The sequence below is a fragment of the Gastrolobium bilobum genome, unplaced genomic scaffold (genome assembly GCF_033153095.1).
Source record: "Gastrolobium bilobum isolate Gb01-03AN ecotype WA unplaced genomic scaffold, APGP_CSIRO_Gbil_v1 utg54277, whole genome shotgun sequence".
In the NCBI taxonomy this organism is placed as follows: Eukaryota; Viridiplantae; Streptophyta; class Magnoliopsida; order Fabales; family Fabaceae; genus Gastrolobium; species Gastrolobium bilobum.
The window spans coordinates 24,003-96,091 of record NW_026898553.1 but is presented as its reverse complement, the minus strand read 5'-3'; the positions used below and the strand labels follow the sequence as shown (position 1 = coordinate 96,091).

General features: G+C 36.2%; 1 protein-coding gene across 1 annotated transcript; it reads left to right on the top strand.

Annotated features, from left to right (window-relative positions):
• Positions 1 to 24,328: 24,328 nt before the first annotated feature.
• On the top strand, positions 24,329 to 29,455 carry LOC133317353 (cycloartenol-C-24-methyltransferase-like). The gene is made up of 13 exons (XM_061519213.1): positions 24,329 to 24,399; positions 25,369 to 25,435; positions 26,094 to 26,167; positions 26,251 to 26,335; positions 26,405 to 26,460; positions 26,557 to 26,611; positions 27,300 to 27,347; positions 27,853 to 27,936; positions 28,158 to 28,274; positions 28,359 to 28,442; positions 28,553 to 28,675; positions 28,844 to 28,941; positions 29,392 to 29,455. Exons 1-13 carry the CDS (start codon positions 24,335 to 24,337, stop codon positions 29,453 to 29,455), a joined length of 1,020 nt encoding a protein of 339 aa, XP_061375197.1. The 5' UTR covers positions 24,329 to 24,334.
• The last annotated feature ends 42,634 nt before the right edge of the window (positions 29,456 to 72,089 follow it).

Here is a 72,089-nt window from a genome sequence, read left to right as displayed (position 1 = left end):
GTTTCCTCCTTGCTGTTTTTGTTTATTTTTGGAATTTCTGTGTATTTTTTCAATATTTTGTAAAAGTTCAAGATCGAGAAATTGCGAGGGAGATGCACAGTCAGCACTGTCGGAGACTTTTCGAGGACTTAACGATCTCGGAATGGGGCTATCTATATATGGTTGGAAAGAGGACGGAAAGACGAACGCAACGATGGGTGGATCACCGCGATCGGAGTCTCCACGCTCCACCACGCGCTTCCACAAGAGGATGAGAGTGGCCGCCACTCTCCGGCAAAGAATAGGAGAGTGAGGGTGCGTCTGGCCACCTTTTTGGGTGATTCCGGCGGTGGTGAACTCGTCTCTACGTGGTGGTCCTTCCCCTGGAGTTTCAGCCTGATTTGACTTCGGGTGACGGCGCGTCAGACCTGACGGCTAGGGTTCCTCTTTTGCGTCCTAGGGTTTCTCGCCAAAGGATTGGGTCTTTGGGCTTTTGGGCCCATGAAACCCTAAAGGGGCTTGAGACTGATACTATGGGCTAGGCGAAAGTCGAATTCCAAAGTTTTATTATTTAATTTAATTTTATTTTATTTTCTTTAAAATAGGAAGACAATGGATTAAAGTAATTATGATTTATGATTTAATGCTTTTATTGATTGGTATAAATTATATGATTGATAACATGCTTTAGTGCGATAACATGCCATATAGAATATGTGGTGCCATATTGTTGCATAACTTGTATGATTGCATGAGCATAATAGCTATTATGTCTTCAGCGACTAGTATTATAGTTATTATGGGATTATTTTATTTTAAATCATCCTAAGAAATTAATTAATTATTATTATGATTTTTATTAAAAATCTAGATTAATAATTGAATTAATTAGTTTTGGATAATTAACATCAAGACAAATAATCGTTATGGAAATTATTTTGATTTCAAATTATCCTCATAAATGATAATTATTATGATTGTTGCAATCTAGATTAATAATTAAGTCAGCTATTTGGATGATTTAAATCTAGAAAAATAATTAGAGAAAATTTCCTAAGAGAATTCTTTTATTTTGCGAGTAATTTGTGGGTTTTCTGAAATGGCCATAGAATAACACACGCTGCATACAACCTTCATGTATCATGATTGTTTGGAGCACACGCTGACGTAAAGTGACCGGATTTCAGGAGCTTAATTCTTGCAAAATTATGTTAAGCTTAGTGCACGTTTATCGGCGCTCTTACTTATATAGTTTTTGAAATCGAACAAAGGATACTCTCAATTAAATAATTCTTGGAAATTAGAAAATGTTGCTTATGTTGAATGGAAGGAGATTTAAATTAAGAGATTAATTTAACCTTCAAGCGCATTATAGGACCATTAATAAAATAATCATGTGAAGTCCCATTGAATAAGCATGATTGGATTTTATTAGATTGGACTTAAATAATTATGGGAGGAGATTTAAATTAAGAAATTAATTTAACTTCTAGGCGCATTGTGGGTCTATCAATAAAATAATCACGTGAGGCCCCAACGGATTAACATGATTGGATTATATTGGGCCTTAATAATTTCAAAATTTTAATAAAGTATTGTACGACCCATCGTCGATAATACTAAGTTATTAAAGATAATTTTGAAATTAAACAATGAATTCGACTGAGCTTATGAAAATTCTCAAACAAAAATGTTGAATGAGTGAAGGTTTTAAAAATTAATTAATTTTAAAACCTGCGGGCTCCATTTGTGGGTTTATTAGTGAAATGGTTATCGCTGAAGCCCCATCGGATAAGGATAATCAGATTTCACTAGATTAAATCTTAATAATTTCAAAATTTTAGTAAAGTATTGTACGACCCATCGTCGGCAATGCTTAGACACTAAGGATAATTTTGAAATTAAACAATGGTTAATTACATTCAACTTTGGTAAAATTGTTAACCCTCCCATCGAGGCTCTGGCAATGGCACTGAAGGCCCAAATAACAATTTTGATTTTTACAAGTGACTTGCCCATCGTAAGCCTTGTAAAGATAAACTGAAGGATTGTTAACAATAAACAAGAGTAGTTATGAGAATCTACTCGCACTTCGTTTGTTTATTGCATTATTTGTTTGTAATTGTGTGCTTTATATGTTTTTCAGAAAATATCTTAGAAATGATTTTGAGTCGAAAACCTCAAGATGGTACCAACTATGAATAAGTGAAAAACAAATTTTTTGATATTGTTCTAAAACATGGAAGCTAAAATTTGTTCTGACAATGCGAGGGCTATAGCAACCTACAGAGGATGCGTCTTAGGAAACTAAGATGCATTTCTCAGATTAGGAAAGGGTAGATATGGTAGTTCGCTGCTATATTATTGTCAGTCTTTCCAAATACTTGCAGAAGCAAGTGTACATGATTAAGAGTGGAGTAGAAATGCTTCAGACTCTTAATGACATGTTTGCTGCGTCTAGCAGCTCTGCTAGACAAAATGCAGTCGGTGCAGGTTTTGCTAAGATTCTTGTTAAATCCAAAGGGAAACCCAAGGGTGGTAACTAGAACAAAATGACTTGGCTATCAGTTGTCAAACCAGTTGCTATGAAGAAGCCGCAAGGCAAGTTCTTCAAGTGCAGACTAAAGGGACACTGAAAGAAAAATTGCCCAGAGGTGATGAAAAGAACCAGACATGGGCATATCAAGGCCTGATCAGTGAATGAATTATTGATTCAGGAATCACTGATTATGTTTGTTACTCTTTGTAGTAGTTCAAACATGGCATACCTGTCAGCAATGGACATAGATATTTTAAGCTTGAAAATGGGAACTTGTGTCTGCATTTGCAGTAGGACAAGTTATTTATAAGACTATGGTTTTGGGTGACTGTTTATTTGTTCCAGATTTCAAGAGGAATTCAATTATTGTTAGTTGTTTTGATTAAAACATGGGTTGACAATGCAATTGATTCCTCAGTTACATTTCGAAGTTCATCTTCGCCTTGTTTGTTCTGGTACATTGTTTAAATAGTCTTTATTACCTTTGTCCTATACCCCCCTAAATTTTTTTGTGTTGAATGGAAATGATGATGAACAAGGATTTTCACCAAAGAAATAAAAGTTTCAAATGAAACATAACTTTGGCCTTTGTGATTGGGTCACATTATCTCAAGTAGGAAACATGTTTTAGTTAAAAGAGGGACTGAAAGTTCAAGAATCTTTTAACTAACAGCTACATGTTAGTCCTATTTGGAAGGTAAAGTGGCCAAGCAATCCTACAAGGACCAAAAAGGTTTGCACAACTATTCAACTGGAACTGGTACATACTAAAGTATGTGGACCACTTAGCGTTCAGACCAAAAGAGGTGATGAGTACTTGTTGCGGATCTAGCAAGTGCACTAGTCGTACAAGTAATAAAATGATAAGTAAAGATCGTTCCCACGAGGATTTGTGTCAAGCACTGACTAACCATATGTACTTGAGTTGAATCAAACAAAAGTTCATAGATTGCATAGATTTCTTGTCACCAGAAACTACACTGAATTGAATTAAAACTTGATAAATAAATAAAATGTAAATTATAATGTAAACAAGTAGTCAGATGTCATTTTCCCTCAAACATGAATTTATAGATGAACCAATTTCCATTATGAATTATCTACTATGTGATGTTGATCAACCTTTTTCTTATCATCTCAAGATGTAATCCCTTACTACCCTGATAGACACATTAATCAGAAACCCCAATCCCTTGGTGATTCCTTTCTTAATACATGCATTAATTACTAAGGTCTTAAGATCACATCAGAATCCTAGCATCAATCCCTTGACTACTAGAACACTGATGATGAAGTTGTCAAAAATAGAGAAATAATGTAAACATGTCTGTTCTACACTATTCCTCAACATGAAGAATTAATCAAGACAACTTCATACAATCATATAATAGATAAACAAAACATCTAATTAACCATTCATAAATTCAAACTTGAGTTCCATTGAATCAGACTACAAAGGACTCTACTCAGACATAATTGAAACACAAACAAGAGAAGAAAGATAGATCAAACTCCATTGTCATGATAGTTGAGTCTTCAATCTCCAAGTACAATTACATAGGAAATACTAACTATTACAAGAACTAATCCTAAAGAATTTGGAAATTCAGAGAAAATGAGGAGTCAGATCAGATCTATGAAAGATCTGATCTGATCTCCCTTCTCCTAGTGTGATGGGAAAAGTCAGAATGAGATATGACAGGATTGGATTGTGTTTCAGAGTATGAAGGCCCCTTGTCCTTTTATAGTTTACAAATTACAACTGAAAACTGACTTGGGCGCTAAAACGTTCACTTATGGGCGTTTTAGCGTCCAACTTTGACGGATGCCCAACTGCTTTCAACTGTCTTGGGCGCTAAAATGTTCGATTTGGGCGTTTTAGCGCTCACGACCAGAACCTTTTTGCACATCAGAGCGCTAAAACGCTTGACTTGGCCGTTTTAGCGCTCAGCACCAGCACTTTTTGGCTTCATTTTGCAGCAGGGCGCTAAAACTCTTGACTTTGGGCGTTTTAGCGCCCAACACTTAGAATTTTCTCATTCTTCAGAATCTTCTTCCTTCTCTCTTTTGCTTCTTGAGCTTCATTTCCCTACAAAAATAATGTAATTTTCAACATAAACTTCAGAACTTGTATTTGAGAGATTTCCAGGACATGAACCTCTTTTCCATCCATTTAATCACACAAATTGATATTAATTCAAGCTTAAAAACCTGATGAATTAAGGGTTCATCACAATTCCCAGATTTGAACATTGCTGTCCTCAGCAATGAATTAAAACAGAGAAGGACTTGAGATTCTTTACAGATGAAATTCTTGAGGATGGACTTCAATTAACAAAAGATCATTTCATGATACAAAATTATAACCATGCAATCTCTTATTTCCTATGATTTGCCCAACATCATTTGTGACTTTTCAACAGATCAATAAAGATGATATACAGAGACTTCCAAACAACAACACCCCCTCACTAGGAACTTCTCAAAAATTATGAGAATTTTAACACTCTTGCACACTAGTGTTTAAGGATGTACTTATCACTCACTCTTCACTGCACTCAAACTACCATAGGCTTGCCCATCTTCTCACTATTCATAGTAACAATGATCCATAAGGTAGATCAAAAAGGTTTTGGTATGATTAGCAATGAGGCTTGGTGTGTGGCTTGACTAGAGGTAAGGATTTCTGTGAAAGGAGAAGTTCAGATCAAATGAATCAGATTCAGATAAGAGGGAATTCACAGTAATTAATCAATTTCTTCCTAAGTCCCTCAACTTTCTTCCTTTTCATTCCTTGTTCTTTTCTTTGAACCTTTCTTCCTCCTTTTCTTCTTGACACTTTGTGTCTTTAAATTTTTTTTTTCTTTTTCTTTCAGACACTTTGTGTCTTTAATACTTCCCTCTGTCTCTTCCAAACACTTTGTGTTTCACAACCTTTTCTTTCTTTTCCTTCTTTCTTTCTTATGTTTCCAACACCTTGCATTCACTTATTGCAAAAACACTTTCCTCCCCACAGAAAACTCCATCCCTTACCACTTATCTGAAACTTTTAATCTGAAGGATTGGAATAAATGTGGTTCTTGGCTTGATAGACAACAGGCTAGGCTCGAGTGTTTCATGCAATTGGAACTTAAAGGTTGGCCATTTGACTTTCTGGTTCAAGAAGGAAATGCCTCCACCCTACACATCATCAACCATCTCAAGCAAGAAACATGGCAAGTTCTAGAGCTATTCATGCAGTGAAGTGCTCTCTGAACAAAATTTTCTGTATAGGCTCAATTTCCTCACAGTTCAGAGTGCATGCTTGACTTTCTCTATATGCATCAAAACTAATCTTTCTACTCTTACACATTGAATGAGTCATGCAATCATTTCATTTAAGCTCAACATGCAAGGTATAAGATTGTATCCTTTAATTTGATCAATCATATAAAACTTTGATCAGTCAAATCCTCATGGAATTCCATATCACATCTGAAATCCAAATTCAATATTACAACTAAAATCTAAATCACACAAAAAACTTAAAAATAAAAAGAAAAAGATTGAGATATTTCCCTGTTTTGGCTCATCAATTTGTGTGACATCTCCATGATGTTTGCATGCCATTCATTCACACCCAATTCCCAGATTTAAATGTTGCTGTCCCCAGCAACTAATTCAAATCTGAAACAACAATGGATCACTGAAACACATTCATTTATAAACCAATAGCATCAGTACTATCATAATGTGCATCATGCAAAAACAGTGAATATCCCAATGTACTTAACTGAATTACAAAACTAAACTAACAGCAAAATAAAACTAAGAGAAAACTACCCAGAAACATGTAAATCATATGAGTGAACCAGCGCTAAAACGTTGAAATCAAGCGTTTTAGCGCTGGTCTCCAGAGACATGTGCACATTGATGTGTGTCGCATCGCGCTAAAACGGTCACGTCTGAACGTTTTAGTGCTCTGGACCAGAAAGAACAAAAATTCACACATAAATTTAAATTGCTGAAAAATAAAAGATTCAATCTCAAATATTAATGGTGTCTGTCAATGTTGAAGAACAAATCCCCGGCAACGGCGCCAAAAACTTGTTGCGGATCTAGCAAGTGCACTAGTCGTACAAGTAATAAAATGATAAGTAAAGATCGTTCCCACGAGGATTTGTGTCAAGCACTGACTAACCATATGTACTTGAGTTGAATCAAACAAAAGTTCATAGATTGCATAGATTTCTTGTCACCAGAAACTACACTGAATTGAATTAAAACTTGATAAATAAATAAAATGTAAATTATAATGTAAACAAGTAGTCAGATGTCATTTTCCCTCAAACATGAATTTATAGATGAACCAATTTCCATTATGAATTATCTACCATGTGATGTTGATCAACCTTTTTCTTATCATCTCAAGATGTAATCCCTTACTACCCTGATAGACACATTAATCAGAAACCCCAATCCCTTGGTGATTCCTTTCTTAATACATGCATTAATTACTAAGGTCTTAAGATCACATCAGAATCCTAGCATCAATCCCTTGACTACTAGAACACTGATGATGAAGTTGTCAAAAATAGAGAAATAATGTAAACATGTCTGTTCTACACTATTCCTCAACATGAAGAATTAATCAAGACAACTTCATACAATCATATAATAGATAAACAAAACATCTAATTAACCATTCATAAATTCAAACTTGAGTTCCATTGAATCAGACTACAAAGGACTCTACTCAGACATAATTGAAACACAAACAAGAGAAGAAAGATAGATCAAACTCCATTGTCATGATAGTTGAGTCTTCAATCTCCAAGTACAATTACATAGGAAATACTAACTATTACAAGAACTAATCCTAAAGAATTTGGAAATTCAGAGAAAATGAGGAGTCAGATCAGATCTATGAAAGATCTGATCTGATCTCCCTTCTCCTAGTGTAATGGGAAAAGTCAGAATGAGATATGGCAGGATTGGATTGTGTTTCAGAGTATGAAGGCCCCTTGTCCTTTTATAGTTTACAAATTACAACTGAAAACTGACTTGGGCGCTAAAACGTTCACTTATGGGCGTTTTAGCGTCCAACTTTGACGGATGCCCAACTGCTTTCAACTGTCTTGGGCGCTAAAATGTTCGATTTGGGCGTTTTAGCGCTCACGACCAGAACCTTTTTGCACATCAGAGCGCTAAAACGCTTGACTTGGCCGTTTTAGCGCTCAGCACCAGCACTTTTTGGCTTCATTTTGCAGCAGGGCGCTAAAACTCTTGACTTTGGGCGTTTTAGCGCCCAACACTTAGAATTTTCTCATTCTTCAGAATCTTCTTCCTTCTCTCTTTTGCTTCTTGAGCTTCATTTCCCTACAAAAATAATGTAATTTTCAACATAAGCTTCAGAACTTGTATTTGAGAGATTTCCAGGACATGAACCTCTTTTCCATCCATTTAATCACACAAATTGATATTAATTCAAGCTTAAAAACCTGATGAATTAAGGGTTCATCAGTACTTCATTATATGAATGTTTACTCTGGATTTGGACAGATGAACCAAGTGCGCTATAAGTCTAAAGCTTTTGGAAATTTTCAACAGGTTTAAGTCTGAGGCAGAAAAGCATGTAGGTGTTCAAATCAAAAACACATTGGTCTGACTAAAGTGTTGGCTACCTGTCTGGTAAGTTCAGGTTTTACCTGATTTAAGAGGGGATAGTTTTTGTAACTGTCAACTCTAAGAACGCGTTAGTTGAATGAAGTTGCAGTATGCAAAAATCAAACATTTCTAGACTTGGTGAAGATCATGTTCAGTTATTCATTTTTGTCAATGTTGTTCAAGGGAGATGCCTAAGAGAAGGAAATCTACCTTCTTAACTTGGTTCCGTCAAAGTTTGTTGTAAAGACACCTAAAGAATTATGGAAGGGGTGCAAGCCCAGATCAAACCATATTCGGATTTAGGGTGCTACGGCACACGTCCTACAACAATAGTCAAATGAGATGGAATCTTGTATGGAAGAGTGCATATCTTTTGGCTACCCTAAGAGAACTAGGGATGATTTCTTATTTAGTCTTAAAGACAAGATAATCTAAGTGAGCACTCACATGATTTTCTTAAAGCAGGACTAGATAAGAAATTATAAGCTCTTAAGTTAGGTTATTCTTGATGAGATTTATCTCAGATCAAGAATTTTCAGAATCTGTAGAAGTTTCATCCACTGTTCCCTTGATTGTTCAAGAGGGGATAGATATATCTCTAAGTGAACAAACAAGAGAACCATGATTGGAAATTCAACATGATAATATATAAGTGAAACTAGTAGAAATATTAGTATCACATGTAAAGGAACAATATCAAGGATAAACGGATCCTCAAGAAATTGAAGATCCATCATTTGACCCACTCTTTGTTTTACCTATAAATACACAAGGTCTAGTGCAGTATATTCGTAGTGGGAGAGAACCTTGTTAACTCTCAAGTTGTCTCTTGTTGAGTGATATTGATCCTACTAGTTACGATAATGCACTAGAAGGTGTTGTTGATCAAGTGTTGCTCAAGCTATGAACAATGAGATGAAATACTTGTATTTCAACTCCGTTCGGTCCTAGTAAAGACACCAAGAGGGGTAAAACCCACAAGGTGCATGTGGACATAAAAGGCAAAGAGAGGATGGACAGAAAGGTGAAAACCTTCAAAGCTAGCTTGGAGGCATTTTTTGCCAGACGCCATGCTTGAGTCTATCCAGATTCTCTTAGTTGCTATAAGTCTCAATTATGAGATTTCATTTTGGGAGTTGGATGTCAGGATATCTACATACAACAACCAAAAGGGTTTATAGAAAATGAGTAGGAACACACGGTATGCAAGTTGTGAAAGTCTATTTCATAGACATAAGCAAGCATCCAGGTCTTGAAACATCAGTTTTGATCAGGTTATCAAAATTTTGATTTTGAGAGAACCTTGATGAATGATATGTATTTGTATGTAAAGGATACAACGGAAGACAGTAGCTTTTCTGGTACTTTATGTAGATGATATGCTCCTTATTAGAAACAATGTGGAGGTAATATCAAGCATAAAAAGTTGGCTAAGTTAGTGTTTTGGTATGGAAGTACTGGGGAAGCCAATTATATTCTTGGTATAAAACTCTTATGAGGTCGGAAGAATAAGTTGTTGGCATCACCTCAGGCTACTTACATTGACAAAACCCAAAATTCAACATGAGAATTCTAAGAGAAGAATAATAATTCTCAGATGTGGAATTCATCTTCCTAAGGAGTGACCAAAAACTTCTAAGAAGGAAGAATGCATGAGCAAGATATCTTATGCTTTGGCAAAGGTAGACTCACGCATATCATGTTGGGCGTTAAACCAGAAATCTGTCACGTAGTGGGAGTAGTGAGATAGTACCATTTTGAACCTAGAGGAATACTAGATTATTGTTAAGCATGTACTCAAGTATCTTTGGAGAACGAGAGATTATATGCTGGTATATTCTAGTGGGAGTCTTGAAAAGCTGAGTTTTCAAAAATTCAGTTATTTCAAGTGGATATTGACTCAAGAAAATCAACCTCGAGCTATGAGTTTTTCACTAAACTCAGATAGCATTAGAGGTGGATCTTGCAGACCCAGTTACTAAGAGTTTGCTTGAACTTGTGTTCGAGAGGCATGTTACTTCTTTGGGTCTTAGGAGGATCCTAGACTTGCATTAAGCAAGTGAGAGTTATTGGTTTTATTGTGCTCTTGGAATAAGACGATGAAACAATAAAATCATTTTCTGAATTTCATAAATAAGGTTTTATTTATTTATTTTGCGCACTATTTACAAACATAAAGGTCCAGATCAAATTGTGGAGTATATGATCATATGGATACGTTTATGGAGGATATGATCATAGGATCTCATAATTGATGAATGGAGTCACAACTGTTAAATAAAGTTGGGCACTTTATTCAGGCTGCAATATTTTATGAAATGATTTTGTCCGAATCATTGTAAAATATTGGTGTGAATTAACATTCATATTGAAAGGATCAAGGAGAGATTTGATTAAGGTTGTTTTTCTGTCATAAGGTATCAAATCTCCAGTTAACTATAGTTATATGATTGCTCTTAATCCTGAGTTTATTATAAATAGGTAATCAAATAGTTTTCATTCTTTGATTTACCAACGAGTGAGGTTCGATCTATTGACGACCAATAACTCGGTATTTTGGGAGTGAGATTACTTGATTATCGATATTTATGAGATAAATAACATGGAATTTGTAGGATATGTCCCCTTGATATGTTTCGGTACTTGGATATTAAAGACACTGGCCAGTGCATGTAATCCATTAGAGAAACTATCATAGTCAAGGGAATAAATAATTGATTGAGTTACAGAAAACTTGTCAATCAATTATAGACATTCTACAAAGGGGCGATGCATATTCATGTTATAAGTTTTGTTAATCTTGGAGTTCAAGTTCGGGCTTTTAGTGGAGTAGCACCGAATTAGATAATCATTCGTTGATTATCAGGAGCCTTGATTAATAACAGATGGTAGATCCCCAAGCTAGCTTGAGACAAGGGATGGGGTATTTTTCGGATAGATGATGACTTATGGGTTACATGATCTTGGGTTTTACGACTCAAGTTTGTATCCAAAAGAGCAAGTGGGAGATTGTTGGGTTTGCTCTTTTACTAAAGCCCAAATGGGTTATTAGTATGAGAAGAGCCCAAGGAACCTAGAGCCCAATGAGCTAGGGTTTCTTGGAACCCATATAAATAGTACCTCTTAAGTCATCAGCCTCGAAGGACTTTTTTGTGAGAAAGAGGCAAGCTCAGAATCTAATCAGTGCCCACACACTTCCCCTTCCTCCTCGAGAGATAGTTTGGAAGATCTGCCACAGTCCAGCTTCAAGGAGGTTGTTCGTGCTGCGGCGCTGAGGTGAGCTGTTCGTGAAGAGGAATCCTAGAAGGGAAGATTCTACACGAGACCTGCGCACCGAGAGGTAATTGTGAAACAAGGATGATTCGGTAAGCATACCAATGTACTAGGTCCTAAACCGCTTCCGCAAAAATTCAAGAACATGTCAGTAACCTTGTTGGCGACCAATTTGGGTAGTTTCATGTACTTTGATTGGTGTGGCTTTTGCCAAAGGAGAGAGGTGAACCTACAGCCTCAGATGGCCCACGAGGGTGGTCATACCCTCCATCGCCTAGAGCATTATTAATCGTCTGATCATTTTCAGAAGCGCCGTCCCGAGTCAGACCGCCCCCAGAAGGCTCAGTGCGTCTCGCCTGGGAAGATCTGGGAGGTGTCAAGCTTGCTGTCACACCTCGTAATCCAGACCCAAAAGTTGATTCACTGGCAAAAGAATGGCCAGTCACGCCAATGGAGTCTTTAATAATGGGGCGATTAGCCCGTTTCTCAAGTTCACCAGCAGGGATGTCAACAGCAGAACAAACTTTCTTCTTTTTCGGTCTCACCTCTTTGTCTTTCCCCTTGTCCAAGCTTTTCCTTTTAGAAGGGAGGATGGTCTGAGTCTGAAGCGCCACACCCTACTTGGCCCTCACTTTAGCTGCTGTATCACGTGCAAGCTTCAACGCATCGGTCGCCATGCTTCCAACTACAAACAACAAGACACAAGTCAGCACAAACACAAGAAAGAGTAAACACAAGAAACGACAGTATAGATCGCCACAAATAAAAACAACATTGAACGCCACCACACCTCCATGGCACAACACTTGCTTCGTGGGCCACCGGTCAAGACCCCCCTTTACTTCCAAAAACCAATTGATCGCCTGTACCACCCCAAGAGACAGGACCCCTAGAGCAAACGAGTACTGACCGGCCGGCGTCTCGTAATGAGCCTTAGTCCAGTATAGGGGAAACCGACACTCCCCACTCGACGGATCAACAAGGAAAGGGAGCTCGCCCTCGCCCAACACTGGTTCAATCCAAAAGAAGGTACGCGTCCAATTCTTATAAGAGTTGGCGTACTGGGCAATATTGATCCAATCGCAATGCCCGCCTTCAATGAAACCCAACCAAGCTTCGTCTTCTTGGATGGCGACACTTGAAAACAGTAGAAGAATGATCGTACAGAGTAGGCCATATCGAAATACTTGCATATACTCTCGAAAACTCTGACAAACGCCCAAGCGTTGGGATGTAGTTGCGAAGGCGCGACCTGTAAGTGAGATAACACCTCCATCTCAAACTCGGACAGCGGAAACCTCACTTTCTGATCAGTAAAGTGAGTTTTGTACACCATAAATCGCCACCGTGATCGGAGGGCCATAAGAGGCCCCGACGATCAGCACCGACCGCGATCGGTTGCCACTTCTCCTCGTTTGCACCATTTTCAGTTATGCTGAAGCTGGGTTCACCTTTATAGTGGCTGCGTAAGATAACCTTGTGAGAGTAGCTTGAAGAGGTTGTGGCCACCACGGGATCAACCCATTCCCGCGCCCCGAGACCGTCGTCCGACTGAACAGTCGCCATAAGTCTGGAAAGTCTTTTAAAGTCCTACCTAGGAGCGACAAACACACAGTCAGTCCTCTAAACTTCACTGACGCCAAGAAGACCATTGCAAAAGGAAACGGGATAGTCCAACTCACCCTATCAACACTCCTGTCACCTCCAACACCCCCCACGTCAAGCACAACGAAAAGAAAAAAGAAAAATATAACACAGTTAACTCACCATTAGAATCCGAGGTGTCTGATGAACTTGAATAAAAATCTGAATAGCTTAGGTTAGAAGGCCACCAAGCAGGCGGTATCTTATAAAGCCCTATGTCTTCAAAAATGGCGTCCCAGACGCTATTCCTTATAAGGCGACCATCCTCCGGGTGGTATCTACCTAAACGGTTCTCTGTGGACTCATCATACATACGACGATGGAAAGATTTGGGGATGGGAGGAATTTGACCATGAGACGTCCGAAGGGCAACTGAAGAAGGGCGAGGGTGGAAATAACACTCTAAAGGACGGTTTTGTCGCTGGCGATTGATGTTGGATACGGGTCGAATTAATCGCCCAGTTCCGAGATCAGAACGCCGCGAAACACGACGACATGAAGCAACCTTTCGCCTCTTAGAGCTGGCAGGCGAACGCCCGCCAGATCTGGAACTCTCCTCACCAACTAACCCGCGGCGCCCACTACGGGGATTAGAACATGACGCCTCACCAGCATACGGGAGCACAAGACCTAAAGCTCTTTCGGGAAGGAGATTTTGAATCTCCTCTTCACTAAAACCCAAAAGTTCGGGTACTTTCCCATGGGGCAACTTCTCAACCCCAGGAATTAAAGGACGACTTGGGGAGCAACTAGCCAGATACTCTCGCATTGCTGGCCCCACTGCACTATCCCCCAGTGCCTCAAAGGCCTCATCAAACTCCTCTTCCTTAATTTCTACTTCCGGTTCAGGAAGTACGAGACCAGGGATAGGTTCTGTAAACCTAACCATCGATACAGCAGAAAAAGGAGTAGAAGACAACCAGAAACAAGAATAGAAACGACAAGAGAAGAAAGACTATACCTGAGAATTGCAGAAAAGGAGAGAAAGAAGACCGGCACTATCACACTGAACTGAGGATAGGAAACAAAGGCTTTGAGCAAAAAGCGCAACAGTGTAGGTTTCGCGTAAGGAAGAACCCCAACAAAGGGTCTCCCCCTTTATACGGAAAGAGGAAGAGAAAGGTCTCACACAGACACGTGTAAGTCCTACTCACTTAACCGTACGATGACACAACCATCGTGCAATGGGCGGTTGAGAAAAGGGGGCAAGATGGTCATTTCAAAAGGAAAAGAGAAGTTCTCGCACAGACACGTGTAAGTCCTCCTCACTTAACCGTACGATGACACAGCCATCGTGCAACGGACGGTTGAGAAAAGGGGGCAAAGTGGTCACTTCAAAGGACAGGTCACCAGTCGCGTCGCATTAATGCGCCGAACCCTATGACGCTTGGATGCCTGCAATAAATAGTAATGATGGGAAAACTCATCATTACGACTCCTCGAAAACTGAAAAGTCTCCTAAAGTGCCAGAAGCGGCAGCCTTTACACTGGGTGTCACCCACCAATCATCGTCATCAATGACCTTGTTACAACTATCACCAAAAGGAATCGCCCGTGCTCAAATATTTCACATCGCCAAACAAGGCGTCGTCAAATCCTACCTACCTTGGCACCAGCCTATGCTCGTTACCAGGCTGGGGGGCTCCTGGCGCCACGGCGATAATGGGCTTTGTAGTAGATTCCCTCTCGAAGGACGCCCAAGTAAAACGTCAGAAATTCCAAAAGAACGAAAACCCAAAATACCCTGGGAGGAGCGAGAGACAAACTGTCACTCTTCCGATATCAATCAAGGTGATCGCCCTAAAGGTAACGCCCAAAGCATTTAACTTGGCACCATCCCACGGTTGCTGTCAAGCTGGGGAGCTCCTGTTCCGGATGGCCCAAGCACTGGAGCGGCCCAGTTGCTCAGGCTCAATCCTCAGCCTTGTTCCGCATCAGCCCTTAGGGCTGACGTGGACCCTCACGATCTCCAAGACTGCAACACGTCCAAGAGATACACCAAAATGTCCCACTTTGGGACATTAACCGTTAAAGGCAGTCGCCATAAGCACTGCAAAGGAATCTGCCCCTTTGCTCAGTGCTGACATCGCCTGATGCAGTGGGTGCAGCGCTGCCATTGTGGCAGCGCCAACCGCGCCTAACACTGCCATCAGGGGAACACATCCCAAGGAGGGCTGACCCCCACCTCACCAACCCACACCATTTTCCTTATAAATAGCCCTCATGGGCACAACAACAAGATCATCTTTTATGCACTGTTATTATGCCCATTTACTCTTAAGTCATACCCTTACTCTTTGTCTGCCATTGATACCTGCTTACTTGTTCTTGGAATAATACCTTCTACCCTAGTCATTACCTCAGCTAGAGGTACCATCTATATAACAATATTACCCTCAAAGGGTACATAGTGGGCACACAGAACCAAACGGTACAACAACAAAACTAACCCTGAAAAACACGCTCCACTGACTCACTTTGTTCCATTCACCCTTTTCATTTTCCTATGCACTCTTCTTTTTGCATTTTAAGTTCCTGATTCATTGCTCAAAGGCTTTCTTTCTCTCGTACTTTTTTTTCACACGCGGTTATTACCACGTGAGTGTGGTGATATTCACCCCTCACTACTAAAAAAACATGGATTAGAGACAGAATTTAGAGACGAAAAAAGAAGAGCTCGGAAGGCGGATAATTGCAATTGAAGCAATAACTTTTGCAACCGCAGGGTAAGAAAATCCTAGTTTTGGAGTAATAATTTGTGTAGGTACAAAGTAAGAAAATTCAAGATTTGGGTCGATGATTTATTGATGAGTCTCCAATTTACTATGTATTAAGGGTCAATATGAGCATGAAATAGATTTAAAAGTAATTAAAAGTTATGAGAATTATAATTAAATTGTTATTTTATTTTCAATAATATTCTTATAAGATTTCTTATAGAAAAGGAATGCATCTTGGATCCATAAAGGAGTTCATGGATCCATGTTTAGAGTTTATAAAAGAGGACTCCTAGTTCTGTAAAAGCTAACTTCCAGTAATTCTAGAGTTGATACGATATCCTTGATCTTGAGTTGAAGATGGATAACGAGATGAAACGATGGATCAGCACAGTAACCCTACGAGTAAGGGTATCACTTGATCGTTCATCTAGCTTTGAGGCCACACAATATTGCTAATACTTTGTGTGATCATGTTAATCCTACTAAAAGGGTTTAGTAAGCCCATACTTATTTATATCAGTGGCTATTTGGTCCTAATAGGTTATATACCTATATCACTTAGAGCCTATTTGAATCCTCTCTTTTTTAAGCTAGAAGCTACTTACTTATAAGCTAAAGCTAAAAAAAGATAAAAGTTGTCTTGCAAGGTCAAAAGGTGTCTTGCAACTCCACCAGTGCTCTCAAAGCCGGAACCAGGACACATTCTGATCCTGCATCTGGCCATGGGGGAGGAAGCAATAAGCGCAGTTCTGATCAAAGAAACTGATAAAGGACAATAGCCGATTTACTTTATTAGCAGAGCTTTGCAAGGCGCAGAGGTTAGATATCAGAAGCTGGAAAAAGTGGCTTTTACTTTATTGATTACGGCTAGAAGATTGCGGCCATATTTTCAGGGACACCTCTCACAGTAATCCAACCTTTTCGATTCGCTGGTTCGCGACCAGTTCGGCAAGAGATAACTTGAAAAAAGAAAAAGAAAACCATAACGGAAGGGTGAAGAACAAGATAGGCACAAAACCGCTCAAAAGCCTTAACGAAACCCCACCCGTTGGGATAGAGTTGGGTAGGACATATATGAAGGTGATTGAGAACATCTATTTGAAACTCGGTCAGGGGAAATCGCAGTCCGAGTTGAGTAACGAAATCTCAATAGAAGAAAAAGAAGCAAGGATCCTCTTCGGATCCGCTTGAGCACACAAGTTCGTCTTCTCGAGGAGCCAAAATGACGGAATTTTCCACCGACCCAACAGAAAGCCCACCCACGACTTTCGAAGTAAGCTCGGAAGTGGTATTCAAAACCTCATAAGTCACCCAGGGAAACTGAGATACTAATGAGGCCGGTGGACATCCAGAATACGACTTGGAAGAACTCGAATCCTCTACTACCTCGGGAAGAGGGGATGCCATAAAACCTAAAAACAAGGAAAGGCAGGAATCAGGAAAGAGTCAGAATACCTGAGTCACAAAGGTTATCAGAAGAATCACTAGATGATGATGATGATGACACATCAGAAATTGTAATAGGATCATCTGTTCCTCCTGACGCACAAATAGATTTATCTCCATGCCGGCAAGTAGCCAACGTAGACTCGGCCAAAAAGTCACAACCTTGCTCAACAAGCTTTGCACTCAAGTAAACACAGGAGTAACATGGGCCACTCCTCGGGATAGAAGAAGGCGGTGAAGCTTAGGAGTGAGACAAAGATCTCGATGTATGATAGATAGGTTGGAAGCCTCAACTTCGGGTTGGGAGAATGGAGGTGAAGTACGTCTATTCTCATTATGATGGCTCCTAACCCGGTGAGATGAACCCCTATCTCGGGGATGCCGCAACCCTCTACTCGACATCCCAGACACACTCCGAGACGTGCCACCACGGCAACCTCGAAGCATAGCTTCCTGCTCTTCCTCTTCAGTCCTAGGAATCCCCCAAAGCCAGAAACGAGCACCAGGGGGAATCTTAGTCAAAAAATCAGGATCCTCCTCCTTCTTCCCTTTAAGACACAGAGCTGAAGAAGGAGGGTTTTTCCCGCTCACTTGGTCAAGAAACTGAAAAAGGATAAAATGTCAAATAGCAAAAGGGAGGATAAAGAGGAGGACAAGGTGACAACCACCAAGACGACAAAAGAACACAATGTTCTGTAAACGCAAGTTATGGAAGTTTTTTGTCCATGCTGGAAAGATACCAGAAAATCGACGAAGGAAATATGCAACTTTAAATTTACAAAAGAGTAATAGCAAACAAATGCTCAAATGCAGAACAATGCAACAGAAGCAACAAAAAAAAAAACAAAAATGCGTGACATACCTGCTGGAAGGAAGATGAAGAACTGAAACTGAAATGCTGAAGAACAGACGAAATGAGGATGATGCACAATACTCAGAAGGTACATAGAAGAAAGCAAGCAGAACGAGCCTGGTGTGCAATGCTCAGAAGCGAAACGAAAGCACGTAAGGGGCAGCAGAAGCTTATATAGCCATGACAACTATCCACTGGGTCGTGAATAGAAAAGGTCAAGGCTATTTAGGTCTTTTCGCTCCCCAATTCATAACTGCCACAATGGTGGGTGGAAACCGCAATCATCATGCGCGCAAACCACGGCACGGAGAAAGCCAAGGGGCAAGGGCATTACTGCCAATTCACACCAAAAAGCAATGATTATACAACTGAAATGATGCTGCAATAAATGCACACGAAACGCAACGACGACATAAAACGGCTGCAACACGCTAAAGCAAGCGGGCTGTACCACGTGGCAGAATGAAATGAGTGCAATTCCAACCCAACAAATAAGACAAGATATATACGCATACAGCTATCAACCGGGTTAAGCGCTGACGCTTGGGACAACTCAATAGTCGATTCACGACTACTAAAGCGCACCTACAATAAAGTATTCCATGAAAACCTTGACGGGTTCACACATAACCCGTCGACCCAATAAATAGGCATAAAAAACATAATCCGAGTTAAGGGATATTGCCTGAGGGCAACCCACCGATCGAAATCGAACATTAAGCGTATTCCTAACCCGGAGTAGGGACATGGTTGATGCTCAACTATCAAAGCAGTGTAACGAGGGAAAATGGCGGTGAACATGGCATAAACCAAGAACTCGAAATGAACACATATGCTTACATCAAGGGACAACACGGCTGTAGGAAACCGACAGCTCAGGATTATACCCGACCCAGAAGGTGGGATACACTCACCCATAAAGGGGCAAGGGCCACCCCGCGTGGAAAAAATTGGATCACTAGCGGAGTACACAATCATGGGCAAAAACCTGAAGAGATGCACACGTAAGTTCACCCCGACTACCCGGATGCCTAGGTAGCCGAGCTGAAGGGTAACTATTATGGACCCATATAATGGGCCCATCAAGTGATAAGCCCGACAAGAGGCAATCTAAGATACTGATTGATATTAACAAAGGATAGATATCCATCATGTATACTAATCCTAATACGACAACATAGCAAACAGGCCTGAGCCCTCATCAGAGGCACCAAGGGCCCATCCACACTACCCACAGGTAACCTCTATAAATACAAGGTAAACCCTAAAGGTACGTGGGTTCTCTCTCTTACTGTTATGTTGTCATTGTGCGCACACACACCCCATTGGCTAACGCCGTTATAGTATTCTGTGCATAGTGATCTGCTTGACTCAAGGGTATCTCATTCATAGATACCTTGGAGAGGGCACTAGATCCAAGATAAACGCACCAGCCTATTGGGCTGGACATCTCTGTCTCAAGGACAGAACAAATTACATAATAAAATTAAGTATTAAAAAATGGTGTTGTTTAAAAAGTATTAACCGAAAGTGGAATGAAATACATAATAATTAAATACAAAAAGTATTAACCGAAAAACATGTATAAATATATTAAAAAGTATTAAAAAAACCCATGTTATCGTTTAAAATCTATTAACCTTTATTCTATCGTTTAAAAATATTAAAAAATTAACCCATCTTAAAAAGTATTAACCCATGTTATCGTTTAAAAATTATTTAAGAGAATCTAACTTGTATTAAAAATTAAAAAATAATTGAAAATAAAAAGATAAGATTTGTTAACTTCCCACTCACATCATCCCCCTAATTTCTCTCCACCTCCCTATCTTTTTGATACTGAAAGTTGAGTATCCATTGAGCATAGTTGAAGCAATTAGCAAAATAAAATTATTATCTCTTTGAATTAAAGAGCATATAATTTATCCTAAAAAAATGTACAGTAAGTTGAAAAAAAAACCGTACAGTAAGTTGAAATTAAAGAGCATATAATTTCTCTTTCACCCCTCATTGAATTAAAGCGTACAGTCAGTTGAAAAAGAAACTAATCAAAAACATTAGGATGTTGTACGTAATAGTTTAATTAGTTGGGAGAAAATTGATAAAGAGTGACTTAAGTAATGATTTTTGGAATTATTTTGAATCTTAGTATGTAAAAATCATAACAAAATTTAAATTATAAATACATTCTTATCTGCTTTTATATGTAAAAACGAAGATTTTTATTTGCTTAAAAAAAGTGAACTTGGATCGTAATATTAACTTATTAAAGCATGCTTATTTCTGCCATTTTTTAAAGAGCGCGAACTCTAATTTTTGGAATTTTTTTAACAATTTGATTAAAAACAAAACCCATAAATTACACACAAGATTGAAAATTTTATATAGATAAAAACTAAATAAAGAGACGACAATCAAATTCATATTGTATGAGATATTATTTAAATAAAGATTATTTTTTTCAATCCCTCCAAAACTTCTTTCCCATGTTTTTTACTGTTTCAGTTCATTCCCACCTCCAAATCCTGATTCCCGCCTTTCAATTTTATTGTTTGTTCTCTCACCATTCTCATAGCCCACATCACTTTTGCATCTACCACACACAACCACCATTCCAGCTTTGTAACCATCCCCGTTCTCAACACAGTTTCTGGATTTGCCACTCAAAATTATCATTCCAGCTTTGAAACCATCCTTTTTCTCAACACGCAGGTACACATTATTTTTTCTTTCTGTTCTTTATATTTAATCCTTTTGGTTTATCACGCCACCTAACACAAAAAGATAACGTCTTAGTTGCTCTATCTGTTTTTTCTTTTTAATTTTTGGGTCTTTTGAAAGAAGGTAAAAATACTCTATGTATGATACCAGGATGTTAAAATGCCATAAGCTTTTTTTTTTTTTGGATTTAATGCCATAAGCTTTATGTATGCTATTGCCAACTGTGAACACGCTGAATAGTATATATCTTCAAGATTTATTTTTTCTCATTCATTTATACTTTCTTGTAGCATGTTGGAAGGATTCTATGCTATTTCCATTCCACTGCACCCTTAAAGCTGTCTTCTTTTGCTTTCATCTATGCTGCTAGTCTAGCTTTCCTCATAGAAGCAATCAGAAACGTACAAACCAAAGGTAAACCTTTTTTCTTCTCCAAATGGTATATCTATCAGATCTGAGTATATTGTTGGTTTGTCTTTCTCCATCACCACCGATTCCTACCCCTAATTATCAGTCCTATTTTTGTTCGCTATTTCCCGTTTCTAAATCAATCTTTTAATATCAGATTAAGTTTTGGAACCTTGGTTGTATCTTCCAAGCTGAATAAATACTAGTTTGCTTATTGTATAAAATATTGATTGGGATAAAATTTCTTCCAATTGCAAAAAGACAATTATGTGTATTTTCTCATTGGTTTTTTATTTTAAACTTGATAGGATTTTAGTAGTTTGATACATACACGTGAATGTAAATACATTTTCGCTGTTCGTTGTATCTTAATCTTTGTACCACTTATAGGAGGCACTCATCACGCTGCAGAATCACATGTAGCTAAAATCTTAGGTAGTAAACTCCTTTAATTATTTGGTCTCTGCAATAGTGCAATGCCATATTTAATAGGAGGCAGATAATAACATCTTTATCTTGTGGTTAATACTACGACTTCACGAAGGATACAACACAGTAAGAACCGCTTGTGTATTCCATTTGAGGATGAGTTTAAATAGGTTCGCAAGGCAGTGGGAGACAATTGGTATCATCAATTTAAGGAATGTGATAATTGTTTAATTTTGTATGTACATATTTTTTATATCAGTATACACTACTCATTAAGTGATAACTAATGTAATTTTTGTAATTTTAGGAGCACTTTTTGAAGCGAAGGACTGATCGTGATAATGCATTGGCGGTTGGGGCAGAGACATCCACTTGTCAATCTGATGAAGTGTTATTATTGCAAGCTATTGGTGGTATGAACAAGGTCGAATATATGGTTTAGGTGCAGAGGCGTGGAATTATAAGTCCACAAAGATTTATGCTAGCTCGTCAGGAGTCTCAACATGTGAGTATAATCACATGAGAGACTTGGTCACAAGCTTATCCAACCAAAATGAGCAGCTGAAGCAGAAATATGAGAACACACAGAAACAAATGACTGTTATGAAAAAGAAAACAGACCGAGAGATGACAATTATGAAAGAGCAGCTGGCGATGTTGATGGCTCGTTTATGAGGAGATGTGCGCACATCCACTACTATGACTTCGACGCTAGATGCACAGAGTGATGATTATGATGATGATAGTGATGCTCAGTTGCATGATGATAATTGATAACATGCATATTTCCTTTTCTTATTTCATTTGTGAATATTGCTTGTTATCTCATACATTTTTTATTTTTTATGAATTCACGTAAACTTATTGTATTACAATGGTTGGATTTGATTTGATCTTTATTTTCATTTAGTATAGCTACTTTACATTTTGTGTCAGTTGGATTTGCTGTAAGAATATTAGATTATAATTAATATTAGGTTTCGGTAAAAATTAAATTTTCAATGTAATTGATTTTGAAAAAAATTCAAATATTAGGGACGAAAAATAAAGACAGAAATATATGTCACCAATTGGGATGGAAAACAGTCATTAATAGAGATAGAAATAATATATTACTAATAGAGAAAAAATTTCTCTTAGTAACTGAGACAAAAACAATCCATCACTAACAGAGAGGGAAAATATCCATCACAAACAGAAAGGAAAAATATTTGTCCCTAACAGAGATGAAAATTATCCATCACTAACAAAGACGGAAAATTGTTTGTCACTAACAAAGAGGGAAAAAATCCATCACTAACAGAGACGAACAACTTCCGTCCCTAACAACTTCCGTCCCTAATAGGAACAGATTACACATATTTCACGTGCATAAATTAGTGACAGAAAATAATATCACAGGGACAGATTTATCCATCACTATCAGGGAGGGAAATATTTCTGTCTCTAATAGTGATATAATTTTTTCCGTCTCAGATAGAGACGAATTTGTTCCGTCCTAAAATTCGTCTCTATTAGGGACAGATTCATAATTCCGTCTCCACTTGATAGTGACGAGCCATAATGTAACAAATTTTTGTCCATCCCTAATTTCGTCACTAATCTACTTAGTGACGGAAATATTTCACTTAGAGACGGAATAATTCCGTCTCTAATTGATGTTTTTTTAGTAGTGCCTTGCAATGCCCATCTTGAGTGCATGTATTTCCCTTTTCCCATTGTCGTTAGAACCATGCATGATTCTCACACATTTCTTTTCCCATATTTTTTACTTAGGTATTTGTAATATTTTGTTTAAAATTTAATATTTTATATATTAAGGATGTTTTTGGCAGTTTTTATAATAAGTACATTTTTGGCATTGAAGGGCTAAATAATATATGAGAAAAAGAAGTGTCATTTTAAAGGACACAGACTCAGTTTTTTAACTATGCATTTCTAGGAATGATAGTTAAAATATTAAAGTTATATTTTTTTTTTTACTTTTCACATCAACAAACAACTTTTAATAAGAAAAAAAAATAACTTTAATATTATAATTATGCATTCTGAGAAATGCATAGTTATAATTGCTAAAATAACACAACCTTATATTCTTTTAAAGGTTATAGACTAAACCGATAATATATTATATAATCATAATGGGTCTAAACAAAAAATTTAAAATGATGAAGTGAACCTTTCCCTTAAAAAAATTGAATAATACAATCCTATCTCAAAAAAATTATTATAACAGTTATAATTGTCCGTTACTTTTGCCAACTCAAGTTGATCATTCACGTTCTTTGTTGATCGCAAACGTCCACAACACAACCAAACTAAGTTCCCACAAACACGTTCCCCTAACTCACTCTGTTCTGTTCAGCCTTTTCATTTTTGTATTCACTCTACTTTCTTCCTTTTAACCTCCTCATTCATCGCCCAAAGGCTTTCGTTTTCTCATACTTTTCTCCCACACGTACACAACTATTTTAACGTGAGTGTTGTGATATTCACCCCCCCCTCCCCAAAGCACATTTTCCATGCATGCATTTCCGTTTTCTCATTGTTTTTCGAACCATGCATGATTCTCACGCTTTTCTTTTTCCAATTTTTTTTTTTATATAAATTATGTGTGTTTAGACCCAAACGAGGATGCCATTTTGAGTTTCAGGAAAGACACTGCAAGCTGCAGCTATGGATTTGATGTTGAACGTTGGTGGCAAGATTGACAAAGATGAAGTTCTCTCAGAAGTTGAGAAGTATATTTCTCTCTTTCTTTTTAAATTTTCTGCTCTCATTGTGTGATTGTAGACTTTCTGTCTTAGTTTTTCAGTTCAAAATGAGGTTCAGGTGATAGTTACTTACTCCTTTACTTTATTCTTTTTTTATTTCCTTAGTTCTCAGTTGTTAGACTATGAGAATTTTGATTTAATTTAGTTGTTAAGACTTGAATCTTGCAACATAAGTGTTGTGTAAGTCAAGATATTTAATAAAATCAAAATGTTTTTTTTTTTTGTTATGAAAATGCTACAATTATTGGATAGATATACTTACCATTGATTTAGGCTTATTTAATTACCGTTGGAACATATATAGATTAACAATCTAAATTGAAGAGAAAAAAAATTATTTGCAGCCGTTTATCTAAATCTAATCCAACAATAGTCAAAGTGATAGTAGGATTGATAAGCCTAAATTGTTGTTAAGTATAACAACTCCAGTACTTATTATTTAGACAATTGGAATAAAAAAAATGAAGAATTGCTTTGGTGCTGCTGCTATGGGATCTAGTATAAAGGAGTTTATTACTTTATTGTTCACTATGAAATTTGGGTATGGTATTTATTTATTTATTTAGTTGAATGCAAAATAGAGGATTCTAATGAATATTATTTTTATATAAAAATGCTAATAATTGTTAGGCAAATTTGAATGGGAAAAAAAATCAAGAATGCTCTTCTATATTTGTACCTAGACAAATCTGTGATCCTCAAGCTGTAAAAACAAAAAAGAAAGAAAGAAAATGTTGACTAATTATCTGCCCAATAATATCGAATATTGGACTAATTTTTTTTAGCTATTTATCTATATATGGATGAGTGCAATATTCGGGGGTAAAATATATAACTATTGCCATTTGGCAATATATGAGTTTGTGGTTAATCATCATAATAATTTTAATTTCTTTATATATGAGCCTAATAAAATGTATTGATCTTATGGTTCAGGTATGAGAAGTATCATGGTTGCTATGGAGGTCAAGAGGAAGAAAGGAAAGCTAATTGCAATGACATGGTGAGCGATAATATTAATATATATTCAGCAACAAAAATTTAACTTTTATTATTTTTGTACCTGCAACATATATATATGGCCCTAATCTTCTTGTCAGATGCATACTACTATATTTCTTGCCTCATTTTTAACGATTTCTACGTTTACTCTTTTTCAATAAAGGTAAAGATTTCTTTATTTTTGGAATTACTAAAAGGTAAAAGTGTTTGTCCTTCTAGATGACACAACTTATATCTTTTCACTCTCACAAAGAGGTGAGACCCACACCTTTATATTTTTCTGTCCACTCTTTCTCTTTCTTTATCTATCTCTTTCTCTCATTTAAAATGACACAACTTTACATCCTTTAAAATGATACACACTTTTCCCTTACTAAAATGATTATAATCCGAGATATGCAATTGATATAACAAAGAAACAATATCCAAACTATTATTTTGAATATTTAGGTAGTTAGATTGGTTATTTAGCCAAGTTCGTGTTGAGATGATGAACTTCTGGAAATCTATTTTTTTCTTAATTATCCTCTTTCATCACGCATGTGATATTGTTTATAACTTATAATTTGTGAAGTTGGGGAATAGCTTTTTCTAGTCTTCATTGTAGTGTATATGGTTATATGCAAAATGAATTTAATATGGTCAGAAAATGTTTTCAGGTTATGAAATACTACGATCTTGTTACTAGCTTTTATGAATATGGTTGGGGGGAATCTTTCCATTTTTCAAACAGGTATCCATATGCTTTATTTTTCACTTGCAAATTAAATAATATGTTGTTAAGTTTATCGTGCTGATAATTTTCTTCTTATGCAGATGGAAAGGGGAATCTTTTGGAGAGAGCATCAAGCGACATGAGCACTTCATTGCTTTACAACTTGGCCTTAGGCCAGGACAGAAGGTTTTCATGTTCATTAATTTAAAGTATGTTATTTAATATAAATTCTTGAGCCTTTTTATCTTGTTTTAGATTTTGGATGTTGGATGTGGAATTGGAGGACCATTAAGAGAAATTTCTCGATTCAGGTAAATAGGACTTGCTTCGTTTAGGCTTCCACTTCCTTTGCCCTTCCTTCCTTTACAGTTTCTGGCTAACAAAATCATTGAGAGGTACTTGTGCAGCTTGACATCAATTACAGGGTTGAATAACAATGAGTACCAAATAACAAGAGGAAAGGTATTATGAGATTAAATGCATTGACACAACAATTTTGAGAGGTGTAAATTGTAATGCTTGGACATAGCTATTTTGACTTTCTAGTTCAATCATCATGTCTATTTGTTATATAGTCTTTGTAGGTACTAGAGATGTCTCTTTGGGATAAATAATTTATTACATTATATCTGAGAGTTTATGATTAAGCAATATAAAATTCAATATATCTTTGCAACTCTCAACACGAGGTTAGTGGATTTATGCATTGTTTATGCTTCAAATAAAAAATGTTATGATAGGAGAGGGCACGTTGAAAATATAATATAAAATCATTCATATTTCTTCGTCTAACAATTTAAGTTTTGTGATTTGGTTCAAGACACTTGGCTTAGGTGTAATATTGAAAGTCTTTTGAGTATTAATTTAATGAGGCATGTTACATTTACAACTCTTACAACCTCAACTAGTAATATACTATCAATTATTTGTACTCCCACGTAATTGAGGGTGTAAGAGTTGTAAAGTTAACCGTTCCCTAATTTAATACACTAGGTATCTCATGTTAAATATCCTGTTAGTTGGACAATTCTTAAAAGCCTTGATTAAAGAATTATTTGGATTCTCCATATTTTATTAAAACATGACAGTACATGACAAAATAAAAATTCTAAATTCATTTGATCACTTATAGAAGTTTGCTAATTAACAGGAACTCAATCGCAAAGCTGGAGTGGACAAGACTTGCAACTTTGTCAAGGTTGATCTTTTGTAAATCAGTTATTTCCTTTTTTTTTTGGGAGTGGGAGGCCTTTTGTTAGCACGTCCAATGTGTTGTAAAAGTGTTCTACTCCAATCATATCTTACACTATATTTTATTTAGTATATATGGATTTATTAGCATATTTTGTGTTCCGAAACAGAGGACAAACTGAAGCAGCGATAAAACTGTTCTTTTGTGACTGAAATGTCACATATTTGAATCCGGAAAATAGTTTCTTTGTAATTATTTGCAAAGATAAGGTTGTGCATAAGAATTGATAAGGCTGTGCATAAGAATTGCCCTCACCCACACTCGCTATTCGGGTTTAATTGAGTAGTGGTTTATTTTGTGTTCACAAAAGCTTGTAATCAAAATGTTCGGGGAACTTTGGGCGAAAAAACTATTTTAAATTAAGGATAACCAAACTTGTGCTCATAATCATATGATATCCAATTAGAATTATAACTCACATGACTATCATCAATCATATTTTATATTGCAGGCTGACTTCATGCAAATGCCATTCCCTGACAATAGTTTCGATGCAGTGTATGCGATTGAAGCCACCTGCCATGCATCAGATATTGTATGTGACAGTATTTCACACTCTTAATTAGTTTCGCTTCGTTGCTCTAGCTAGTTCATATTCAATTCTATATACTCATGCACTCGTAAATTGTCAAGTAGTATGGACCAACTTTTAATGTGGCCATGCATAATAGCATGGAGTGCATTTGTTAACAACAAATCTACAAAATGGTGTTTATAATTTGTATTCTCTGACACTTGTTATGGAATCATGAACAGTACCAATGTTATAAAGAGATATATAGAGTGTTAAAGCCTGGCAAATGTTTTGCTGCTTATGAATGGTGCATGGCTAGTTCTTTTGATCCGAGTAACCAAGAGCACCAAAAAATCAAGGTACAATATAAAGCCTGTTATCTATTGAGCCTTTTAAATCCTTTTCTTGTTTTGTAATTCAAAAGATGAAATTCCTTCGAGCAGGCACAAATTGAATTTGGTGATGGGCTTCCTGATATTAGATTGAGCACAAAGTGTCTTGAAGCTCTGGAGCAAGCAGGTTTTAAGGTGAACTTCAATTTCTTATGAGATATATTACCTTTCTCTAGTATTGTTCATCGAATATCTAAGAGATGAACCTAATTGACTAAAGGGAGATTCTTTCCTTTTGTGTGAAGGTAATTTGGGAAAAAGACCTTGCAGTGGATTCTCCTCTTCCTTGGTACTTTCCTTTGGACAAAAACTTGTCATTGAGTAGCTTTCGTCTAACAACAGTTGGACGAATTTTAACCAAAGCCATGGTATTGTTATTTGTATTGATTATAAATATTTCTATTATTTGTTTCACTTTAGATATCCTCTGGGTATGATACCTTATAGAGTTTTATAATTTTGTTGCACGTCATGATTGATTTCTGTATTTACTCAAAATTCAATTCTGGTTGGGGTCTATCAATTTATATTTGTAGGTTAAGATTCTGGAGTTTGTTGGACTAGCTCCAAAGGGGAGTCTAAGGGTTCATGATCTCCTAGAGAAGGCTTCAGAGGGACTTGTTGAAGGTGGAAAGTAAGTTTCCCATTTGTCCCATTAATGTCATGTTCTATAATTCATCAACAGTGAGTTAAAATTACGATACTCTTAACACATGAATGAAAATATTTTCAATACTCAAGTAATATTGAAAAATCAGTACATTATTTATCAAATTTGAAAAAAACTTGCCTAAAAGAATTTATTTCACCCTTTCCCTTATGGTTAATATCGCATTGAGTCCTACTTTTTTACAACTTGAAATAAAAGGGTACGTAATACGGGAGCATTGAAAATGTGTTAGATATGAAGAACTCTCATCAATATGGCACTTTCCGAACCGAAAGGTCTCTATTCTACTGAGGAACATTAAGAGAAATACTGATGATCTAAATATTAAGATTAATTAAGACAAACTTGTAAAAATTATTCTCGATCAGAGGAATCTAAAAAATGTGACATGATTGTTATTTTTTTTTCTTTCAGGAAAGAGATATTCACTCCAATGTACTTCTTTCTGGCTTGTAAGCCGGATTCAGACAGTAACTGAACTGGTTGTGCAAATAGGTTGTTGTTGTCTCGAGTTACTATGATTCTGGGAGGGAGAATCGTAATCTAGGATTGTCATTGGCCTTGCCAGTTGCCATAGTGAATCTTGCTCTTTTGAGTTGCTTGTTTTGTTCATGTTATCAATACTTCGCTTTGCTTCTTATTTAGTGAGGCAGTGCTCCTCATGCATCATGGGATTGTGTTGAACTTACCCAATATGGGATGAACTTTCATGTCATACTTGTTTATCCTACATATTATATTTTTTAGATTATTATTATTATTAATTAAATACTTTACATTCAATATTCTATGTAGTTCCGCATGTATGACTTATCTCCACCAGCTTCGAAGTTATCATTTAAATGTTATCAGTGGCGGAGCCAGCCCAAAAATTTAGATGGTGCCAAAAAATTTCACATATTTAATTATTAAAATATTTATCATAATTATATAAATTTATCAGGAAAAAAATTTACTATGAATTCTAGTATAGTTATCAAAACTATGTACTAAATAATATCACATAACATTGAAAATTCAAATGAACAATTATCATTGATTATATATCAAATCAAATATATAAAAATGAACTAACATTTTCGGCAAGTATTTCAAATATAAGAATTCACTTTCCTCCCACAACATAATAAATAATGAACCAAATATTGTTCTAATAGAAACATTTTCTGTAAGCATTTCAAATATAAGAATTTCACTTTCCTCCCACGACATACTAAATAGAAATACGATGAATTTTGCTTCCAATAAGAGATGTCTAATAGAAGTAAAAAGTAAAGACCGACGGACCTGGTGTCTTTCCAGAAATATGTATGATCCAACTCTAGAACAACCAGAGTAGCATTCAAAAGATATGCAGCGACAACAGCATCGATTATCTGCAGTCATAATAAGCACTTCGACTCCATAAAAAGTCCAACCACAAAATTTAGCACTCACATGACTCAAATTAAAGTCTCCAATCACTCATCAATTGTTTCCTAAGTGAGCTTTTGGCAGCCAAAACCTGTATATCAAATCTTCATTACAAGAATTTTAACCGTTACTTTTGCAAATAACCATAGGGCCTTTCCTTGTTTTTATAGCAAATGATATTTTAGGTACCATCATTATTAATAAAGAAACAGTACGCTTACAGTCTATAAAACACGGACACACACTTTTTTTGTGAATCGTGCGTGTCGGACACGTGTCTGACACCGACACGCTCGGACACGCGGTCAATATTTTGAGACACGTGGTCAACGCTTCGACACGTTTTTCGAACACACAGTCTTCTTCGGACACGTGGTCAACGTTCGGACACGTTTTTTTTTTAGTCTTAATTTTCTTATATTAACTAAAAATAAAAAAAATCATTTATTAATCAATTTTTTTCTGTTATGAAATTTGACATGAAAAATTAACAAGGTACGAAAAATTATTTTTGTTTATATTTATCTTATGAAATTTGAATATTTGATTGGTCATATGACTTATTATGGACTGTTATATCTATTAAATATAAATTATATTATATATATTAAAAGTATTATTTAATATCAAAACGTGTCCCAACGTGTCGAAATATGCCATTTTTTAGAATTAACGTGTTGACGTGTCGTGTCCCGTGTCAGTGTCCGTGCGTCACTGCTGGATGCTGAGGTCCTCCAAGACATTTATAGAACTTCAAATATCATTCTCACCAGTAGCATGCACCTCATTCCTATATTTTTAACACACATTATGAAGCAAAAACTTATGATAAAGTGATACGCAATTTCTTTTAACAAACAAGTGAAAAGTGCTAGTGAAATTATGAAACATTGCCAGACTTGATCAGAATTCAGAAGGGATATTTATTGGATAACACTGAATCTAAAGCACAACTATGCCGAGCATCATTCCAAAAGTCTGTACTATGTTTAACGACATTATATTGGAAAAGCCTCAGTGTGAAACCATCAGTCCATTTTCTTGTAATTAATGGTTATGGAGTAATAAAGTAGGTTAAAGCCATGGATTAGAATTCAGCATAATATGGGGACAAGAATAAGAATCAAAATCAATACATACATAAACGAAAACAAGGCAAAAACTCTGCTTAAGAATGGAATTTGCACAACACTTACTTGGATAGATGGCTTATTCAGATAGTCAAAGTTGGAAGTTGTCTGCCGTGTTTACTGACACAGTATCATAATTTGTGGATTAATCAACCTATTACCTTGCTTTTAACACTGAATATAATCCAACACCACAGCCACAACACGTTGATTAAAAGCTCAAAATTCTGCAATACATAAAAGAAACAAAGCATATTATGCATAAGGTTTTAAATAACAGCACTATCTGAACAAGGAGTTGCCACGGACTTGTGGCTTACTTCGCTAAGTTCCATATTTCATTCTCTCTCATAAAAATTCCTATGTCTAGCTGCCAGTTTCAATCAATCACTTATCAACTAATCAACTCAGCGATTCATGATTTAGAATTCGAATTGGAATGCAAATATAGGAGTACATTTTAAAACATTTCCTAAATTTATTGCAGTTTCTCTAAATCATAATAACAAAAATACTCAATTTTTCTTTAATCAACACTCAAAAGTTAAAATCTTGAACCAAATATGTGAGAAAATATTCTTTCTCCGCAGTAAACAGAACCAAAATTGAGTCACCATCACTACTACTTTTTTTATTGTGGAGACGGATGCATCCATGACTCGTGTAGGAGCTGTTCTGCTTCAAGGTGATAAACCCCTTGCATTTTTTAGTAAAAAGCTTGGTCCTCGTATGAGTGTTGCTTCAGCCTATGTGAGGGAATTGTTCGCCATAACTGAGGCAGTAAAGCGTTGGAGACAGTATCTACTTGGCAGTCAGTTTATTATCCGAACTGGTCATCGTAGCATTAAGGAATTGCTCTCTCAGGTTATTCAAACACCTGAGCAACACCGCTATGTTTGCAAATTACTTGGGTATAGTTTCTCAATTGAATTTAAATCGGGCAGCAGTAATATTGTTGCTGATGCTTTATCTCGTTAATTTGAGGATACTGATGTTGCTGGGTTACTTGCACTGATATCTTCCCCTACATTTGATATCTTGCAACGCATTCGGGAGGAAAATGCTAATGATCAGGAGCTTTTGTCCATCCATGGACAACTTTCTATTGGCAATTGTCCTGATCCTGCTATCACTCTTATGGATGGACTCCTTTTCCATCACCGTCGGTTTTTATTGGGACCACACTCTTCTCTCATATTGGAGCTTATTAATGAGGCTCATACCACTCCAATAGGAGGACATGCTGGAGCACTCCGCACGTTCTTACGACTGTCAGCCTCTTTTTACTAGAAATCCATGCGTCGTGATGTCAAAGATTTTGTCCATGATTGTATCATCTGTCAGCAAGTGAAGTCAGGCCCTATTCCTTCACAAGGATTATTGCAGCCTCTTCCAGTGCCTGAGGGAGCCTATGAAGATCTTACAATGGACTTCATCACCGGTTTACCAATTTCTCACGGTTTATCTACCATCCTGGTTGTTGTTGATCGTTTTACTAAGCATGCTCACTTTGGAGGTCTTCCCTCTTCGTATAATGCACCTATGGTTGCCCAATTGTTCTGTTCGATGGTTGTTAAGCATCATGGTTTTCCCAAGACAATCATCTCGGATAGAGACAACATTTTTCTTAGCAATTTCTGGGTTCATTTGTTTCGAATCAGCGGTACTACATTGAAGACTAGTTCTTCCTATCATCCTCAAACCGATGGACAATCGAAGGTCACTAATCGGTATCTGGAACAATATTTGCGGGCTTTTTGTAGTAAGAAAAATAATCAGTGGTCCACCTTTTTGTGTTGGGCTGAGCTACACTATAATACAGCTGTGCATTCATCTATTAAGATGTCTCCTTATCAAGCTTTATTTGGTAAGATTCCTACCATGATCCCTTTTTATTTGCCAGCTGAAGCTTCGGTTGAAGCTGTTGATTTCAATTTAGGACAGCGTGCTGAATTAATTGCTAGCCTTAAACGCAATCTGGACCAGGCCAGGAACTGTATGAAAGCATATACTGATAAGCATCGTCATGAACGCATATTCCAAGAGGGTGATTTTGTGTTAGTGAAGTTGCAACCATACCGACAAATTTCTGTTGCTCGTCGTGGCAGTCACAAGCTCTCCAAACGGTATTTTGGACCTTTTCCCATACAACGTGCTATTAGTTCTGTAGCTTATCGAGTAGCACTTCCAGAAAACTCCCGTATACACCCCATCTTTCATGTTTCTGTTTTGAAAGCTTTCTCTGGTCAGCCTCCACCACATCTTCCTTCACTTCCAGAAGCTAGTGTTGATAATCACCCAGTTCAGCAGCCCATTGCTTTTCTCATGTCTAGGGATCGTATGGTGGGTGACCAGTCACGTAAGGAAGATTTGGTCCAATGGTCCCATTCCCTTCCTAAAGATGCTTCTTGGGAACCAGCTTCAGAACTTGCTACTGCTTATCCTCATTTAGACCTTGAGGACAAGGTCCCTTTGGCAGATGGGGCAGATGATGAGGTAAAGGAAACACATGATGGGATAAGGGAAGCACATCCAGTAGCGGTTGAGACAGCAAGACCATTAAGGCAGAGGAAGACCCCTGCATGGCTTAGAGACTTTGTGTGAAACATTCCCTGCAGTAGTGGATGCCACGTGTGGGAAGTTAGTTAGTCAGTTGCTGTAAAGAAGCAAGTTAGTTTGTTAGTTGTAATTGGTTGGTTGGGTATATAAAAACCCATTCATTGTACATGTAAAGGATTGATTAATTGAATACAATTTGGTTTCCTTTTGTTACTTTTCTCTTTCGCTTTGCATCTCTAACATATAGCTTATTCATTTCTAATTTTGAGACATTGCTCAATGATCTAGACAATAAATACAAGGTCATTAATTTTGATAGATAAACAGACAATTATTCCTGTATTCTATAAAATGTTATGCATGTAAGCAATGTGAAGATTCCGAGAAACAAAAATATCAATGCAAGTTCATTTGAGTCATTTCAAGGCAAATATGTGACAGATTTTAATGAAGTCGTACACCACCTGTCAATTGCTAGCAATGAAAATCGAATCTAAATCTTTCATCAGTTAATCTCAATTTTATGTTCATTCTTTCATTTGGTGTTAACTTTGAATATTTAATACATATAAAATGAAAAATAAAATAAAAAAGGAAGCATTGGTACCTTAAGAGTCGTGTAAAATCAGCTGCTAACTTTATAGGCACCCTAATGTTGGGGTACAATGTAGAAAAGAGAAGAGAAATAACGAAAAATGAGAATGGTTTTGCAGAAATGGGAATGGGAAATGATCACTGAGGATGTGATGTTGTTAAAAGCCATGATGTCACTACGGGACAACAGGGATTTTGCGGCGGTTTATTTTGGGTTTAGTGGCGGTTCAAACCGCCGCTAAATAATTCAGTGGCATTTTGAAAACTGACGTTAAATCTGGCGCCAGTAAATAATTTCGGGTCGATTTTAGAAAACCGACGGAATAACCGTCGCTAAAATAAAAATGACGTTATGTTAATCAGAACCGACGTGAAATAACAATACAAAACTGTAATTTTTTTTTTTTGATTTTTAGCCACATTATAGTTATTTAGCCATGTGAATGACCGTAGCTAAGTACTGTAAAAGAAATTTTTATTTCATTATTTAGACACGTCTAAACCGTGGCTAATATACATTTTTCAATAAAAAAATTAATAGCCAAACGTGGCTATTTTTTTAATTTGCTAATATTGTTCAATTAAAACCAATAAAACCAAACCTCAAATTGAACTTTCATGCAATCAAATTTTTCTTATAGATAAAAATAAGATCCTTATTATAATCTCTGGTTTTGAGTTGGGAGCATGTTGAAAGAAAGAATCGAGGAAAGAAGTAATGTAAAGTTGAGGTTCACATTAGAAAAAGATCTACAACCTATCCTCACACCCAAAGAAATGAAAAGAAAATAGAGGCAACGAGGATACCTAGCATAGCATTCATAGAAAATGAGTTAATGACGTCAGGAAAGCAACTAAGTTAGATTTGAACAAACGTCACTAAAATAAGGGGGCAGGGCACAAAACAAAAACAAAGATGCCAAAACCGGTTCATATTCTTTGTCACATTGATTGTTGAATTATATGTATCCCTAAACTACAAATTTTAATCATTTTTTTCTAAATTGAAATAACTCAGTGCCATATAGTAGAATTGTATTATAGAATCCCTCTTCCTGGTTTCAATAGGACAATTTGAAGATGATGCTTACATGATAAATTTAATATATTCAGGGCATTGCCAATATTGAAGATACTTCAAGTATCCAATGAATTCTTCATCCTCAAAATATCCATTCTGAGCCAAATCTGTACAAAGAGTAACAAATATAAGAATTAGATTTAAAAAAAACTATTTAACTAACTCACTCCATCACACAACACAAACGATAAAGCGTACCACTTTTTATATATATAAAAAGGAAATTTCGTTAAGAAGAAGAGTATTACAAAAAGTTTGGAAGATAAGGAATCTTCCTCATGCAAAGCAAAACACAAAACAACATTTTGGCCATGTTAATATTTTATCCATTATATATTTAAGCATCACACTAAAGAAACAGCTTACCTTCTTCCAGCTAAAATTTTGGCCATGTTACCATTGTTGTTTGTGACAAAAACGTCACTGTCATCACAAACTATATAATCAAGTGCAGCCATGCGAGAAGAAAATGCTACAAATGGTGCCAACTCCTCCTTGGTAGTTAAGGTCTCTTATCTGATTCAACTTTATCTATTAGTCTCTTGGTCAGGTCTAGTACTGGGCCTTCAAAACTAGTGTCAGCAACATGTAAACTATTAAAATTTTAAAAAATAAAATAATTGAAAAACAATATCTACACACCAACTTTATAGGCACCCTAATGTTGGGGTACAATGTAGAAAAGAGAAGAGAAATAATGAAAAATGAGAATGGTTTTGCAGAAATGGGAATGGGAAATGATCACTGAGGATGTGATGTTGTTAAGAGCCATGATGTGGAGGCTTTTTATATAGGAAAACTGAAACCATTGGAGAAAATAATAAGCTTCTCTTTCTTACGGCCTGTTTGAATCTCACTCCATTATTCGTTATTATGTTTTCAGAATTTATGACGATCTAAGAAATCTAACTAGAAATGCATTCTTGTATCAGCCAAATGAAATAACACGGGAGTAATATTGGTTGACATTCTACATTGATACTCATCAGTCACGTGCTACTTGAAAGTTACATAAATGATATGTGCACCAAAATAAAAATTAAGTCAGGTGTGTAAAATTATATTTATGAAGCAGAAGAAAACCAGCCATGAAGGAAAAAGAAACAAATTCCATTTCTGAAGTCATGGTCTTATACAGAGAGAGACTAATTATATATCAGTTTAACTGTATGAACTAAACATAAGAAACTAACTAATTTACGGAGAACAAATTAACTAATTGACTGAATTTTACGCACTTGACTTAATACAACGACATAAACGATAATAGTTAAAATACTTAATATATACTTCAGAGAATACACATCTGAGTTGCAAAATAAATGTAACTCATGGTACCTTTACATGCTGTAACATAGCAGATAATAATTTCTTGGGTTAGGTTTAACGCATGAAAAATTTCGATATCTGCTTCACTATAAGTGACAGTTTTTAAGGATTTTTTATTTTATTTTGGTGCACATATCATTTATGTAACTTTCAAGTAGCATGTAAAACTGTATAATGTTACAAAGTGAATCATATTGGTGCATAACTGGCTATGGCTATAAACCCCAATTCACACCCTAGAAGGAGCTCCAAATAGCAAAGAACCCAGATTATCAAAATGTATTAGCTTAATGAATATTGTCTGAGTATTTGACATACAAAATACTAGCCATAACTAGTAAATATCTTCTTGATAAAAAAAATCACAAGAAAAGAGAAACAAACAGTGCACACTCTTACTTGAAATCCATGGACTTGCACTGCATTCCAGAAGCAAGAAGAACTAAGCTACTTTCATGTGTGTAAACATACCAACTCATGTTCAGTTTCTTTTTTTCCACCAATTGCAGTGATTTTATATGCATACAAGTCTAGACCACTGCCGAAAAAGTTTGTAATTTAGTATATCTTTATTTATAAATAAAAAATAAAAAAGATGAGAAAGGGGAAATACTCGGAAAGCAGTGCCATGTTTACAGATTTTTAATGTACTATATTAGGGCATTATGCTAGAAGTCTTACGCAGAATTTCATGCCTTCACAACACTAGTAGGAAAAGTTAGCATCATTATGTTGCTCAGCCAACAATATATGTGTACTGTGTATGGATGAACTCCTCTTAATATTGTGTTCAACGCCAATTTACCAACACAAATTCCCATCCCCTGAAACACATCCCACAACATTATGTAAAGGCTAAATCATACGCTTTTACCGCATATCTATATCTTGAGTTACATGATAGTTTTTGAAACCAAGGAGTTTGATACCCAGCAAAAATAGATGACATTAAAAATGTCTTTGTTTGTACTGAAAATCAATTAGATAATATGCTCAGCAAATTCCTAACAACTTACGCATTTCACCAGGCAGGTAGGATGCAAATTTGTTTACCATATAGCTTCGCATTTTTATTAAAAGCATTCTGCAATTTTTTTTAATGCATTGATATGCTCCAGCAATTTCTTGAGCAAATCATTCTGCAAAGGAATAGCAAGAAAGTAATAACATTTCAATAGATCAGCGAAACGAGACCCTAAGCACCATACATTTTAGCGTGCTTGCATTCCTTTACTTACAACACAGGTACAATCACAAAGGAAAACTTATCATACTTGTGAATAGCCCCGCTTTAGCGCGCTATAGCGGAGTTGCGTTGCGGTGTAGTGGCTGGCCGACACAAACCGCGCCGCTACTGTCAGGCGAAGTGTAGCGGATGTAGCGGCCGCTATTACGGCTGAATCACAATGCTATTGTGCCGCTACAGTAGTTTCTACAAAAGTGTTCTCATAGTAGAAAGAAGAGATTTACAACTTATTTACGAGTGAAAGTGAAGATGAAGATTTGGATGTTCATGATTTCAATTATGATTAGTTCCTTAAGTTTTTTAATTTTGACATTTCACTTAAGTGGCAGTTTGAATTTTGACTAATTTTGCCACTTTATTTTGTTGTTACATTGTTTGAGACTTTAATTCCTTCAATTTGCTTATGATTTGAATTTTAATGTTTGAAATCATTTATGTTTGAGTTTGAGATCCTTCAAATTTGTTTTTTATGTCACATTTTCATATTTTAAGTTTTATATTTGTGGAATACAATTTAGTGTATTACTTAGGTACATTTTGCACAGTAGCATTGTAGCGCTACCCACTATAGCGCTATAGCAATTTGGAGGGTCAGGCGCTACGCGGCGCTATCCGAGATTAATAAGTATGGGAATAATCAATGATGCATGACCACATTACATCGTCACGGAGAAGAAAAATATTAGGAAATTGAAAAAAAATTCAAATATAACCTGGAGTGAACTTCAAATTGGCAAAACTCCCGATGAAGTGAAATCTGCGGAGGGACACGAAGAGAGCGACGATAGTAGAATAGCACGATACCAAATCGTATTGAATTGGAAATTTTGTGAGAAAACCAAGTTAAAAACAGGTCATGTCAGATTTGACCCACTTCAGAAACAAAGTCAAAAACGGGTCAGGTCAGATTTGACCCACTTTAGAAACCAAGTCAGACCCACTTCAGAAACCAAGTCAGGTCAGATCTGATCCAGTTCTGAACTAGTTCAACAAAATCCAAACCAAGTCAGACCTGACTTGGATCAAATTAAAGCGGGTCGGGTCAAAATACCTGACCTATAAAAATCAAGTTGGGTCGAGTCGGACAAAAACCTGACCCGACCTGACCCATGCACAACCCTAGAGAGAACTAACAGCTATGTGTTGCCCACTTGTGTTTTGTGTGTCAGTGTGTGTTTAATGGGGTGAACCAATTTGGAATTGACGGTTATTAACATTAATTGTGTAATTTAAAAATTAATTAGTATAATTATTTTGATATTAATCAATAATATTTAAAAGATGTAAGGAAGTATTTAATAATATTAATATAAAATACATTATTAAGTATTATTTTTATAATTAAGACTAAATTATTATAAAAATACTATAAATTAAAATAGAACATGTTTTATGTGTTTAAAAAATGTTAATATCATTATTTAAGCTAATTTACTTTTAATATTAATATTTTAAAAATGTAATAAAAATTCAAACTGTCAAATCAAACATGGGAGAGCTTTTAAATTGACCAAATTAATGATTCAACTAGGGTACTCAAATTGTACAACATAATAAGAAATAATTGGACTTACATAGAAATAGGGGTTTGCATTTGTCATTTAACATGACACAATAAAGTTTCTTACACACATAATATTTAGTGGGCCCACACTTTTTGAAGAAAAAAAAAAAACTATGGCACGCAAAATGAATCTCTATAACATTACACAATCATTTTTTCTATAACATAACTCTTATAAAACCCATAAAAATATGGCTAGTTCACTTTTTTTTTTTTATAACAATTGAACATACTGTTTTGATTTGATTTTTAAGACATAATATATGATTAATTGACATGTTGGACTTTTATTATAATTTCTAACAACTTAATTAAGATATTAATAAGTACTTATTTTTGTAAAATATTTTTTATCGAATTTTATTTTATTTCATAAACAAGATACATTGTTGCAATTTAAATTTTGAGTTATGACCGATGTATAAATTATTATCTAGAGTAAATATCATTTTTGGTCATCAGTAAATTTCACGATGCCCGCTTTAGTCCCTAGCAAATAAAAAGGCCCATCGTGGTCCCTAAGAAATTCAAAATGGACCCATTTAGTTAAATCGTGGTCCCTCACAAATTCAAAAAAGGCCCATATTAGTCTTCAAAGGGACAAAATGGGTCCATTTTGAATTTCTTAGGGACCACGATTAGCCTTTTTATTTTGCTAGGGATTAAAGCGGACAACCTGGAATTTGCAGAGGACCAAAAATGGTATTTACTCTACTATCTAATAACATGTGAGCCTAACTATCAAAATGATATATTTAACAATAATAACTCATATATATATATATACATATATGTATATATATATATATATATATATATATATATATATATATATATATATATGAGGAGGGATCTTTTGTATATATATAAATATATATATATATATATATAAGGATGGATCTTTTGACTTTTGTGTAAGATTTAAAAGTCTTTCTTTTTAGAGTAAATACCCTTTTTAGTCCCTGACAATATCCACGAAGTTATTTTCAGTCCCTAGCAATAAAAAAGGGACAAATTGGTCCCTGAAATAACAAAAAAGGGGCCACGTTGATCCTTCTGTTAACTCCCCCGTAATTTGTGAAATATTTTGACGAAATTTGGATTTCGTAAAAAAAGTTGACAAAAAAAATATTCCGTCAAAGTTTTTTTACAGAAATGTTTTTAGTCACAAATATCGATGAAAATATTTTTTGTCAAAATTTTTTGCAAATTTTTTTTGTGAAAATATTTTCCATAAAAAGTTTTGACGTAATTGTTTTACGTTAAAACTTTTCTTTTAACGTAACTAGTATATTACCCGTGCGATGCACGAGGGAAAAAGATCTAAAATTCTATCGTCCGCCGTAGTTGGTTAATCACACTGCAAACCTCATATTTACAAAAAAGCTGTGTTGCTATTTTGTTCTATATTTCAGGTGGAAAAAATTACAGCATTAACACAGAACTTTGCAAGGATTTGTGTCGTTAGTATTTGGAATTTTACAAATTTATATTTACAACAATTAAAATCAGATTTGGGAATTTTTTTTTTTTGGGGTGAGGATTTGGGAATTTAATTATAAAAGAAGGATGAAATTTTAATTTAATTATAAAAATGTGTTGGTGGGACGCCCTCCGAGCCGAGTCCAGTTTGTCACCTCTAACTATCAGCATCTAAAAGATTTTTATATTTATCCACACAAAAAAGTTTTTATAGTTGCGTCTAGGTTTTTATATTTTATCTCAGAGATGAACTTTCATTTACTACAATCAGATTTATAAAATAATAATTAATAATTTTTTTTTGCAAGGATTAGTGTCGTTAGTCTTTGGAATTTCACAAATTTATATTTACAAAAATTGAAATCAGATTTAGTAATTTAATTACAAAAGATGAAGGATAAAATTTCAATTGAATTATAAAAATATATTGGCGGGTCGAGCCCAGTTTTCCACCTCTAACTGTCAGCATTTTATATACATAATTTTTTTTGCAAGGATTAGTGTCGTTAGTCTTTGGAATTTCACAAATTTGTATTTACAAAAATTGAAATCAGATTTAGTAATTTAATTATAAAAGAAGAAGGATAAAATTTCAATTGAATTATAAAAATATATTGGCGGGCCGACCCTCAGGGCTGGGCTCAGTTTTTTACCTCTAACTATCAGCACGTAAAAGGACTTTATATTTATCCACACAAAAAAGTTTTTATAGTTGCGTCTAGGTTTTTATATTTTATCCCAGAGATGAACTTTCATTTACTACAATCAAAAGTTTTTATAGTTGCGTCTACGTTTTTACAATATAAATAATTTTGTTATTTTACAATATTTTTTAATGTTTTTGTGTTTTTTATGCAACATTAATAGGGCTAACAATTACCCATGAAAAAATGGACAGATATAACATCATAGAAAAAAAAGAAATTTCATAATATACACTTTAATTAATGTGAAATTCGTTAATGTATTTTTTACACTTTCATCTACAATCCTTAGTACTACTATAGCCCTTGAAAATTAGTATTTCTATGTTTATTTGTTATGAAAAAATGCAGTGTGATAAGAAGCTAAACAAAATGTAACATAAACAAAAAGAAACTGCAATATCGAATTATAAATACAACAAATTTCTAGAAAAATATGTTTCTGAAACACAAAATATGCTGCTTCGGTCAGAATTGCTCCCTTCACTGCGAGTTTGTATACACTTCTGTATCAAACCTATTTAAAAAGATGTAACAAAATAAAAAAAAAATCAGTAATTTGAACCTGCGTCAACAAATGAAATGGTTTTGACCATTGTTGTTAAAATCTCGATTTATCACTACGATTTTACGTTTTTGCGATTTTTTTCATCAAAACAGTTTTACTAATATTCTAAACGCTTTTACGTTTGTATGAATTTTTACGATTTTTTACATTACAATTTTACGTTATACGATTTTTTAATCCCCTTCCGATTTTATTTAAGATCTCGATTTTAACAACATTGGTTTTGACATCATTTGCAGGAAAAAAAATAAAAAATACCCCAACAAAGATGACAACAACGAACCCTTTTTTTTGTTATCCATTTGACTTCCCTTATAGCAATATGATACCACATTAAATTCAACATCCAATTTATTCAAGTCAATTTCATGAAAACTAAAGACAACAGAGCAATGAGTCATATAGAAACATGGTGATTGACATAACCCAAAATTTAGTGAAAAAGAGTAAAGAAAATATCATTTTATCAACAGTCAACACAACCTAGAAAGATTATTTTTGGCAGTAATTTGATCTGCTTCTAGAAGGTAAAGTAAATAACATAAGGGATGCATGCTAATGCTACATAGGAGTCCATGTAGACGGAATTGGGGTTGTAAAACTGGAAAACTACCTAAAAGGTCTTTCACATCAATTACTATACCCAGAAAAAATTAAAGAGCTAATTCAGCTAGACAACGGAAAGCAGACATAAAGTTGGGCTTAAGTACCTGCATCTGTCTCATAAAGGTTTTTTTCATTTTTTTTCATATTTTAAAATATTTAAAATATTTAATAATTCCAATGTAAAAATAGCTGAGCCATTAAAACAGGTGAGTGATTTTATTTCAAAATTCAAAATTTTAAATCAGATGACTCATTAAATCAGATGATCAATTCCAATGTGAAGGTTAGTGGCACATTAAATGCTTTGTCTGCCACCACATTTGTTTTAAATAATTAGAAATTAAAATTGATTTTCGAATTTTAAAAGAAAAATCGAAAAAATTAATTGAAAAAAATTAATTTTCCGTTTTTTTTTTGCATCTTAAAATATTTAATAATTCCAATGTAAAAACAGCTGAGTCATTAAAACAAGTGATTCATTCCATTTCAAAATTCAAAATTTTACACCACAACTTAATTGAATAAAAAATTAATTTTCTGCTTTTTTCGTATTTTAAAATATTTAATAATTCCATTGTAAAAATAGCTGAGTCATTAAAACAGTCAGTGATTCTATTTCAACATCCAAAAATTTAAATCAGCTGACTCATTGAATGAGATGACCAATTCCAATGTGAAGGTAAGTGGCGCATTAAATGCTTTGTCTGCCACCACATTTGTTTTAAATATTAGAAATTAAAATTGATTTTCGATTTTTAAAAGAAAAATCTTTTTTCAATTTACCCAAAAAGGAAAGTTTACAGGTGCCATGTAATGTGAAATGAAAACTCAGAATTCACCAGGGAGTGACACATGGCAAAACTTTCCAACAAATGGGTTTCCTTTATATATATATATATATATATATATAGATTGATTTTCGATTTTTAAAAGAAAAATCGAAAAAATTAATTGAATAAAAAATTAATTTTCCGTTTTTTTTTTGTATTTTAAAATATTTAATAATTCTAATGTAAAAATAGCTGAGTCATTAAAATAGGTGAGTCATTCCATTTCAAAATTCAAAGTTTTACACCACAACTTAATTGATTAAAAAATTAATTTTCTGTTTTTTTTTTGTATTTTAAAATATTTAATAATTCCAATGTAAAAATAGCTGAGCCAATAAAACGGGTGAGTGATTCTATTTCAAAATTAAAAATTTTAAATCAGCTGACTCATTAAACCAGATGACCAATTCCAATGTGAAGGTTAGTGACATATTAAATGCTTTGTCTTCCACCACATTTGTTTTAAATTATTAGAAATTAAAATTGATTTTCGAATTTTAAAAGAAAAATCGAAAAAATTAATTGAATAAAAAATTAATTTTCCGTTTTTTTTTGCATTTTAAAATATTTAAAATATTTAATAATTCCAATGTAAAAACAGCTGAGTCATTAAAACAGGTGAGTCATTCCATTTCAAAATTCAAAATTTTACACCACAACTTAATTGATTAAAAAATTAATTTTTCATTTTTTTCGTATTTTAAAATATTTAATAATTTCAATGTAAAAATAGCTGAGCCATTAAAACAGGTGAGTGATTCTATTTCAAAATTTTAAATCAGCTGACTCATTAAATCAGATGATCAATTCTAATGTGAAGATTAGTGGCACATTAAATGCTTTGTATGCCACTACATTTGTTTTAAATTATTAGAAATTAAAATTGATTTTCGAATTTTAAAAGAAAAATCGAAAAAATTAATTGAATAAAAAATTAATGTTCCGTTTTCTTTTGCATTTTAAAATGTTCAACAATTTCAATGAATAAACAGCTGAGTCATTAAAACAGGTGAGTCATTCCATTTCAAAATTCAAAATTTTACAAAACAACTTAATTGAATAAAAAATTAATTTTCCATTTTTTTTCGTATTTTAAAATATTTTATAATTCCATTGTAAAAATAGCGGAGTCATTAAAACAGGTGAGTGATTCTATTTAAAAATTCAAAATTTTAAATCAGCTGACTCATTAAATGAGATGACCAATTCCAATGTGAAGGTAAGTGGCGCATTAAATGCTTTGTCTGCTACCACATTTGTTCTAAATATTAGAAATTAAAATTGATTTTCGATTTTTAAAAGAATTTTTTTTTTCAATTTACCCAAAAAGGAAAGTTTGCAGGTGCCATGTAATGTGAAAGGAAAACTCAGAATTCACCAGGGAGTGATACATGACAAAACTTTCCAACAAATGAGTTTCCTTTATATATGTATATATATATATATATATATATATATATATATATATATATATATATATATATATAATATATATATATATATATATAGATTTTAAAAGAGTTGATCATTCCAATGTAGAAATCAACATATTTGAATTTTAAAAGAGCTGATTTGAATTTTAAAAGAGCTGATCAATTCCAATGTAGAAGTGGGTCAGTGGGTCATTAAATGAGGTGTCTGCCACCATAACTTAATTGAATAAAAAATTAATTTTCTGTTTTTTTGTATTTTAAAACATTTAAAATATTTAATAATTCCAATTTAAAAACAGGTGAGTCATTAAAACAGGTGAGTCATTCAATTTTAAAATTCAAAATTTTAAATCAGCTGACTCATTAAATTAGATGACCAATTCCAATGTGAAGGTTAGTGGCACATTAAATGTTTTGTCTACCACCACATTTGTTTTAAATTATTAGAAATTAAAATTGATTTTCGATTTTAAAAAGAAAAATCGAAAAAATTAATTGAATAAAAAATTAATTTTCCGTCTATTTTGTATTTTAAAATATTTAACAATTCCAATGTAAAAACAACTGAGTCATTAAAATAGGTGAGTCATTCCATTTCAAAATTCAAAATTTTACACCACAACTTAATTGAATACAAAATTAATTTTTAGTTTTTTTCGTATTTTAAAATATTTAATAATTCCAATGTAAAAATAGCTGAGCCATTAAAACAGGTGAGTGATTCTATTTCAAAATTTAAAATTTTAAATCAACTGACTCATTAAATCAGATGACCAATTCAAATGTGAAGGTTAGTGGCACATTAAATGCTTTGTCCTCCACCACATTTGAATAAAAAATTAATTTTCCATTTTTTTAGCATTTTAAAATATTTAATAATTCCAATGTAAAAACAACTGAGTCATTAAAACAGGTGAGTCATTCCATTTCAAAATTCAAAATTTTACACGACAACTTAATTGAATAAAAAATTAATTTTCCATTTTTTTCGTATTTTAAAATATTTAAAACATTTTATAATTCCATTGTAAAAATAGCTGAGTCATTAAAACAGGTGAGTGATTCTATTTCAAAATTCAAAATATTTAAATCAGCTCACTCATTAAATGAGATGACCAATTCCAATGTGAAGGTAAGTGTCGCATTAAATGTTTTGTCTGCCACCACATTTGTTTTAAATATTAGAAATTAAAATTGATTTTCGATTTTTAAAAGAAAAATCTTTTTTCAATTTACCCAAAAAGAAAAGTTTGCAGGTGCCATGTAATGTGAAAGAAAAACTCAGAATTCACCAGAGAGTGACACATGGCAAAACTTTCAAACAAATGGGTTTTCTTTATATATATATAGATATAGATTGATTTTCGATTTTTAAAAGCAAAATCGAAAAGTTTAATTGAATAAAAAATTAATTTTCCGTTTTTTTTCTGTATTTTAAAATATTTAAATTTTTTAATAATTCCAATGTAAAAACAGCTGAGTCATTAAAATAGGTGAGTCATTCCATTTCAAAATTCAAAATTTTACACCACAAATTATTTGAATAAAAAATTAATTTTCCGTTTTTTTCGTATTTTAAAATATTTAATAATTCCAATGTAAAAATAGCTGAGCCATTAAAACAGGTGAGTGATTCTATTTCAAAATTCAAAATTTTAAATCAGCTGACTCATTAAATCAGATGACCAATTCAAATGTGAAGGTTAGTGGCACATTAAATGCTTTGTCCTCCACCACATTTGTTTTAAATTATTAGAAATTAAAATTGATTTTCGAATTTTAAAAGAAAAATCGAAAAAAGTAATTGAATAAAAATTAATTTTCCGTTTTTTTAGCATTTTAAAATATTTAATAATTCCAATGTAAAAACAGCTGAGTCATTAAAACAGGTGAGTCATTCCATTTCAAAATTCAAAATTTTACACGACAACTTAATTGAATAAAAAATTAATTTTCCATGTTTTTCGTATTTTAAAATATTTAAAACATTTTATAATTCCATTGTAAAAATAGCTGAGTCATTAAAACAGGTGAGTGATTCTATTTCAAAATTCAAAATATTTAAATCAGCTCACTCATTAAATGAGATGACCAATTCCAATGTGAAGGTAAGTGTCGCATTAAATGTTTTGTCTGCCACCACATTTGTTTTAAATATTAGAAATTAAAATTGATTTTCGATTTTTAAAAGAAAAATCTTTTTTCAATTTACCCAAAAAGAAAAGTTTGCAGGTGCCATGTAATGTGAAAGAAAAACTCAGAATTCACCAGAGAGTGACACATGGCAAAACTTTCCAACAAATGGGTTTTCTTTATATATATATAGATATAGATTGATTTTCGATTTTTAAAAGCAAAATCGAAAAGTTTAATTGAATAAAAAATTAATTTTCCGTTTTTTTTCTGTATTTTAAAATATTTAAATTTTTTAATAATTCCAATGTAAAAACAGCTGAGTCATTAAAATAGGTTAGTCATTCCATTTCAAAATTCAAAATTTTACACCACAACTTAATTGAATAAAAAATTAATTTTCCGTTTTTTTCGTATTTTAAAATATTTAATAATTCCAATGTAAAAATAGTTGAGCCTTTAAAACAGGTGAGTGATTCAGGTGAGTGATTCTATTTCAAAATTCAAAATTTTAAATCAGCTGACTCATTAAATCAGATGACCAATTCCAATGTGAAGGTTAGTGGCTCATTAAATGCTTTGTTTGCCAACACATTTGTTTTAAATTATTAGAAATTAAAATTTATTTTCGAATTTTAAAAGAAAAATCGAAAAAAGTAATTGAATAAAAAATTAATTTTCCGTTTTTTTAGCATTTTAAAATATTTAATAATTCCAATGTAAAAACAGCTGAGTCATTAAAACAGGTGAGTCATTCCATTTCAAAATTCAAAATTTTACACGACAACTTAATTGAATAAAAAATTAATTTTCCATTTTTTTTCGTATTTTAAAATATTTAAAACATTTTATAATTCCATTGTAAAAATAGCTGAGTCATTAAAACAGGTGAGTGATTCTATTTCAAAATTCAAAATATTCAAATCAGCTCACTCATTAAATGAGATGACCAATTCCAATGTGAAGGTAAGTGTCGCATTAAATGTTTTGTCTGCCACCACATTTGTTTTAAATATTAGAAATTAAAATTGATTTTCGATTTTTAAAAGAAAAATCTTTTTTCAATTTGGAGGAGATGAGGAATGGTCCTACTGGTTGCCATGTTCCTCCGCCACCACCTCCACCGCCACCACCACCACCACCTCCACCCAGTCTGCAGGATGACTCTCAGAGTCAGATGGGAGATGGCAGTCACCTTACGGGGGCCATGCAGACCGTCCCTGTTTTTGTTGAGGATCGTGATGAGATCGATCGCCGGCTGAATGCTTTCTGTAAGCATAAGCCACCTGCCTTTGATTGATCCTTTGATCCTGTTGCTGCGGCACGTTGGCTTCAGGCGTTGGACAAGATATTTCGGGTCATGCAGTGCACAGATCCGCAGAAGTTGATGTTCGCTACTTACATGCTGGAGGGCGATGCCCATGAGTGGTGGACAAACCTTTCTCATGTCTACGAGATGCAAGGTCATGTGATGACTTGGCCTATGTTCGAGGATTTCTTCTTGGTCAGTACTTTCCATATGACGCTCAGGAGAGGCAGCAGGGAGAGTTTGACAGATTGGTTCAGGGCTCGTTGTCTGTGGACGAGTACCTGGCCAAGTTCAACCAGTTGGTGAAGTTTGCACACTTCAGGATGGCGAGGCCTACTCCTACATTTCTGGCTGCTAAGTTCCGCAGGGGACTTAGTGAGGATATTGCTGGTTACCTAGCTGGTTCTGCTTCTAGAGATTTTGGGACACTGGTTCAGCAGTGTCATGATATTGAAGATTACTACAGCTCGAGTAAGGCCAAGAAGGCCAAGGTTGCTGAGGTGACGAAGGTTGCAGCTGGTAGTTCCACTTCTTGGCGAGACAGGAAGTTTGGGAACAAGGGCAAGGGTAAACAGTTGGCAGCTCGGCAGACGCCGAGTCAGTTCAAGAGGACTTCTGCTCATGGGAGTGCAGCGAGACCTCCTGCTCCCAGGTGTTCGGGATGCGGGAAGACTCATTTTGGGCCGTGCTCTACCGGCCAGTTAATTTGCTTCCAGTGTGGCAAGGAGGGCCACTTCTCCAGAGACTGTCCGTCGGCGACGGCGAGGGCTACTGCAGTGCAGGCAGTGCCACTTCAGATGGTTCCCCTTCCACCTACTTCGGCACCGGCAGTGCCACCATCTTCTGGGAGAGTTTATACTCTGGATCGCCAGCAGTCGGATCGAGCTCTGAACCTTGTCAGAGGTACTGTTACGATTGGTACATCTGCTGTTGATGTTTTGTTTGACTCAGGGGCTACGCATTCTTTTGTTGCTACCCCGATTGCTGTGAGGCTTGAGTTGCCCATGTCTGTGCTTTCTCCACCGATGCGGGTGACCACCGCCACCGGAGAAAGATGTGATGCTACCACTATTCATCGCGATGTGGCGTTTCAGTGGGATGGCCGTGAGTTCTCGGTAGATCTTATAGGGTTTCCGATGGCCAACTTGGAGGTTATTCTGGGCATGGATTGGTTGTCCAGAAATTGTGTGATGATTAATTGTTGTGCCAAGCGTGTAGTGTTGTCCCCGTGTGATTCCACAGCCAGTTCCTCGCCGTACATTTTGTTGCTGCAGCCTAGGAGAGCCTTGAGAGCAGGGGCATTTGGTTATGTCATGTTGGGAGGTTTGGTGAGTGGTACACAGGAGGACATCACCGGCATTCCTGTGGTGAAGGAGTTCCTCGAGGTGTTTCCTGAGGAGATTCCTGAGTTTCCGCCACAGAGGGAGATAGAGTTCTTCATAGATCTGTTGCCTGGTGTGGGGCCGATTTCTTTAGCTCCATACCGGATGTCGCCACCGGAGTTGGCAGAGCTGAAGAAGCATATTGAGGATCTTTCAGCGAAAGATTTCATTAGACCGAGTGTGTCTCCTTGGGGAGCACCAGTTATCTTTGTGAAGAAGAAGGACGGGACAATGCGATTGTGCACCGACTACAGGCAGCTGAACAAGGTGACAATCAAGAACAAGTATCCCCTTCCTCGAATTGATGATCTGTTGGATCAGCTCAGGGGTGCTTGTGTGTATTCCAAGATTGATCTCCGGTCCGGATACCATCAGATTCGGGTGAAGCCGGAGGATGTCCCAAAGACCGCATTTCACTCGAGATATGGTCATTTTGAGTACTTGGTGATTCCGTTCGGTCTCACCAATGCACCTGCTGTGTTCATGGATTACATGAACAGGATTTTCCAGCCGTACCTAGATCAGTTTGTGATTGTCTTCATTGACGACATTTTGATTTACTCCAAGACGGAGGAAGAGCATGTGGAGCATTTGAGAAATGTTCTGCAAGTGCTGAAGGAGAAGAAGCTGTATGCGAAGCCTTCCAAATGTGAGTTCTGGCTCAAGTCTGTGAAGTTTCTTGGGCATGTTATTTCTGCTGAGGGATTTGCAGTGGATCCGAACAAGATTGTGGCCGTGCTGGATTGGGAGAGACCCAAGACAGTTACAGAAGTGAGGAGCTTTCTGGGTTTGGCAGGTTACTATCAGAGGTTCATCAAGGGATTCTCCACCATGGTTTTGCCATTGACTCGCCTTACTCGGAAGGAGACTCCATTTGTGTGGACTCACGAGTGTGAGGTCTGTTTTCAAGAGTTGAAGGAGAGACTAATTACTGCTCCTGTGTTGGTCCTTCCTGATCCTGCGCTTGAGATTGAGCTTTACACCGATGCCTCCGGGAAGGGGCTAGGTTGTGTGTTGATGTAGTTGGGAAAAGTGATTGCCTATGCTTCGAGGCAGTTGAAATCTCATGAGGAGAACTACCCTACTCATGACTTGGAGTTGGCTGCTATTGTGTTTGCTTTCAAGATTTGGAGGCATTATCTTTTTGGTTTGAGGTTTGTGGTGTTCAGTGACCACAAGAGTTTAAAGTACCTGTTCGACCTGAAGGAGTTGAACATGAGGCAGAGGAGATGGATGGAGTTCATAAAGGACTACGACTTTGAGCTAAGGTATTATCCTGGCAAGGCCAATGTGGTAGCTGATCCTTTGAGTCGGAAATCCAGTAGTTCATCCAGTTTGTTACTTGGTAACTTCGATGTGGTTGAGAAGTTCCGCAACTTGGCGGTGACCGCTCCGTATGAGAGTGTACTTCTCGGGTTGGAAGCATCAGATGTTGTGAACGAGCTGCTAGAAAAGATTAAAGAGGCACAAGTTCAGAGAGAGGGTCTGGATTATGTGAAGAACCAAGACGGTGTGTCTTGGAATGATGATGGATTCTTTTGTTTCAGCAGAGGATTGTAGTTCCTCGAGGCCCGTTGACAGAAAGAGGTTATAGCAGAAGGCCATAAGGGTCAGTTTTCTATCCACCCTGGTGCTACTAAGATGTATCAAGACCTGAAGAAGAACTTCTGGTGGCCGGGCATGAAGAAAGATGTTGCTATCTTTGTGTCCAAGTGTTTGGTTTGCCAGAAGGTGAAGATTGAGCATCAGAGATCGTCTGGTGAACTTCAACCTCTTGAAGTACCACAGTGGAAGTGGGAAAGTATTTCCATGGACTTTGTGGTGGGATTGCCGAAGACTCAGGTTGTGACTCTATTTGGGTCATCGTGGACAGACTGACGAAGTCTGCCCATTTTCTTCCAGTGAACGTGAGCTTCAGTACAGAGCAGTTGGCCAAGCTTTATGTCTGCGAGATTGTGAGGCTTCACGGGGTGCCCGAGAGTATCATTAGTGATAGGGACCCGAAGTTCACATCTCGGTTCTGGGAGGCGTGCAGGAGGCTTTTGGTACGCAGTTGAGATTGAGTACCGCCTATCACCCTCAGACTGATGGACAGACTGAGAGGACCATCCAGACCTTGGAGGACATGTTGCGAGCTTGCACGTTGGAGCAGGGCTCAGCATGGGATAGGTACCTTCCGTTGGTTGAGTTTTCTTACAACAACAGCTTTCATGCTAGCCTGGGCATGACGCCCTACGAAGCACTGTATGGTAGGAGGTGTCGGACCCCTACTTGTTGGTTTGAGGTTGGGGACAAGGAGCTTTTTGGCTTGGACTTTGTCCAAGATACCACCTTCATATCCAGATGATCCGTGAAAAGTTGAAGCATGCGCAGAATCGCCAGAAGAGCTACTATGATGTCAAGCATCGTCCGCTGGAGTTTAGTGAGGGTGAGCACGTGTTTATGAGACTTTCACCTATCACCGGTGTTGGTCGGGCACTCAGAGTAAGGAAGCTGAGCCCGCGATATATTGGGCCATACCAGGTCCTTGGTAGAGTAGGATCTGTTGCCTACCAGCTTGCCTTGCCTCCGAACCTGGCTAACATCCACGACGTGTTTCACGTGTCTCAGCTTCGGAAGTCAATAGCAGATCCTTCGCACGTGGTGCAACCGGATGATGTGGAGGTTCGGGAGAACCTGAAGACTCCCGTCGGACCACTCAGAATTCTCGATCGTGGCGAGAAGCAGCTGAAGAGCAAGATCATTCCTATGGTCAAGGTGCAGTGGACCGGAAGAACTCCTGAGGAGTGTACTTGGGAGCGTGAGGACGAGCTTCTCCGGCAGTACCCCGAGTTTCGACCAGGTATATTTCTGATTTTGAGGTCAAAATCCTAAAAAGGTGGGGTGAATGTAAGAACCCGCACCGTTAATTAAGGTATTTAATTAATTAATTATGCAAAAATAGGAAATGATTCCATAATTGACCCTAATAATTATTTATGAGGCTTAATAATCATAATAAGTGGGTTAGAACGCTGAAAGTCGCTTTTCGGAAGAAAAATGCAGATACCGGTTCTGCTAGTAGGTATAAATGCGTACCGAAAAAGTATCCCAGAAAATTAAAGTAAGTGCATAATAATTATTAGAATAATATGTAGGACTTGTAAAACGAGTTTCAAGTCCAAATAATGAGAACTGGTGCTAGAAACCGGTACTGGCTTTGAAAAGTGCGTACCGAAAAGGTGCTCAGAAAAATATAAGAAAAATATGATAATTCTTAGAAAATTATGTAGTTTCATTATCCAAAGTTTGGGATTAAAATGCTAAGCGTAGCAATTAAAGTTAATACTGTGCGTTTATGTGTTAAATCACTATAAATAGGCACACTTGGCCCTAAACCCTAGGCACTCAGATTTGTCTACGTGACTTGGTGGCTGACTTGCACCTTATACACTGTTCCATTGCTGTCTTCTTCCTCTTGGAGAGCCTTGTGGCCTTTTCTTCCTCATTTTTCTTGATTCTTCATCCTTGAGCTTGTATACACTTGAGAGCATCCTTGTCGGAGTGAAATGAGGGTCTTTTCTGAGGTTCCAGCTACTGTGTTGAGCTGGTGAGGGGCCTGAGTTTAAGAGTTTGAGAGGAGTCATCTTGTTCTTGGTGTTTTGAAGCTTCAAGGAGCCTCCTTGTTGTGTAAAAGAACCACCTTGGTGCACCATTTTCGTTTGCAGTGAGACAAAATCTTGGAAGTGTCTAGTGAGCTCCAAGAGCATCTCCATTCTGAGTTTTGAGCCTTGGTATGTTGTACCAACCTTTAACTTGAGTTTTAAGGCTTAAAAATGGTACCTTGATGCATCTAATGACTAAAAGATGATAACTTGTTGTTGGGTAATGTTGAACACGCCTAGAAATGCATGATTAGGTGTTTAAAATCGGTAAAAAGGGAAACTTTAAGGGATATCTTCACGAAAATGCAGAAATTGCATTCTGTCGTGAAATATCTGGATATTTGTCGAACAGATATTCGGATATTTGATATCCGGATATGTGAATCTGTATATCCGGATATTGCATATCCGGATATGGACAGTGAGATATCCGGATATTGCATATCCGGATATGGTCCCGAGAAATATCCGGATATTCTGGGATTTCGTGGAACAGTAGTTGTGCTGTGTGTTCAGTAGGCTATTAGGGGTTTGTGGACCCTAGTTTGATGAAGTTGAACTTCTGTATTTAATGGACTAAGCCAGAATCATGGGATTGAGGGCTTGTGGCTTTGTTAGAAGCTTTAAGACTTGAAAATGTAATGAAAAGGCGTTGTCTTTAATTTGTATGCATGTGGTACATGTTTATTGATTTATATTTGGTCCATATCAGATTGTGATCTGCTGTGATTGGACTTTGAGCTTGTGGCATTGGATAGCTAGCTTAGAGGTAAGCTTTCGTGTCCTCGGTTTAGCCATGTTGTGGTTCTACCATGTCCCATGGGGATATGGTATATGCATGTTGTGTTACATGCTTTTGATGTTTTGGAAATGCTATTGAGCTATTGTATGTTAGTGCCTTGTTGATATGCATGGAGGTGTTCCACCTATACGGTAAGCCTGAGTATGTAGAACATACAAGAGGGTGAGGCTGTGGGTGAGGTGCAAGCGTTGTTCCTTGTACTACATGTAGGGAATAGACGTATTCCTACATTTCTCTGGCCAGTAGATAGTGATTACACACATACCATAGATATCTGTTGCACTACATAGTTTTGGAACTGATAATGATATAAATGCTTTTTGAACTTATATTGCACATGTAAGTGAGCTTGGGGTGGAAGATCCTTGAGGACCCCTTGTCTTACTGAGATTTCTAGTTTAGAGATCTCACCCCACGTTTGGGGAATGCTTATTTCAGGGTCAGGTAATGTTGAGGCCTAGGGCGGCAGGAGGCCGGAGCTGAGCTAGATTTGCTGTTATTTATGCTGACATGTTGGATTGGATTTGCATGCTGCTTATATGCTTATAGCTTCAGTTTATGTTTTTGGAGTTTTATGTCGAGACTTGTTGTTTACGCTGTTTGTTTGGTGAGCATGGGGATTGTCCATGACACATAGTGTTGTTATGTCTCATTTATGTCTTGAGTCTTTGGAGTTGTATTAATGTATCAGGATACTGTCCGGATTACGAGATGTAATACCGTGATTTAGATACACACTTTATTTATATATATTGAGGTATTTCAGTAGATGTCTTATTGCAATTTACATACAGGCGATATTTTATGAAATTGATTAAGTAATCAAGTTGGTAATCGATAATGACGTCATAATTGAAAAGAAAAAGAATATTCCGCATTTTTAATTAAACACCGCTTAATACGATGTAATGTTAATATTCCGGGTATACACAGGGTGTTACATTGTGTCCGAAGGATTCATATCCTATGCCAAACATTGATCAGTTGGTAGATAATTCCTCAGGATTCAAATTGTTATCTTTTATGGATGCATATTCAGGATACAACTAAATCAAATTGTATCCTAATGACCAAGAAAAGACTGTCTTTATCTCGGAAAAGGCAAATTATTGTTAAAATGGGATGCCCTTTGGATTAAAAGATTCGGGCTCCACTTACCAAATAATGATTAACCGAGTCTTTGACGATCAACTTAGAAGAAATGTGGAAGTGTATATGATGATATGATAGTAAAATCACTAGAGCTTGCTGCAAATATAAGTGATTTGGAGCAGACCTTTGAAAAGATGAGAAGGCATAACATTCGGTTAAACCCGGCGAAATGTGCCTTCGGCATTTTTATGGGTAAGTTCTTGGGTTTTAAGTTGACCCATAGAGGTATTGAGGAAAACCCGGACAAGTGTAGATCCGTGTTAGATATGAAAGTTCCAAGAAACAAGAAAGAAATTCAACAGTTAACAGGGAGATTGGCTTCCCTTACCAGATTCTTGTCACGATCAGCAGAAATGACATTACCTTTCTTTAGATTATTAAGGAAAGAAATGCAATATGGGTGGAGCCCAGAATGTGAAACAGTATTCCAAGAAATAAAAAGGAAATTGGCTTCACCTCTGGTCCTGTCAAAATCAAGGCCAGGAGAAACTTTGATAATATATTTGTATGTGGGTACAAGAAGATGGAAAAGGACAACAATCGATTTATTTTACAAGTCAGTCCCTACAAGGAGCTGAGCTCAAATATCTAAAATTAGAAAACATGGCATTCTCTTTGTTGTTCTCGGCTATAAGACTCAGAGCATATTTCCAGGGTCATAAGGTTGTTGAAAGGACAGATTTTCCCATTAGAAAAATCCTTCATAAACCAGATTTGACAGGAGGAATGATGAATTGGGCGATTGAGCTATCCGAGTTTGACTTTGAAGCACGAAAAGCCATCAAGTCTCAGGCCGTAGCTGATTTTGTCAAAGATCTGACCTCTGTTCATGACGAGGGTTTGCTAGATGGAGATGTTTGGAAGATTTATGTTGATGGTTCCTCTAACATAAAAGGCAGTGAAGCTGGGATAATTGTTGAAAGCCCATATGGAATATCGGTAGAATACTCGCTCAATTGAACTTCAAAACGTCAAATAATCAGGCTGAATATGAGGCCTTTATAGCTGGGTTACAGCAAGCAAGGGAGCTCGGAGCATAGAAAATTCACTTGTTTAGTGATTCTCAGCTAGTTACCCCTCAAATTAGAGGCAGTTATCAAACCAAAGGGACACTAATGGCTAAGTATCTGGATACAGCCCGGCAAATGATGGCAGAGGTTTGAAAAAGTGGATATGAGTCATATACCAAGGAATAAGAATAGTAGAGATGACATATTATTAAAGTTGGCAAGCACAAAGAGCAATGGAAATCACAGGGCGGTGATAGAGTAAAATGTTCCAGAACCGACATGCATAATGATCATTACAACAATAGAGGATGCGATCTCCGTTAGAGGGGTATCTAGAGAAAAGAGTACTACCTCCAGGGAAAGAGGAGGCAAAGAAGTTGGTCTGAGATGTAGCCCTGTATACTATGATAGAGGGACAACTTTACAAAAAAGGGTTATATTCACCCTTGTCGAAGTGTTTGAACTGAGATAGGGCAGAATATGTTTTATCTGAAATCCATGAAGGCATCAATGATCAACATATAGGAGGTAAAACACTAACTCGGAAAGCACTTCAGGCAGGATATTTTTGGCCCTCAATGAATGAAGATGCCAAAGAACATGTAAAGAAATGTGACCAATATCAGAAACATGGGAGAAATTTGTTGGCTCTCCAGAAGAGCTCAATGTTATTACTGCTCCTTGGCCATTTTTTAAATGGGGAATGGATTTTTTAGGTCTGTTTTCATCATTTGAAGGGCAGCTGCGATGGCTAATTATAGGCATCGATTATTTTACAAAAAGGATAGAAGTACAACCAATGGCTACTATCACTTCGGCTAGAATACAAAGGATCTTTGAAAGAAATCTAATTTGCAGGTTTGGTATCCCGGATGAGATTGTAACAGACAATGGAACCCAATTTAAAAATAGGATCTTTCAAGAGTTGATGGCAAATCTACATATCCGGCATCATTTTGCCTCTGTGGAATAGCCACAGTCAAATGGCCAAGCGGGAGCGGCAAATAAAGTGATTGATGATGGGTTAAGAAAAAAATTATAAGATGCCGTAAAAGGAAAATGGATTGAAGAGTTGTACTATATTCTCTAGGGATATAGTACAACAACTCAAACCTCAACAGGGGAGACACCCTTTAGGTTGGTTTATGGTAGCGAAGCTATAATCCCGGTGGAGCTAGGTGAGCCATCTTGGAGGAGAGTCAAGGCTCTCTATCTAACAAAAGAAGAAAATAATGAAAATGTGACTTTTGAATTGAACTTGGTTGATGAAGTCCGGGTTACAGCGCAATGTCAAGATATTGCGGCAAAACAGTTAGTTGCAAATCGGTATAATAAAAAAGTGAAATCCCGATCATTTGAAGTAAATGACTTGGTTGGAGGATGAAGTGCAGGGGAAGAAAAATTAGCCCCAAAGTGGGAAAGACCATACCGGGTGAAAGAAAAACTTGAAAATGGAGCTTACATGCTAGAGACTTTGGATGAAAATAAAGTCAAAAGAACCTGGAATGCAAACAAATTGAAGAAATACTATAGTCGAAAAGCAGATTGTTTCCATTGTAATTCCAAAGCTTAGTGTGATAAAGCTATGTAAAGAACCTTCAATTCCTAATAAAAAGAGGAGTTACTCATTATGCTTATCATTCCAATTAAATGAAATCGAGGTATTGGAACCCGCCTGACAAGGTGGTAAACCCAGATAATGAATGGGTTATCACAATGTTAGGCAGTAGCTTCTAGCCGAGGCACTGGAAACGAGGGGACGTCCATGGAATCTAATTGTTGTTAAAAATACAACATAAAATGCGAGCTCTCATAAAAGAAATCAGGCTCAAAAATTAAAAAGGACAAATTGAGATGACCCTGCTCAGGTCAACATGCCGCCCTAAAAATATATAAACCGGGTTGATAACATAGCGGAATTCGCATAAAAGACCTTGGCCAGGTCAACGTTCGGACTACAAAAAATCTCAAATACCTTTGTATTTAGCAAATGTCACATTTCGGTTAGAAAGTCCAAGTACCTCGCTGTATGGGTAAATCGATGAATGAATTTGAAATGATAATATCAATACAAAATACACCTAAAAGAAAAGGTTGGGGGAAAAAATTTAAAAATCGAGAAGAAACTCGGCAATATCCAGAAACCAAGAACAAACTCGGCAATATCCATTACAATATTAAAAGGGGCTTAAAGGCCCTAAGAAAAAGAAATTTGAAAAGTAAATATCGGCATCCTGGCACTCCAGTCAAGGCTGAGGATCAGTCAGCTCCGCATTTAAACTTGGAGCGGCAACCTGAGCAGCATCACCAACTTCTGCATCTTCAGCTTCCTGATTATTAACAAGAATTGGGGGGATAAATACCCCATTACTAATGTAACAAAAATGATGAAGTTTATCAGTTGTAAATGTCACACTTGGGTTAAAATATTTCATTTGGTTTAGAGCATTGTCAAATGCAACCTTGGCACATTTCTCCAGCACAACCTCACTGAGATAATAATCAAATTGCAAAGTCTGAAGTTTTACTTGCAGCTCATTCTTTTCAACAGTTAGTTTACCTAGAACAAACTCTTTTTCGTGAAAAATAGTCGACTTGTTCTTGATCGAATCAACAATGATATCCTTGTCAGATTCAACACTAAGGGAGTTAGCCACAAACTGTAAGTCTGCCCTGGACCGTTTTAGATTTTCTTTTAACCCAGCTGATGCTTCAGTGAGCTTTTGTTGTTCCTCCAAAGCTTTATTTCATTCAGCAGGAACTGTATCCATCTCGGCGTGAAGCTCTGAATGCTTATCAAGGAGAATAGAGTAAGGGTTCAGTACAGAAGCTGCCTTGAATGCATATATTTCGGCTATTTAGAGCTCCTCCATCTCAGTTTTTGATGGAATACTGATGCAATAAAAAAAGGGTGAAGGACGAGTTACATCGCGTAGCTCAGTTGAGACTCCAGTGTCCCAAAGAGCACCCCTTCTTAGACCTGTTGGCAAGGGTTGCACACGTATTCCTTTTTCCACAGTAATTACTACTTTGGAGGAAGTACCATTGGGGATGCCAGAGGGAGCTGAGGTGGGCATGTCAGATTCTGTTCTAGTGGGGTCCGCCACAGTCAAATCTAGCACCGAGGTAGAAGAATCAGAAACTTTTTATTGTTTAGCCTTAGAAGAATCAACACGAGCTGAGGCTTTCCTCCTAACGGCTAGAATGTAGTCTGATTCCGATATCTATAAACCTGAAAATCAACAAAGGAAAAGTTACAACAGCAACAACAAATCTAAATGCAATAGGTGAAAATTCAGCACCAGATATCATACTCGAAGGCTTGTTAGGGCTTGCCAATGCCTTGGAAACAAGAGAAGCAGCACTGACATGGCCACGTGAATTCACATGGTCTAGTAAAGCATTAGTAGTGACTTTGTCCTCTTGGGAGAGTTTCAGTTTCAGTTTAAAGCACCCAAAAACTACCATTTTATATAAATTTTGACGGCATCTTCTTTGTTTATTCAACCTGCCCCCACTTTATCAAAAATGTGTTATTATCGTCAAAGGATATCTAATAGACAAGGGTGGCACCCAAGGACCAACAATGCGTTGGTGCTCTTACAATCCATAACAATTTATGTCATTGTTCTCAATTTACAATTCAATGCTTAACTTAATCAAAACTTAAATCATTACAATCACATCTTTCCAATTGCATCCATTTTCAATAATCATCATAGGAATCATAACCTAAAATAGGCCTATTGTCTTTTCATCGCATACATACTTCAAATATTACACAAGGTCCATAATTTACAAATTACAACCTTCCAAAATAATAATCATAAATACAAATAACTTCTCCACGTACAACATGATAAAACCTCAAATTACAACATGATAAATATACGACTAGACTTAGACAAAATATTGCATGAACAAATATCACAAGATGCAAAATTCTAAAATAATATACAATGTTCATGCCCTAAGTCTAATCTATGCCAAAATGGCCCCAAAATGCAAAAAGTCCTCCAATCACCAAGTGCTCATTCTACGGGCCTCTTGCCCACAGCTCTAGTCCCACTGCAACTACTTGAAATACTGCCCCAAACACATTAGCAAGTGTACTAGTCACACAAGTAATAAAATGATGAGTAAAGATCGTTCCCACGAGGATTTGTGTTCAAGCACCGACTAACCATATATACTTAAGTTGAATCAACCAAACGATTATTAATTGCATTGATTTCTTGTCACCAGAAATTTAGTTGAATTGCATAAAAACTTGATAAACAAATAAAATGTGGTTATAATTTAAACAAGTAGTCAGATATCAATTTCTCTAAGCATGAATTTATGGATGAACCAATTTCCATAATGAATTATCTACTATGTGATGTTGATCAACCTTTTTCTTATCATCAAGATGTAATGTCTTACTACCCTGATTGATACATTAATCAGAAACCCCAATGTCTTGGTGATTCCCTTCTTAATACATGCATTAATTACTAAGGTCTTAAGATTACATCAGAATCCTAGCATCAATGTCTTGACTACTAGAACACTGATGATGAAGTTGTCAGATACAGAAACAATATAAACATGCATGTTCTACACTATTCCCTTAATAGAAAGAATTAATCAAGACAACTTCATACAATCACATAAGAGATAAAAAAAATATTCAATTAACCATTCATAAATTCACACTTGAGTTCCATTGAATCAGACTACAAAAGACTCTACTCAGACATAATTAAAGAATAAACAAGAGAAGAAGAAAGATCAAACTCCATTGTCATGATGGTTGAGTCTTCAATATTCAATTACTATTACATAGAAATGTACTAACTAATACAAAAAACTAATCCTAAAGAATTTAGAAGTTCAGAGAGAATGAGGAGTCAGATCAGATCTATGAAAGATCTGATCTGATCTCCCCTCTCATAGTGTGATGGGAAAAGTCATATTAGAATAGATATCTAGGATATGAGATATGAGATCTATCTGAATGTGAAGGCCCTTGCCTTTTATATAGTTACAAAATACAACTGAAAAACTGCCATGGGCGCTAAAACGTTCATTGATGGGCGTTTTAGCGTCCATGTTTGACGGATGCCCAACTGCTTTTAACTGATTCCAACGCTAAAACGTTTGATCAGGAGGTTTTAGCGCCCAAGACCAGAAACTTTTCCAACAGCAGCGCGCTAAAACGTCAGTGTTGGAAGTTTTAACGCTCGGCACCAGCAACTTTTGTCTTCAGTGTGCAACTGCGCGCTAAAACGTTCTGTGTGGGCGTTTTAGCGCTCAACACTTGAGCATTCTCCCTTTCTTTAGAATCTTCTTCTTTCTCTCTACTGCTCCTTGAGCTTCATTTCCATACAAGACAACGTAAATTTTCCACAAAGCTTTCAGAACTTGTACTTGAGAGATTTCCAGGACATTAACCTCTTTTCCATCCCATTTAATCACACAAATTGATATTAATTCATGCTTAAAAACCTGATGAACTAGGGGTTTATCATAATTCCCAGATTTGAACATTGTTGTCCTCCGCAATGAATTAAAAACAGAGAAGAAATTGAGATTCTTTACAAATGAAATTCATGAGGATAAACTTCAATTGCCAGAAGATCAACATCTTATGATACAAGCTTATAACCATGCAATCTCTTATTTCCTATGATTTGCCCAACATCATTTGTGATTTTTCAACAGATCAGTAGAGATTATATATAGAGACTTCCAAACAAAACACCCCCTCACTAGGAACTTCTCAAAAATTATGAGAATTTGTCTTTCTTGCACTCTAGTGTTTAAGGGTGCACTTATCACTCAATCTTCACTGTACTCAAACTACCATAAGCTTGCCCATCTTCTCACTTTCTACAGTAACAATGATCCATAGAGAAGATCAAAAAGGTCTTTGAATAGTTGGCAATATGGCTTGCAATGTAGCTTGACTAGGGGTAGAAGTTTATGTTAAAGGAAGGGTTCAGATTAAATGAATCAGATTCAGCTAAGAAGAGGATCACAATTGTATTTATCTATATTTTTCTTAATTCCCCCAACTTTCTTCCTTTTCATTCCTTGTACTTTCTTTGAACCTTTCTTCCTCCTTTTTCTTCCAGACACTTTGTGTCTTTAATCCTTTTTCTTCTTTTCTTTTTTCCTGGATCAATTTGTTATTATGTTTATCGATGACATTCTGATTTATTCCCTCAATGAAGAACTGCATGCGGAACATTTGAGGATCGTTTTACAAATCCTTAAAGAGAAACAATTGTATGCAAAGTGGTCGAAGTGTGAGTTCTGGCTTAGTGAAGTCCAGTTTCTGGGCCACATAATTTCAGCAGAAGGAATTGTTGTGGATCCCAGCAAGGTTGAAGCAGTAATGAATTGGGAACGACCCAGGACCGTCACTAAAGTACGAAGTTTCTTGGGACTGGCAGGTTATTATCGTAGGTTTATCCAGAATTTCTCTCAGTTAGTACAACCTCTTACTCGTCTCACTCGGAAGGATATGCCTTTTGAGGGGACTGACGCTTGTGAGGAATGTTTCGTGGAGTTAAAAGGTAGACTGCAAGTGCTCCGGTGCTTACTATCCCGGACCCAACTAGAAAGTTTGAAGTATACTGTGATGCGTCCTTGAAAGGACCTGGATGTGTGTTGATGTAAGATCGTATGGTAGTAGCTTATGCCTCTCGGCAATTAAAGTCTCATGAGGAGAATTATCCTACTCATGACTTGGAGATAGCAGCCATAGTGTTCGCGCTAAAACTCTGGAGACACTATCTGTATGGCTCACAGTTTGATGTCTTCAGCAATCACAAGAGTCTGAAGTACTTGTTCGACCAGAAGGAGTTAAACATGAGGCAGCGACGGTGGATGGAATTCTTGAAAGATTACGAGTTTGAACATAAATACCACCCAGGCAAGGCAAATGTAGTAGCTGACGCCTTGAGTCGGAAGACTCTCCACACTGCAACGTTGATGATGGAAGAACTGAAATTATTTGAGGTTTTTCGAGACATGAGTCTGTCCGTTGTCAGAAGAAGGCGTAGTATAAGGTTGGACAGTGTAAAAATAGAGAATGAGTTATCCGTAGAATCAAGAGGGCTCAAAGGGATGAAGAGCTAGTCCATAATTTGGCTAGTGTCCAAGATGTAGTTTGGGATGAGAATGAAATGTTGAGATTCCAAGGTCGGTTGGTAGTACCGAATGACGAACTGAAGCGGGAAGTTTTGTAGGAAGCCCATAAAGGTAATTATGTCGTTCATCCTGGATCCACTAAAATGTATCATGACTTGAGGACTTCGTTCTGGTGGCCGGGTATGAAACGTGATATTGCGGAGTATATAGCTCGGTGTGTAACATGTCAGAAGGTGAAATATGAACATCAAAAACCTTCGGGACTTCTTCAACCTCTGGAGATTCCCAAATGGAAATGTGACAGTATTGCCATGGATTTTGTAGTTGGACTTCCTCGGACGAGAGAAGGATTTGATGTCATCTGGGTAATTGTTGATTGGTTAACGAAATCAGCTCATTTCCTGAGTGTCAAAACGACGTATAATACAGAGAAGCTTGCCAGGATTTATCTTCTGGAGATTGTGAAGTTGCATGGAGTTCCCACCACTATTTTCAATGATCGTGATCCCAAGTTCACCTCTAAGTTCTAGGAGTCTTTTCAGCGAGCTCTCGGAACCCATTTGAGGCTGAGCACTGCTTATCATCCGCAAACAGATGGCCAGACGGAATGCACTATTCAGGTTCTAGAAGATATGTTGCGGGCATGTATCTTAGAGCAAGGAGGCAGTTGGGACAAGTATCTTCCTTTGGTAAAGTTTGCGTACAATAACAGTTATCATTCCAGTATCCGAATGGCACCGTATGAAGCATTGTATGGGAGGAAATGTAGATCCCCGCTGTGTTGGGTTGAAGTTGGTGAACGGAGTATTTTGGGGCCTGATATGATTCAAGAAACATCTGAACAGGTACAGAAGATTAAAGAAAATATGCAGCAGGCTCAGGCGAGACAAAAAAGTTATTATGACAATCGTCATAGGCCCTTATCTTTTGAAGTGAGAGACCACGTATTTTTGAGAATCACACCCACATCGGGACCCGGCAGGAGAATGGGAGTGAAGAAATTAAGTCTGCGGTACTTGGGACCATATCTTATCTTGGATAGGATTGGAGAATCAGCTTACCGGTTGGCATTGCCACCTAATCTGTCAGGGATTCATAATGTATTTCATGTGTCACAGCTGAGGAGATACCTCTCTGATCCATCCCATGTGTTACAATTATGAGAAATATGAATGCATGAGTGGAATCCGAATTTTATGTTAATACATGTATGGTTTGTGAATTATATAGTTAGTTATTTCCCCTAGAATGGAATTGATTTAATTTGGAGAATTGATGGAATTACAATTATGATGAATACTTATTTTAGGCATGTGAAACTTATATTAATCTGAATTTAATTTGAATTAATTGATTGTAATATATATATATATAGAGAGATTAATGATACTCAAAGACTTAGGGACTAATAAATTAGTGGGCTGATTCACAAAGCAATAGAATCCTTGGACTCATGATTTTTGGCCTCTTTCTTGTGATGGCTGAATACCTAGGGGCCTTATGAAGTATTTTAGAATCAGCCCAACCTTTTATCTATCCTAACCTCACCAAAATTTTAGGGGAGCTTGTTAGGGGAGCTTGTGAAAGTAAAATGGCCTTGAAGGCCGTAGCATGTGAGAGGGAAAAACAAAATTTTTCATATGCGGAATTACACATGCAATCAAGAATCATACTTTATGGCAAGTGATGTTACATTTGTTTGTGAGTTCAAAACTCCAAGACGATCAGTGTTAGGTTTGAAGGGTTCAAACCCTCTAACGTTGATCCACACCACCCACGTCAAGATGCAAGAACGCTTTCTTGAAAGCCAATTGACCACCACAGAGAGGCTTGCTATGCGCTCAATAGGTGAAGAAGGAGGCTAGGTATATGTGTTTAGAAGAGTGAAGTCTCCAGCATGAAAACTTAACAAGAGTGGGAATGGTATATAGAAGAATTGGCTAGGTTCTTTTGAAAAACCTTAAGGAGGAACTCACCAACTAGGCGCACAAGAGAGGGAGAGAATTAGTGTATCAAATCAGAATTTTTACTTTACTTATAATGAAAGTGGTGTTGGTATATGGATGTCCTAGAGACAATCTTCTGATTAGATTAGGACATATGTAGACCTTTTATATTGTCGCAAATAAAAGCACTATTTATCCTGTTTCATATTTTGTCTCAATATTACTATTAATATTTATATGAGTAACTGGATAAACCCCTTGGAATAAAATAGGTATCTCTTGAGTATCTGTGATGAGATCACGATCATGAGGATTCAAGGATACTGCATGTTTATTCCTAATTTTATGTTCCTAGTCTAGAGACACTGAGAATGGGGATCAGTGATCTCGAGTAAGACAAGCACGACTTATCTACTTGTATTTGGATGCAAGGTAACGACCTCATGAGCTACAAATATGGAGATGTCTTAGCTAAAGTCATGGGTGGACCTATAAGGGTATAGCTCGCACTGAACAGATCCACAAAGAGACTATATGAGGAACTCTCACAGAGAGTATCATTAGAATAGTCTCTTTATATTTGGGTATGTCTTTCCTAAGACCAGAAGTTATTACCTAGACTGTGTTCTAGAAGGCATGCTTTGATTGTGCACCTCGTCTGCCTGAAACATGGAGACTCGTAGGTATACTGTTGGGCTTGTCCTAAAAGAACACAGGGCTAGGGTGATAAGCTGAAGGAATTCGTCAAATCTCTGTGAGAGATTAGGTTATCTGTAAACCGGAGAAATCGGGATGACATTTACAGGGACTCGGGAATCTATGCATAGTAAAAGAGATCATGAGATGATCTGCCTTTAGAGTCTGTAAATTGAAGATTCCCTATTTCGAATAAAGCTTACCCTAAACTGTAGGGGTTGATACGCTTCCTTACCCTAGGTTTTATGGGAAGGTAACCGAGACGAAAGGAAATATTTACGGCAACCAAATATGTGTAATAGGATGATCAAGACATTAATGTAACTAGTTCTGGGGCAACAAAGCATTGCTAGTGCTCTGTGTTGTCATTAGATGGGTTGTGGGCTTATTGGGCCCAAGCCCATTTATGTCAGTGGCTATGTTGGACCTAATGGGTCACACACTAACACCTAATTGTCTAGATGCTTTAGCATTAAAGGTATTGGGCTTAACAATTGTTATTAGCCCAAGAAGTAGTTTGGAACTCCACAGATAAGGTGGAGAGCGCATGGATCAAAGTAATGGGCTTGGATAGTCCAAGACATTACTAATTAATTTAATTAGTTAAATTAATTATCAAATGTTTAAATTTTGAATTTTGAATTTGAAATTTGAAATTTGAATTTTGAAATTTGAATTTTGAATTTGAATTTTGAAATTCGAATTTTGAATTTTGAATTTGAATTTTGAAATTTGAATTTTGAAATTTGAATTTTGAATTTGAATTTTGAAATTAGAAATTTGAATTTTGAAATTTGAAATTTGAATTTGAATTTAGAATTTGAATTTAAAATTTAAGTGTTTGAAAGTTTGAATTCAAATGTTTGAAATTCGAATTTGAATTGGCTATGAAAAAGTTGTTTCATAACAAAAGGATAAGATGAGATCTTGTTGGAACATATCAGGAGGAGATCTTTTGGACATAATCCAAGGATAATGGGTTGCTGATTTTGGCTAGATTTGATCATCAAAATCAGCTCCAGAAGATACGGTCTGTTGGGAGAATATTTGAGTGAGTTGATTTAAGTTTGAAATGCAACTAACTCAAATGTATCTGGTCACCTTTTAGGCTATATGGGGCGCACCATATAGCTGATTATATGATGATTCATGATCAGATTTCTGACTAGGTTTTGAACTTAGTCTCATGAGAATATTCTGGGATGTTGTTGGCAATTTTTGAAATGCAACAACTCCACTTATTATCTCCCCAAGGGCGCCACTTTTGATCAGATTTTTGGGAGAAAAATCTGATTTGTTTTTGAAACTTAAAAGGCTTCTCTTGTGTACTTAATGAGCAGTTAGTTCCTCCTTAGGTTTGTGTGAAAAAACCAAGCCTTTCTCTACTCATCTATGCGCCCCTTGTGAGGTTTTCTCTTAGAACACTTCACTCTTCTAAACACTTTTACCTAGCCTCCTACATCACACACTGAGCGCATAGCAAGCCTTATTGTGGTGATCAATCGGCGGCCTTACTGGAAGGAGTTCCTGTATCTAGTCGCGGGTGGTGTGGATCAACGTTAGAGGGTCTGAACCCTTCAGACATACCTTGATCATCTTGAGTTTTCACGAACAAGGTATGACATACGTCTTAAAGTATGTATCTTGATATGCATGTGTGTTCCGCTTGCAAAAAATCTTGTTTTTCCCTCACGCATGTTTCGGCCTTCAAGGCCAATTCTACTTTCAAGTGGTATCAGAGCTCGGTTACTTTACCATAGACGGGTGATGGTACCTTGTTTGTGAACCTGTTTCTCACGGTTAAAATTTCTTTAAAGAGTTAAAGATTCAATTTTTATGTATGGATTTTAATTTACAATACTTTAAACGGTTAAATTTTTTTTTTATGAACATCTTAATTTGATTGGTGTGTTCATATATCCATATGTCTTCATGGTTATCATTCTTTTCTTTATGAAAGTTTTAAAAGGAAACACCTTTTTGAAAGGTGGAGTTCGACCATGAAAGGCGTTTTGAACATCTTGATTGTTTTCTTATTTTTCATGAATTGTTTCATGAGCAAAGCATGTAATAAAATTTTTCAAAAATTAATCTCATATACATTATTAGTATATGGTTCGGCCATCAAGTGTAGATGGCTACATGCATGGTTTAAATTTTATGTTCTTTGAGAAAGAGTCAATAAAATTTGAGTTATATTAATGGTTGTATATAATTCGGCCAATTGAGAAATCTAAGAAAATTTTAATTTTAATTTTTTGTTTTGATGTTTAATTGTTAAATATCAAGACATATGTGAAAAACATATTATATGATAATATTTTGTACTTGTGAGTTGTCTAACATTTAAGGTGCAAAAGAGGAAGGGGATGGTCATGGTGCCCAAAGTTTAAATTTCGAATTTTAAAATTTATGTGTAATTTTTGCTCTTTAAATTAGAGTTGTAATTTGATTTTTAAATTTTTTATTTTAAATTTTGTCCCTCCAAAATGTTTTGGAGTTTCTTTAATTGTAATTAGAGAATTTAGGCTAGTGGCGTATAGACGACAAGAAGCCGAGGCTTGAGAAGCAAGATGGAAAAAAGATCGAGCACCATGACTATCTCAAAATAAATTATTTTATTTGCATGTATGTTTTGTACGACTAGCATGCATGAGATAGTGCATCACGATATGTATGCTTTATTGCTTATGACGTCTAGTATGCATGAATTGGACAAATCGCGTTTGTATGATTATTATGCACGTCCAATTTCGACTAGTCTAAACCGATAGATGTATGACATAGGTTACGACTAGCATGATAATATATTAATGCGTTTGATGAGACCTAATAAAATCCCTAAATAAAAGGAACCCTTAAAAGGAATAAATTAAGCATATGATTACCTCCCACCACCAATATTACTTGAACCTCCTCTACATAGTGGTGCTCCACAACTCAGTTGGGACCCACTGTTTCGTTGAGTAAGAGTAGTATTAGAAGTGTCAGACACTTAGGGTGCTGGTTAATGCTTAACTAAGGCGTAAGTTGCAGGCCTAGCCGGGCTTATGGGCTTAGGCTAATAATGCTAGGTTGGTTGCATGAGATGCACCACTAAGTGACAAGGAGTTGTCAACCTAATGTTAAGAGAGGGTATGAGATACTGTTGATTAGGATCAACCCATTATTTAAATTAATCTTGCGATCTTAGACGAGGGTTAAAATAAATAATCGCACTCTTAATCTCACTAAGGTAAAATCTAAAAGTAGATTAACCCTAAGTCAAATGGTAAGGGTCATTGACTTAGATAAAATAATGGGAGGGGCAATTTATTTAAAGTCTTTAATAAATTGTAACACGACAATATATTAATTAATCTTTCTTTACATTTTTTTTTCAGTTTTTAGTAAGAATAATCCACTGTCACTGCGCTCAATACTTGATACGAATAAACTGACCGGTTCAAACTTTATGGACTGGTATCGGAACCTGAGAATTGTTCTTAGGGCCGAAAAGATTGCCTACGTTCTTGATGGTGCATTACCCGTAGCTCCTAGGGAAAGGGAAGATGGGTTCGCGGAATATGATTTCGAGGCCCACAAACAACACATGGATGACGATACGATGGCAGTATGCATCATGTTGGCATCCATGTCACCTGAACTACAAAAGCAGCATGAGCATATGGATGCTCCCTCTATTGTCTTACATCTCAAGGAGTTGTATGACGTTAAAGGCAGGCATGAGAGGTATAAGGCCTCTAGAGAACTGTTCTCTTGCAGGATGTCTGAGAACATGTCTGTTAGAAGTCATGTTCTTAAGATAATCAGGCTGATTGAGAAGCTAGGAAATCTAGGCTTCTTGATGGATGCCGAACTGAGTAATGAGTTAGTCATGGCCTCACTTCCACCTTCCTTCAGTCAATTCATAATGAATTATAACATGCATGGGATGCTTGTTAGCTTGCCTGAATTGTTAAGTATGTTAACAACTGCTGAAGTGTCTATCAAGAAGGATAGGACACAAGCTCTTCTGATTGGTGGGCCTAGCAAGGCCAAGGGTAAGGGTAAGGGTAAGGAGCCTGCTAAAGGTGACTCCCTTAAGCCCAAAGGAAAATCCAAGAAGAAGAAGGGCAACAAGAAGGGTAAGAAAGCCTCCAAGGACAAAGGCGATGCTGAGTGCTTCCATTGTGGCAAGAAAGGCCATTGGAAGAGGAATTATCCAGACTACTTGAAGAGTGTGAAGGACAAGAAGCATGGTGATGCTTCTGCCTCAGGTACTTTCATGATTGAGATAAATTATTCTTGTGCTAATCCGACTTCATGGGTATTGGATACCGGTTGTGGTTCTCATATCTGCAATATGTTGCAGGTGCTTAGGAGCCCAAGGAGATTGGAGAGAAATGAGGTGGATCTTCGCGTTGGCAATGGAGCAAGGGTTGCTGCTCATTCTGTTGGAGATGCCGACCTTATTTTGCCTACGTGCCTTTTATTGCATTTGAATAATTGTCTTTATGTTTCGAACATTTCTAGAAACATTATTTCTATTTCTTGTTTAGAACAAGATGGTTTTACTTTTAGTATTAAGAATGGTACATTTTCTATCATTTTGAATGATATTGTTTATGGTACTGCTTCATTAATAAATGGATTGTGTGTTCTGGAAATGGGAACTGAAGTGCTCAATGTAGCTGTGAAACGACCTAGGATAGATAATCAATCTTATCTTTGGCATTGTAGACTAGGGCACATAAACGAAACAAGATTGTCTAGGATGCATGCAAATGGATACCTAGATTCCACAGATTTGGAATCCTATGGACAATGTGAATCTTGTCTAGCTGGGAATATGACTTGTCACAAGCCCAAGGGGCTTAAGATTCATAGGGCTAGTGAGTTATTAGAATGCATTCACACTGATGTTTGTGGGCCAATGTCTATAGAGGCTAGAGGAGGATTTTCTAGAATCGTTGAGAGAGTGAGGGTTGTTTGGAGCCTTTTTGGGGTTGGCTGGCAGATTTGTTTGTCCAACTTCAAACGGCGATAACCGGAGCAAACGAGAACTTTATAACTCGTGTGGTAGCTTGTTAGAAATATAATTAAGTCTAGAATAACATACTAAAAGATGAGTAGCACGCGGCTTGTGGATTTTCCACAGTAATTAGAGGACCAAATCATGTTCAGATAGGTAGAAAACGTAAAAGTGAGATTTAGGCTAAGTGAGTTTATGGGAACCCCTTAGTGACTTGAGAGAAGTGTTATATGATATTTAGGCAGTTTAAATGATTATTCCGCATAGATTTTCAGTTTCGGTCATAACTTATATTTATTACGCTTTTTATTGTTTTAAATGCTCGCATAATAAAAAGGAAAAAGT

Excerpts from the sequence above, each read along its gene's own strand:
- LOC133317353 (XM_061519213.1), top strand. The coding sequence starts at position 24,335 with ATGGATTTGATGTTGAACGTTGGTGGCAAGATTGACAAAGATGAAGTT. Across the intron at positions 27,348-27,852 it reads AGACTTGCAACTTTGTCAAG|GCTGACTTCATGCAAATGCC; the intron begins GTTGATCTTTTG and ends TTTATATTGCAG. Across the intron at positions 28,443-28,552 it reads TGGAGCAAGCAGGTTTTAAG|GTAATTTGGGAAAAAGACCT; the intron begins GTGAACTTCAAT and ends TTTTGTGTGAAG.